General features: G+C 42.4%; 1 protein-coding gene across 2 annotated transcripts; it reads left to right on the top strand.

The window, feature by feature from the left end:
• The first annotated feature begins 22072 nt into the window (after window positions 1-22072).
• On the top strand, window positions 22073-51076 carry LOC124777351 (glutathione S-transferase 1-1-like). Of its 2 annotated transcripts, XM_047252725.1 has the most exons (7): window positions 22092-22132; window positions 27082-27143; window positions 40229-40377; window positions 40744-40802; window positions 47137-47275; window positions 50082-50243; window positions 50833-51076. In XM_047252725.1, exons 3-7 carry the CDS (start codon window positions 40237-40239, stop codon window positions 50980-50982), a joined length of 651 nt encoding a protein of 216 aa, XP_047108681.1. In that variant the 5' UTR covers window positions 22092-22132; window positions 27082-27143; window positions 40229-40236; the 3' UTR covers window positions 50983-51076. The 2 variants fall into 2 exon arrangements, with proteins under 2 accessions (XP_047108680.1, XP_047108681.1); XM_047252724.1 differs by lacking the exon at window positions 27082-27143 and having other exon boundaries at window positions 22073-22132.
• Window positions 51077-72089: the final 21013 nt, after the last annotated feature.

The following is a 72089-nucleotide window of genomic DNA, read 5'->3' as shown; positions in this document are numbered from 1 at the left end:
GGGAAACTTTATTGACACATCCCTGGGGTCAGATACATCACATGATCACACTGACAGAACCACAGGCACATAGACACAGGCAACAGAGCATGTACAATGTCGGTACTAGTACAGTGTATATCCACCTTTCGCAGCAATGCAGGCTGCTATTCTCCCATGGAGACGATCGTAGAGATGCTGGATGTAGTCCTGTGGAACGGCTTGCCATGCCATTTCCACCTGGCGCCTCAGTAAGACCAGCGTTCGTGCTGCACGTGCAGACCGCGTGAGACGACGCTTCATCCAGTCCCAAACATGCTCAATGGGGGACAGATCCGGAGATCTTGCTGGCCAGGGTAGTTGACTTACACCTTCTAGAGCACGTTGGGTGGCACGGGATACATGCGGACGTGCATTGTCCTGTTGGAACAGCAAGTTCCCTTGCCGGTCTAGGAATGGTAGAACGATGGGTTCGATGACGGTTTGGATGTACCGTGCACTATTCAGTGTCCCCTCGACGATCACCAGTGGTGTACGGCCAGTGTAGGAGATCGCTCCCCACACCATGATGCCGGGTGTTGGCCCTGTGTGCCTCGGTCGTATGCAGTCCTGATTGTGGCGCTCACCTGCACGGCGCCAAACACGCATACGACCATCATTGGCACCAAGGCAGAAGCGACTCTCATCGCTGAAGACGACACGTCTCCATTCGTCCCTCCATTCACGCCTGTCGCGACACCACTGGAGGCGGGCTGCACGATGTTGGGGCGTGAGCGGAAGACGGCCTAACGCTGTGCGGGACCGTAGCCCAGCTTCATGGAGACGGTTGCGAATGGTCCTCGCCGATACCCCAGGAGCAACAGTGTCCCTAATTTGCTGGGAAGTGGCGGTGCGGTCCCCTACGGCACTGCGTAGGATCCTACGGTCTTGGCGTGCATCCGTGCGTCGCTGCGGTCCGGTCCCAGGTCGACGGGCACTTGCACCTTCCGCCAACCACTGGCGACAACATCGATGTACTGTGGAGACCTCACGCCCCACGTGTTGAGCAATTCGGCGGTACGTCCACCCGGCCTCCCGCATGCCCACTATACGCCCTTGCTCAAAGTCCGTCAACTGCACATACGGTTCACGTCCACGCTGTCGCGGCATGCTACCAGTGATAACGACTGCGATGGAGCTCCGTATGCCACGGCAAACTGGCTGACACTGACGGCGGCGGTGCACAAATGCTGCGCAGCTAGCGCCATTCGACGGCCAACACCGCGGTTCCTGGTGTGTCCGCTGTGCTGTGCGTGTGATCATTGCTTGTACAGCCCTCTCGCAGTGTCCGGAGCAAGTATGGTGGGTCTGACACACCGGTGTCAATGTGTCCTTTTTGCATTTCCAGGAGTGTAGATTCGCAGAGTCATGCCACTAAAATTATTGCTAGAGAGACAGGGATTCGCGTGACATTATTCTGAATTACTTTGAGCATATAATTAGAGAACCGACTCGTAAAGGAATAGACTTGGCCCTCCTAGCAACAAACAGTACAGAACTTACCAATTCGCCAACGTAGAGGACGCTATCAGTGTTCATAAGGCTGTGACAGTAACTATGACCATCAGTTTTTCAAGTAATATTAGAAAGACAGGGAAATATTTTTGCTTGGCAAGAGCGACAGGGTATAAATTTCAGAGTATCTGAGTAGCCAGCATCAAATACTCAGTGCTAAGGTCAAAGATGTGGAGCACAAATGGTAAAAATTCAAAAGCATGTTTTAATACGCCTTAGACAATTATTTTCTCGTCTTAAGGAATGGGTAAGACCCGCCGTGGTCTTAACAGCCGTGTTGGAAAACTGCTACCTAAACAGAGAGAGCATCATCACAGGTTCAAGAGAAGTCAAAACCTAACGGGCAAAAAAATCTGAACGAAGCGAAAATGAGCGTAAGGAGAGCAATGAGAGAGGCATTCAGTGACTTTAGATGTGAAATTACGTCAACCAATGTGAGTAAAAACGTAAAAGGTTCTGATCTTACGTGGAATCAGTAAACTGTTCGAAATCCCCTAGTCAGCCGCTTAGTGTCCATACTGGCAAAGAAATGAAAGATAACAGAGAAGGCCGAAATACTGAATTCGGTCTTCTGAATGTGATTCACCATGGAAGGTCTTAATACTGTTCTTCCCTTCAGTCATCGTACGAACACCGAAATGCCAGATACTGAGATAATCAACCACGGAACAGGAAAGCAATTACGGTCGCTTACTAGTGGGAAGGAATCAGGTCAAGATGAGGTACATGTAAGATTCTACAAAGATTATACGAGAAAGCTTTCTCCCCTTCTAACACCAGCTTAAAGCAGATCGCTGGAGCAACGAAAGGTACCTAACGATTGGAAAAAAGCGCAGATCACACCCATTTTCAAGAAGGCTCGTACGACGGTTATACAATCTCTTGTAGAGTTATGGAACGTAGAATTATGACCTGTTGCAGAACGAAAATCTCCTGTACAAAAATGAACCTACATTCCGCAAGCAGAAATCTAGCGAAACTCAGCTCGCTTTCTCATGAGATTTGTAGCACTGTAGACGACGACGCCGGTTTCCCTGACCTCAGGAAGGCATTCCGCAACGTCGTTTAGTGAAAAAAATACGAGCTTACCTAGTATCGGAACAAGTTCGCGACTGGAATCAAGACTTCCTTGCAGACAGAGCTGAAGACGTGGCTCTTCACGGAAATAAATCGACATAGTTAAAAATAATTTCAAAAGTTGCCCAAGGAAGTGCGACAGGACCATTACTGTTTACTGTGTATATAAATGACCTAATAAAAAGCATCGGAAGCTCTTTAGCATCGTTCCGTACGACCCGTGATATTTTTTATCTTCTCTTGATGGTCTTATGCAGGAAGTATGTTGGTGGTAGTAGCATCGTTCTGCAGTCGCAAATGCCGGTTCTCTGAACTTTTTCCCGAAAACACATTCCCTCCAGGGATTCAGATTTGCGTTCACGCGCCATTTTCATAATACTCGCGTGTTGGTCGAAGCTACCGGTAACAAATCCAGCAGCACGATTTTCAATTGCTTCGATGTCTTCTTTTAATCCGATCTGATGGGGTTCCCAATCCTTCCAGCGCCACTGAAAAAAAGGTCGTGCTGGCGTTGTTTTACAAATAATCTACGCTTTACCAGAATTCTGCCAATAAACTGAAGTCACCTTCCCTACAACCGACTTTACGTGCCCCTTCCACTTCATGTCATTTTGAAATGTAACGCCTAGATATTTAATCGACACCTCAGGCAACACACCATTAATGCTGTATCCGAACATTACAGAATTTTTTTACTGCTCTTCTGAATTAATTCACATTTTCCACGTTTAGGGCAAGTTGCATACGGCCATACCAATTCTAATTTCTGTGAAAGTCATCCGATGTCGCCCTACAGTCACCCAACGGCAACACTTCCCCTTACACTACAGCATTATCAGCAAACAGTCGCAAATTGCAGCTCACCCCGGTAGACAGATTATTTATTTACGTAAAGAATGCCTGATGGACATTCACCGTCAAGGACAACGTCAGTGGTTTCTTTTATTCAGTCTTAAAAACACTCACACTCCTGAGAAGGTATTCTGTATGCTTGGACTTCCGTTACCACTCTGCAGTGTGGCAGTGTGACAAAGCTACTTCGTAAAGACCGATCATTCCGCCCTCCTGGAATGCTCACAAATGCTGGCTAAGTACTTTTCATGTCAGTGAGACATGCTAACTCTGTCACGTTTCCTCCTCCTTTGATGCTCTTAGGTGAGTGAGCTTGCTGTGGAATAATCTTTCGCGGTTATGTAAGTGCGGACGCTGTAGGGCATATTACTTCGCTATCCACGCCGGCTCTGTGGCCGAGCGGTTCTAGGCGCTGCTGCTACGGTCGCATGTTCGAATCCTGCCTCTGGCATGGATGTGTGTGATGTCCTTAGTTTAGTCAAAGTAGTTCTAAGTCTGGGGGACTGGACCTCAGATGTCAAGTCCCATAGCGCTTAGAGCCATTTTAACCATTTCCTATCCGCTTCCAGTTTTGTTAATCCATTTGGGCTATTTCCACAAATGTTAGTGCTCGTAATTTCGTGTCCAAGAATTCTCAGTAAAAGTAAAGGGAAATCATATCGGACTTTTGACTGGTAGATCTCAAGCAGAAGGTTCCGTCACCATCTACACAAATGGGCCGTTGTCAGCGGGAGCAACCCAGAAGGAAGTCTTGAGTCCTGTGAATGTTTGACGAAGGTATACTTCCTAATATGGGGAAGTTTTGAGGGATTGTTACGTGGACCAACGAATCTACTCGCAAGAACAATCTAAAGCCTCCCGTAAAGCAGCACAGTTGTGCATCCTCGTCTATTATAAATCTTCACGTTCGAGTAGAAGAATGGAATGTGAGTCTTTCGAGAGCTAATATGTGGTGAAGTTTTTCGTCGTGCACATTAATTCATCAATTTGTCTTTGAAGATACGGAATCTCTTATGGATTTACGCACTCCAGCCAGATAAATGTGACCACCGACTATGTTCGACGTCAACGTGCAATAACCACTCACAGACTTTAAGTGGCAATATTAGTAGTGGAGTGTGTATAAAACCTGTCCGGGGGATGCGGAAAACAGCATTTGTAATGCGGGAAAGGAGCGACTTCTGTGATGTCCAAATATCATAGGCTTCCTGGCCAAGGGTGGATGCATTTTCGAAACGGCTAAGTTTATAAACAATCCGCGATCCGCCGTGGTTAAAGCACACTGTGCATGGCAGACCGACCCCGTGCCAACCGTGGTGCACCACGAGCCACGGATGACAGTGGTGAACGATGGCTGCAGAGATGTGTACGGCGGCAGATACATGCAATGTTTGAGCAACTGACAGCCCAAATGAACCAAGGGGCTACCAACAGTATCTTCTCAACACAATTCAGCGAATGTTGCTGCGTAATGGGTTCCGCAGCAGTGCGAGGTGCATGGCTCATACACCTATACTGGCTGCTGGAATTTGCACGCCAGTACCGCAACTGGACGTCCACCTACAGGTGGTCTATTCAGATGACAGATGACCGTTGGTATACACGCCGTGGAAGATATGAAAGGAAACAGTCTGCAACAGTCGTCGATAGGGTATAGGCCAGAGGAGGGAGCGTTTTAGTCTTGTGAATATTTTCTTCGCATTCCCTGGGTCGTCTTGTCATTCTGTAAGGCACAGTGGATCACACAAGAATGTATCTACCATTAGGGACCATTTTGGTATTCCTCGGCGCGATGTCATCTACCAGCAGGACAATACAATGTGTTAGACAGCTCTCAGTGTAAATGCGTGATTCGAAGAGGGCCAGGATGAGATCACCGTACATCCCTGACCAACCATGGCTCCACATCCCGGTTGGTACCTTCCAGAACCTCACAGACTCTCTTCCTGCACGTCTCGCAGCGGTCCGCGCTGCAAATGATGGTTATTCAGGATTTTTACAGGTAGGCACGTTAATGTGACTGGACAGTGTATATAGTGATTGTGCCTGTCATTACTGAACTGTCTGGAGACGAGGGATGACACCTTAGTATAGTTAACATGTTGTGACATACTTCGGTGACACTATGTTGATGAGTCAATTCGAATTGTATTATTGGGATCCTATAACAATTTTCAAATTTCCATCCATGGTCTCTAAGTGTCCTCTAGAAGATACGAGGCACAGACTACACAGAAGAGCTTCGAGCTGCCCCCGATTCAGATGCAACGTAGTGTGGGATTAATTTCCAGAGAGGGTGCACACAACGAAATCTGCACTACTGGCCATTAAAATTGCTGCACCACGAAGATGACGTGCTACAGACGCGAAATTTAACTGACAGGAAGAAGACGCTGTGATATGCAAATGATTAGCTTTTCAGAGCATTCACACCTGCAACGTGCTGACATGAGGAGAGTTTCCAACCGATTTATCATACACAAACAGTAGTTGACAGGCGTTGCCTGGTGAAATGTTGTTGTGATGCCTCGTGTAAGGAGGAGAAATGCGTACCATCACGTTTCCGACTTTGATAAAGGTCGGGTTGTAGCGTGTCGTGATTGCTGTTTATCGTATCGCGACATTGCTGCTCGAGTTGGTTGAGATCCAATGACTGTTAACAGACTATGGAATCGGTGGGTTCAGGAGGGTAATACGGAACGCCGTGCTGGATCCCAACGGCCTCGTATCACTAGCAGTCGAGATGACAGGCATCTTATCCGCATACCTGTAACGGATCGAGCAGCCACGTCTCGATCCCTGAGTCAACAGATGGGGACGTTTGCAAGACAACAACCATCTGCACGAACAGTATGATGACGTTTGCAGCAGCATGGACTATCAGCTCAGAGACCATGGCTGCGGTTACCCTTGACGCTGCATCACAGACAGGAGCGCCTGCGATGGTGTACTCAACGACGAACCTGGGTGCACCAACGGCAAAACGTCATTTTTTCGGATGAATCCAGGTTCTGTTTACAGCGTCATGATGGTCGCATCCGTGCTTGGCGTCATCGCGGTGAACGCACATTGGAATACTGGCGTATTGCCCAGTATGATGGTATGGGGTGCAATTGGTTACACGTCTCGGTCACCTCTTGTTCACATTGACGGCACTTTGAACAGTGGACGTTACATTTCAGATGTGTTACTGCCCGTAGCTATACCCTGCGCAACCCTACATTTCAGCAGGATAATGCACGACCGCATGTTGCAGGTCCTGTACGGGCCTTTCTGGATACAGAAAATGTTCGACTGCAGCCCTGGCCAGCACATTCTCCAGATATCTCACCAGTTGAAAACGTCTAGTCAATGGTGGCCGGGCAACTGGCTCGTCACAATACGCCACCCACTACTCTTGATGAACTGTGGTATCATGTTGAAGCTGCATGGGTAACTGTACCTGAACAAGTCATCCAAGCTCTGACTCAATACCCAGGCATATCAAGGTTGTTATTACGACCTGAGGTGGTTGTCCTGGGTGCTGATTTCTCAGGATCCAAGCACCCAAATTGCGTGAAAAGTAATCACATGTCAGTTCTATTATAATATATTTGTCCAATGAATACCCGTTTATCATCTGTATTTCTTCTTGGTGTAGCAATTTTAATGGCCAGTAGTGTATATTAATCATCTGCCTTACGCCACGTAAGTAATTCCCAACGGGACATCCATCGACCAAACGTGAATATAAGCAGACACAGAGCTCCACTCAGTGTGTAGTACCTCAAGATAATCATCGGACAGTACCAGGACAAGGTCTTAGAGAGTGTCTCAAGACTCATCTACAACCTCCGCCAAAAAGAGCCAAACAAGACATTATATAAGTGATGTTAGTCGTCGTTAGGTGGATTTTGGACTATACTAGTGTTTAGAGATGGATCAGTGTACGTGAACTTTGAACGATATTGCCATCCACAATTTCATACTCCAGGTATTGTGTAATTTCTATCACTAAACCACTGTAAAATATTCCTAATCTATGTTGCTTTCAATTTTTTCCACAGCTGTTTCCTAACCTTATTTGACCCTCTGAGCAAGCCGCTTCATAACAGCAACTACTGCAGTGGTAATGTTTGACCCAAGTGCATTTGGTGACTGTAACAGTAACATATCCAAACTTCTACTTATGGAGGACGTTGAAAGATGCCATTTATCAGCAAACCCCACCTCGAGTCTTACTGGAGTTTCATTTTCAGCCATCTCACCAGGCACAAGTGCAGCTCCAAATTTCTCATCAGTTCGGCGAATCCATTATGTTCAATCGTTGATGTTTTTCACTTCGAGCACTACAATAACTTGACAATCACGGAAGAAAAGTGATTAAACTTTATTTTGTTTCAAAGATGTAGACCTACACACCAAAGACAGGACGTGTTTTGGTACCAGGTGTGAAAGCTGTGTCCTGTTTCAGCTTTAATGCATAATATTCGAATGTCATTATGACAGGTATTTCGGCACATGGCATGTCAAGCATATCATTTAAAAACGAATCAGTGATCGTACCATTTCCTCAGAGGGGACACGCTAAAATCAAAGAAATTCGGGTTCATGCAAATGAACACCAATAGTCACTTCCTCGCGTGCCATCCGCGACTGGAAGAGAAATGAAAGACTATGCACGCTCGATCACACACCACATGGTGGCTTAAAATGTGTTAATGTATCCTTATATATGTTCGCTACAGATAAACCTGTTTCCGACTATCGAAACTGAACAATCGAGTGGTACGGCTATGGCGTGGGGAACGCTGATTATTGACCTGATGGGTGGACTTCGTGGGATGAAACGGATGAAATATTTAAATCAATTTGTACACCACTTCGTGTGATCTCTAGAAAGACTGTGATTAATGCTATTTAAATTGTTAAATGTGTACTCCGCTGTTATGCGAGAATGAACTAAAACAACTTTTGCGTGTTCAATGGACGCAAATCGGCGAGTCTCCGGCGAAACAATATGTATGCACGATATAAGGTTCCAATATTTCGACGACTTAAAAAAAAACATGAACTATGTTGAATCAATTATTAGGTTGAAATTGTTTCGAGGGTGTCACGCAGCAGGACATTGTATAGACTGTGGAATATACTCCATAAATAAGTCAGTTCCGTTTACTTAAAAATGTGCACACTCTGGAAGTTGCAAAAAAAATGGCTCTGAGCACTACGCGACTTAACTTCTGAGGTCATCAGTCGCCTAGAACTTAGAACTAATTAAACCTAACTAACCTAAGGACATCACACACATCCATGCCCGAGGCAGGATTCGAACCTGCGACCGTAGCGGTCACGCGGTTCCAGACTGAAGCGCCTTTAACCGCTCGGCCACACCGGCCGGCTGGAAGTTGCAGTCCCAAGACATCAAGATCAAGACGACAGCTGCGACGGTACAGGAGTAATCGCACTGGAGACATAATTTTCAATGTAGAATAGTCTAATACCAGAATCGCGTGTCCCCGTCGCCACATTATACTTGAATCTTGTAGCGAAGCGAGGTGCAGCCAAAGCAGAGATTTTTGAAAGACTGCTACATAAATTAGGTTCTCATATTCATAATTAATGTAGTACCTGAATTCTCTTTAAAACAGAATGTTGTTCCAATCCTAAAACTATAATTTCTCAGTCTATGACAACAATGTCGTTGCAATAGCGTCAACATATAAATGTAGGGTTTACTCCACATCCAACGCTACAATTGTCCTACTATTTAGTGACATAAGTAACACATGTTCCAATTTATTCAGTGCATTTGCCGTGTTCGCAAGTTCTGATTTCTCACGTAACAAATAAACAAGTTTATGAAGCGAGCAAATCTGCAAGCTGCCATTATACTGTGTGTCTGAGAACCTATCACAAATGTGCTTTGTATTGATTGGCCAAATACTGTAGCATGCTCGTTGTTTGAAATTCACAGCCGACATACACGTGTTTCAGACTGGTTCATTTACAATAACATGAGTTGTATATGTCGGGGGCATCAATATGTTTCGAGCAACTGAATGCATTTCTGAGCGCATGCACACTTATTACGCAAAAACGTTAGTACTATAGACACACGTCGACTGTATTTAATGTTGAGGGTCGTGAGTCGTGCTTATGAAGCTCAGTCGGTAGAGCACTTGCCTGTGAAAGGTGAAGGTCCCGAGTACGAGTCTCGGTCTGACACACAGTTTTAATCTGCCAGGAAGTTACATGACATTGTTGTATGCCCTACCTTTGGATCTGCACAGCGAGTGTACTAATGTGTGCAAACTTAGCTTACCACTTAGTGTGCAAATGGACAAAACATCTGAACTGTCTCCTCAAACTCAGGGTGTCAGACAGACATTCAAAATAAATATGGCCCTGGCCCTGTAAGGCAGCTAATATCAGGTGCGGATCATAACAAAAATCACAGCTGCTGTCACGTACCACTTGTGCAGTCTGCTACGAGACGATATATATATATATATATATATATATATATATATATATATATATATATATATATAAATTTTAGGTCTCAAAATGCTTTTATACAATGGGGATCTCCCCACCGTATGGCGTCTGTGTCGCCAAGTATGACTTCAGCCAATCACTGTCTCGCTAGAGGGTAATAAACGTATTTTTCTTGCTGTGTCGCAGCCTCGCCCTGTTAATGACATGCAGCCACTTATCCTCGGTCCTGGCCTTATTTACGTTAAAAGGAATAACGTATTGTTCTTGCTTTACCCCTTTCTGCGCTGAAGCTAGCTCGCCATTCCCTTGCTAAACAGGAGTTTTACAATATCATTAACCAGCTGCTCTGTTCATCTCCAAAATGCGTTTCACTTTCACTTGTTTGTTCATGCCATATATTGGTAGATATTGTTTTGTTAGTTTCTGGTACATGAGATTAACTGGATCAAGGTCATGTAACGTCCTTAAAATCCGGACACCTTACAACATGTCATCATTGATTACTGTTTGTTTAGCTTTGGACGTTATGCTTCCCCGTGTGACGGTAGCTCGGATAGGCAGATATCTATCTTTTGCGAGTTCCGATCGTTCCGATAGCCCTGGGAGCTTCCCTTGGGCAGAAGGTCCGCTAAACAAGTGAGGGCGCGACCGACAGCCATCTCTCCAGCTGTACGTTCCGTTAGCGGCGAGGGCCGGCAGTTTGGCGCCCACACCGACGCAAGAAATCTCACTTGCCTGCGAGGCTTTCACAGTCGCCACAAATTGGCGTTTACACTGCGCCACGATCAAACTCCCGGCCATCTGTCCCTCAGATCATATTCCATTGTCATTGATGTTGTGGTCCTCACGACGATAACTTAAAGACGTAATGAAACTCGACGAGAGAAAACGGCAAATTCTACGATTCAGTTAACATAATCAGTGAAAAGCAGGTAGAATGAAGCTTTCTTCCCCACTTATACGATTCAGTTCTACGATTCCTTCAGTTTCATGGGATAGTATCTTTTACATGAAAGAAGATAGAAACTGTAGGAAACTGTACGAAACATATATCTGTAGGAATTCATTGCCTTGTTTTCAAAAGGACAGTCCGATTTTATAAGACTTTACTGTGTATTTCAAAAACAGAGGGAGTAACTTTAGGTGTGTTTTACCAATACGCAGACGAAATTTCTCCGCTGGCTCGTAGTCTGTACCTGGAGAGGACTCGCACCGAAGATGTCCAGACATCGTCGTCTGCGCGCTCGTGAGAAGTTTATATCTCCTGATTTCCAGAGGGGTCGACAGGGCTCTATAGTCCCAATAGTAGGTGAATAGATGGTGGATTTTGTGCATGCGACGCCTTCTGTTGGCACTCGAAATTTGGTATTGCAAGTGAATACTACTCCAACGACGGTATGGAGATAGTTGCAGTAGCAACAATGGTATTAAGTATGTAGAGGGACTCTGGTTCTTGCAGCGGTATGCTACAAATTCATGACATTATAAATTTCTACAATCAATATATATATGAATATGAAAACCCACAAGCAACTGATTCATCTCATCACCAAGTGCGGTTTTCACTCAAAATGTGGGGGCGACATCTACATCTATATAGATACTTCGCAAGCCACTGTACGGTACGTGTCGGAGGGTACCCTGTACTACTACTGACCACTTCCTGTTACAGTCACAAAAAGACTGACGGAAATACGATCGTCTATATGCCTCCACACGATCCCTAAATTCTCGTATCTTATCATCGTGGTCTTTACGAGCAATGTATGTTGCTGGTGGTAGAATCCTTCGGTAGTCGACTTTAAATTCCGGTTCTCTATATTTTCTCGATTGAATTTCTCGAAAAGAACGTCACCTTCCCTCCACATATTCCCATTTGAATTCTCGAACCACCTCAGTAACACTTACGTGTTGTTCGAACCTACAGGTAACAAATTAACAGCCCGCCTCTGAATTTCTTCAGTTCTAAGGCCTCCGATTTTTTTTCTAATTAACTAGTCACCCGAAATCGATGAAACTGGCGTTACTTCTCGACGTAATCGCCCTGCAGACGTACACATTTTTCACAACGCTGACGCCATGATTCCATGGCAGCGGCGAAGGCTTCTTTAGGAGTCTCTTTTGACCGCTGGAAAATCGCTGAGGCAATAGCAGCGCGGCCGGTGAATGTGCGGCCACGGAGAGTGTCTTTCATTGTTGGAAAAAGCCAAAAGTCACTAGGAGCCAGGTCAGGTGAGTAGAGAGCATGAGGAATCACTTCAAAGTTGTTATTGCGAAGAAACTGTTGCGTAACGTTAGCTCGATGTGCGGGTGCGTTGTCTTGGTGAAACAGCGCACGCGCAGCCCTTCCTGGACGTTTTTGTTGCAGTGCAGGAAGGAATTTGTTCTTCAAAACATTTTCGTAGGATGCACCTGTTACCACAGTGCCCTTTGGAACGCAATGGGTAAGGATTACGCCCTCGCTGTCCCAGAACGTTGACACCATCATTTTTTTAGCACTGGTGGTTACCCGAAATTTTTTTGGTGGCAGTGAATCTGTGTGCTTCCATTGAGCTAACTGGCGCTTTGTTTCTGGATTGAAAAATGGCATCCACGTCTCATTCATTGTCACAACCGACGAAAAGAAAGTCCCATTCATGCTGTCGTTGTGCATCAACATTGTTTGGCAACATGCCACACGGGCAGCCATTTGGTCGTCCGTCAGCATTCGTGGCACCCACCTGGATGACACTTCTCGCATTTTCAGGTCGTCATGCAGGATTGTGTGCACAGAACCCACAGAAATGCCAACTCTGGAGGCGATCTGTTCAACAGTCATTCGGCGATCCCCCAAAACAATTCTCTCCACTTTCTCGATCATGTCGTCAGACCGGCTTGTGCGAGTCCGAGGTTGTTTCGGTTTGTTGTCACACGATGTTCTGCCTTCATTAAACTGTCGCACCCACGAACGCACTTTCGACACATCCATAACTCCATCACCACACGTCTCCTTCAACTGTCGATGAATTTCAATTGGTTTCACACCACGCAAATTCAGGAAACGAATGATTGCACGCTGTTCAAGTAAGGAAAACGTCGCCATTTTAAGTATTTAAAACAGTTCTCATTCTCGCCGCTGGCGGTAAAATTCCATCTGTCGTACGGTGCTGCCATCTCTGGGACGTATTGACAATGAACGCCGCCTCATTTTAAAACAATGCGCATGTTTCTATCTCTTTCCAATCCGGAGAAAAAAAATCGGAGGCCTTAAAACTTGAATGCACCTCGTAGAGCACGGGAGACTAGGATAGGGACTTGTTAGCGGATCAGACAGCACCAGCCAAGAGAGCGAGGAGTCTATTCTGTAGCTATCCCAAGCAACACCCGAGCTAGAGCCGAAATGGAGCTGGGTACCATTAGGCTAGAGTCAATATATATATTTTACAGTGTCAGTCATTAATATGCACAGTAGCGCGATCCATAGTGTTCTGTCACTTTTCATGAGCAATGAGTTCGCCAGCTGACCATAGCAAACCCTTGTCGATAAGGTATAGTAGCACTGACCAATTGTCTTGAGAGTGTACCTCCAACGGTATCTCTCTTAAATATAAAAGAAAAGTCTAAGTTTATACTGAAATGATATTTCAGGTGCTCGGACGACTTAGAAGTAGGTGTGATGCTATCACAGTGGGAACTATTAAACAGTAAACTGCTACCGATTAAAGTAACGCCGCAGGTTTCAGGAACAAGCGCTTCAACATAACAAATTAGAGTAACAGTCGACGGTACAGACACAGAATACAATCGGCTGTTGTCAACAGGGATAAGAGTAGCACTTGCAGGCTACGTCCTTTCTCATTTGTTGGGTGTATTCCAACCTCTGTTTTCCTTTACAGTTTTTACTCTCTACAGCTCCCTCTAGTACCATGGGTGTTACTCCCTGATGTCTTAACACAGGAAAATTTGGAAATTTGTGGTAAGGTCTTATAGGAACAAATTGCTGATGTCATCGGTCCCTACACTGCTTAATCTAACTTCAACTAACTTACGCTATGGACAACACGCACGCCCATGCCAGAGGGAGGACTCGAACCTCCGACGGAGAAAGCCGCACGGAACGATACAAGGTGCCTCAAACCACGCGGACCCCGCGCGGCTCTTAAGACAGGTCCTATCATCCTGTCCCTTCTTCTTGTCAGTGTTTTCAATGTATTCCTTTCGTTTCCGATTCTGAACAGAACTTCCTCACTCCTTTCATTACTTTCATATGTCTTCAGATTACTCCAATACATATTATGAGCTCATTAGAATGTTCATTCCATTCAACAGACCGTATAATACTTCTTCACTTTTACTGAGGATAGCAATGTCATCAGCGAATCTTAACATTGGCATCTAACCGCCTTGAATTTTAATCCTACTCTTGAACCTTTGTTTTATTTCCGTTATTGCTTCTTCGACGTACGGATTGAATAGCAGAGGCTACAGACTACATCCCTGTCTTACACCCTTCATTTCTTAGTTTTCCACTTTTATTGTTCCCTCTTGGTTCTTGTACACTGAAGCGCCAAAGAACCTTGTTCACCTGATTAATATCGTGTAGGGCCCCAGTGAGCACGCAGGATTGCCGCAAAACGACGTGGCATGGACTCGACTAATGTCTGAAGTAGTGCTGGAGGCAACTGACTCCATGAATCCTGGAAGGCTATCCTTAAATCCGTAAGAGTACCAGGGGTGGAGATCTCGCTGAACAGCACGTTGCAAGGCATCCCAGATATGCTCAACAATGTTCATGTCTGGGGATTTTTGTGGCCAGCGGAAGTGTTTCAGCTCAGAAGAGTGTTCCTGAAGCCAATCTGTAGCAATTTTGGACGTGTGGAGTGTCGCATTGTCCTGCTGGAATTGCTCATGTCCGTCGGAATGCACAATGGACATGAGTGGACGCAGGTCATCAGACAGGATGTTTACGTGCGTGTCACCTGTCACAGTCGTATCTAGATATATTGGGGGTCCCATATCACTCCAATTGCACACGCCCTACATCATCACAGAGCATCAACCAGCTTGAACAGTCCCCAGCTGAAACGCAGGGCCCATGGATTCATAAGGTTGTCTCCATACCCATACACATTCACCCACTCGATACAATTTGAAACGATACTCGTCCAGCCAGGCAACGTGTTTCCAGCCATTAACAATCCAGTGTCGGTGTCGATGGGCCCAGGAGAAGCGTAAAGTCGTATAGTCATCATGGGTATACGAATGGACCTTCGGCTTCGAAAGCCCATATCGATGATGTTTCCTTGAATGGCCACACGCTGACACTTGTTGATGGCCCAGCATCGAAATCTGCAGCAATTTACGGAAGAATTGTACTTCTGTCACGCTCAACGTTTTGGTTCAGTCATAGTAGGTCTCGTTCTTGCAGGATCTTTTTCCGGCCGCAGCCATCGCGGAGATCTGATGATTCGCCGAATTCCTGATATTCACGGTTCAAAATGTTTCAAATGGTTCTAAGCACTATGGGACTTAACATCTGAGGTCATCAGTCCCCAAGAACTGAGAACTACTTAAACCTAACTAACCTAAGGACATCACACACATCCATGCCCGAGGCAAGATTCGAACCTGCGGCCGTAGCGGTAGCGCGGTTCCAGACTGAAGCGCCTAGACCCGCTCGGCCACATTGGCCGGCGACGTTTCACGGTTAACTCGTGAAATGGCCGTACGAGAAAATCACACTTCATCGCTACCTCGGAGATTCTGTGTCCCATCGTTCGTGCGCCGACTGCAACACCACGATGAAACTCACTTAACTCTTGATAACCTGCAATTGTAGCAGCAGTAACCAATCTAACAACTGCACCAGACACTAGCCGTGTTATACGTATAGGCATTGCCGACTGCAGCGCCGTATTCTGCCTGTTTACATGTCTGTATTTGGATACGCATGCCAGTACCAGTTTCTTTTGCGCTTCAGTGTACATATTGTATATTACGTGTCCTTCACTATAGTTTTTCTCGAGATATCGAACATTTTTAAACATTGTGGAACGCTTTTTCCAGGTCGACAAACCCTACGAGCGTGTTTTGATTTTCCTTCAATCCTGCTTCCATCATTAACCGCAACGTCAGAACTGTGTTTCTGGTGCGTTTACATTTCCTAAAGCCAAACTGATCGTGATTTAACACACCAATTTTCTTTTCCATTCTTCTGTATATTAGTCTTGTCAGGAACTTTGATGAAAGAGTTGTTAAGATGATTGTGCAATAGTTCTCGCACTTGTTGGCTGTTGCAGTCTTGAGAAATGTATGTATGATGTTGTTCCGAAAGTTTGATGATATTTCGTCAGTCTCGTACATTCTACCGAACAACGTGAGTAATCGCTTTATTGCCACTTCCCCAAAAGATTTAAGAAATTCCTTTCCATCCGTTCTGCCTTATTTGATTTTAAATCGTTCAAAGCTCTTCTGGTTCTAATACGGGATCTCCTATTTCTTCCCTGTCGATTCCTGTTTCTTCTTCTATCACATCATATAATGGTTCAAATGACTCTAAGCATATGGGACTTAACATCTGAGGTCATCAGTCCCCTAGACTTAGAACTACTTAAACCTAACTAACCTAAGGACGTCACACACATCCATGCCCGAGGCAGGATTCGAACCTGCGACTGTAGCAGCAGCGCGGTTCCGGACTGAAGTGCCTAGAACCACTCGGCCACAACGCACGGCTTATCACGTCATAAGACAATTCCTCCCCCTCATAGAGGCCCTCAGTGCACTCCTTCCGTCTATACCCTCTATCCTCTGTATTTAACAGTGGAAATCCTATTGCACTCTAAATGTTACCGCAATTGCTTTTAATTTCACCGGAAGTTGTTATAACTTTTCTGTACGCTGAGTCAGTCCTTTCGACAATCATTTCTTTTACGATTTTTTCATATTTTCATGTAGCCGTTTTGCCTTAGCTTCCGTACACTTCCAGTTTATTTCATTCCTAAGTGATCTGTATGTCTGTATTCTTGAATCTCCCTGAGTGTTTTTGTACTTCCTTCTTTCGTCGACCAACTGAATCTTTTTTCTGTTACCCATGGTTTCTTCTCCGTTACCTTCTTTGTACCTATGTTTCTTTCTCCAACTTTCGTGATTGCTCTTTTTAGAGATGTCCATTTCTCTTCAAATGAACTGCCTACTGAACTATTCCTTATTGAAATGTCTATAGTCTTAGAGAACTTCATTCCTTAGTACTTCCATGTCCCACATCTTTGCGCACTGATTCGTCTTCACTATCTCACAAATTTTAGCCAACTTTTCGTCTCTACTAAATTGTGATCTGCGTCCGTATGTGCTCTGGGAACGTCTACAATCTAATATCTAATATGGGAATCTTGCTCTGACCGTGATGTAATCTAACTGAAATCTTCCTATGTCTCCCGGCCTTTTTCAAGTATACCACTTCCTCTTGTGCTTGTTGAACAGACTATTCGCTATCACTACCTGAAAATTTTTGCAGAATTCAATTAGTCTTTATCTTCTTGTATTCCAAGTACCAATCCCGTATTCTTCCGTAACCCTTTATTCTGTTCCTTCCTCTACAACAGCATTCGAGTCCCCACGTCTATTAAATTTTAATCTTCCTTTAGTACTGAATTACACGTTCAGTATCTTCTACTCCCTCTATCTCTTCGTTTTATGCTCGCGACGTCTGCATGTGTACCTGAACCATCATTGTCGATGTTGGTTTGCTGTCGATGGGAACAACTCGATCACTGAATTATTCACAGTAACTCACTCTCTGTCCTACCTTCCTATTCATAACGAATCCTACCCCCGCTACATCTTTTTCTGCAGCTGCGGATATTACCTTACACTCATCTGACCAAAAATCCTTGCCTTCTTTCTACTTCTCTTCACTGACCTCCACTACATCTAGACTGAGCTTTCGCATTTCCCTTTTCAGATTCTTTAGTTGCCCTAGCACGCAGAAACTTCTGTCATTCCACTCCCCGACTCGTAGAACGTTATCCTTTCGTTGGTTATTCAATCTTTTTCTCATGGTCATCTCTCTACTGGCAGTCCCCTCCCGGAATTCCGAATGGGGGATTAGTCAGGAATTTTTTTCCCAAAGGAGAGGTCATCATGACACTTTTTCAATTACAGGCCACATGACCTGTGTCTTTAATGCAGTGGTTTCCATTGCCTTTTGCATCCTTCTGCTTACTGCCCCATGGGCAAGAGAATGCCCTGAACCTCCGTCCACTCCTCCGCCGCCTTTGGCAAGGCCGTAGGCCTCATCCTGGAAGTTTCGGTCGCCAATGCTGATAACTTTTATTCAAAATTTAAGTATCGGCGATGTTCTAACCCGGGACCGAGGACATTTTGATTACTAACCAAGCACGCTACCCCTTGTCTTTGGTTGGGAACTCCACATTCCCTATTAAACCATCAGTTTCGAGGCTCCATCCGCCTACGACGAAGTTAACCAATGACAGCTCATATCTGGCGTCTCCACTTACACAGAAATCGAACAGGACGTCATAGGGGTACTACTGTTTTCATCCAGCTTTGCAAGTCACCCATTCCGAAGACCGAATCCGACAACGTAAATCACCCTTGGTAAGATATTGTAACTTTAGGGTTTTGTAATGGTACGATTTATGTGTGACGAAAATTCCCGTTACGGGCCGTATGGTTGATCAAAGTTCCCTGTGAGATGCGGCGAGTTCTGCGCTTTGGTCTCTCAATGAAATATCCCATAACAGTGGTTGCTCTTCATTCTTACACGTTTCCGATCGTCCAGCTTTCAGTTTTACGGAACTTAGCGAGAAGTATTATCACACCTTTCCAATCACCCCTTTCCAATTGTACATTCCGAGTTGCATCCACGATGGTGGCTTCCAAATCCAAAATGGCCTCCGTGTTGATAACGTAGCCTTAAAGATTTTTCCCTTCACCTTTCTCTTACGACTTGACTTTAAATTTGCGTTTATACATTTATTTTTGTGTTAGAAGCGTGGTTCCACACCTATGAACCAACCTGTGTACTGTTCTACGACCGTTTTTGCAGCGGCCTACTATTTACCGACTTCCAGTGGTCTTATTCTAATAATTCCTAACAGTAGCTAACACCTAAGAGAAGTGATTTATTTGGGCGTTCAGTTTAGTTCTTTTTAATCTAGTAGCTTCTCACGTTCTTCTAGCCCGCCGTTAGAATCGAATTCATGGGAAGACCTAAGGATAGTCTTCGTTCTTCATCGACATTTGTTACCTGCGACCCGTCTGAAAACCACTGTCCATCATTGTCTTGACACTAGAGATTATCCAGAGTTGTAAACAGTTTATAAATATAGATCAAGGATTGCAAAACAGTTTCTGTTTCGACATAAAAGTTTTCTGGGTTTGGTACCTCGTCATAATGTAAAAACTACTGCTGCTATAGAAAAACCAACGTTTCGGCCACGATTGCAGCGGCCTTCTTCTGGGTCTAATGGTCCGTTCTAGCTATGCAGTGTCCTTTATATTTTGTTGTTAGTGTTCACTGCGCATGTCATTACGTCACAATTTTAAGAAGGTAGTTAGTTTCATTGGTCGCTTAAGGAAGAAGGAGAGGGAACTTTATTTTTAATAGGTTATTGCGGTGGAGAGAGAACGTGACCTCTGTTGTCCATTGGCTCTTGTGTTACGTGCCATGATTGGTGACCACCGTCCAGTGAGAAGTTTGCTGCTGTTTACCAACTGCTGGACGTCGGCCGCGCGGCGCAGTTACTCTCCGGTAGTGCTCGTGCCTCGTGTTGACAGCGCGGTCTGTTGGGCTCTGATTGCTGGCAGCCAAGATGCGGCAAGCCTGAGTCCATCCTCCCTGTTCCTGTTGTTAGGGTGTTAAAGTATTTCGATGGCCCCTTTGATTTTTCGTTTCGTCATAATTGGCTGCTTGGCTAACACACAGGCTTCGCTGAATTTTATTTCTTTTCCGCAGTCATGGTGATGTTCTGCCACTGCGGATTTGTTGTGTTGCCCTAGACGAATATAACGCTCGTGCTCCCGAATTTGCGTTGCTATTGGCCTACCAGTCTCGCCGATGAATGCCTCTCTACATTCGCATTCCACCTTGTAAACGTCTACAGTGTGTAATGCATCCACCTTGTCCTTAGTGGAGCCTAGCACGTCCTGGATCCTACGACCACTATAGAAGACAGGTTGCGCTCCAACGCGGCGAAGGCGTTTGCCTATTCCGTCAGTAACGTTTTTCACATAGGGTAAGCGCACTGTTGGCTGCAGTTTGTCTGTTTCCTGCTTATCTTTCTTGCTTGTGTTCGTCGACAGGGCTGTGTTTATCGACTTATGGCTGTAGCCACTGGCTAGACACGTTGTGCGTAACCAGTCTCTCCTAGAATTTGTGGTGTTCCAAAGCCTGTGGCTTTCCCAAGTTACTAAGTACTCATAAGTATGTAATCTCGAGTATGTAATTTACTGCGTAATCACTCAAATTATTTAAATGAGTTTGTTTCTTTGAAATTACGTTCAAATTTTCAGTATCGAACTGCTTCTACGTTTCATATCGAAGAAATGGGCACGTATATTGATATTATATAACACAAAAAATTTATGGCAGTAGACAAACACTTCCAGATAAGACACACATTTACGTTTATATTAGTTCCTGCCCTTGTACCAATCTGTATTTTACTCATATTTCCTCTTCGCTTCTGCCTACATCAATTATTTTGCTACCGGAACTGCAAAACTCATCTACTACTTTCACTGTCACAGTTGCAAATCTATGTCCCTCAGCGTCACCTGATTTAATTCGACTTGTTTACATCATCCAAGTGCAGCTCTTTTCGAGGTTCTAATACAAGAAGCAAATATGATAATTTGATACATGGTTTCACGGAACCGTGTTAACAATGTATACAGAGCAAGTAAGAAAAAATAGGCATGGAAAGAGGTCAACGGAAAACCTCAGCTATAAGAATGGGCAGTTTAATAAGATACATGATTTGACATTCAGGTATAATTATTTTGTCAATGGAAGCAGCGACAGAAGCGAAAAATTGTAGGGTAACCAAGGATAAGAACTATATGAAACAGATTGTAAGAAACATTTAATATCCTTTGTGTACACCAACTACATGATTAACTCAAGACAATGAGTGCTGCTGACTGGCATTAAACCAACAGAGTTACATCTTTACTGTATCTCATGAATGGAATACAGATTATTCCGAACAATAAAATCCTGCTCTTGGTAAGTTTTTATTTCTATTGATATTTCTTACTCTTTGGGCCTCTTCTTATATCTTTTTTTTCCTATTAAAATTGGATTTGAGTCTATGAAACTTTTGTTCTTAGGTTACATCATCTTCACGGTTTGGCTCTGGCTAATTAGATGTTATTCTAAGATATTAATTAGACACCAAACGAAAATGTACGTATTCGCCGTACCTTTGATGTACAACTTATGTACACGAGCTTCAAAAACTTATTTCCACTAGCTCTGAAGTCCATAAGAAAATACATATGGCATCCAAGTTTATACATTAATTTTAAAGCAGTGCGCGCGTCGGACGGAAAGTACTGGATCATCCTCTCTATAGGTCATACTTGGCACTCAGTTATATCTTTAATGATGGATAGAGCTTAGATGCTTTTTTCAAGTCCTGCAGGGCTATCAGTGGCCTTGCTACTAGCGTTATGTTTCAGTATCCAGCAACTGCAGCAATTTCCTTGCCTTTTAATAAGCGCACATTATGGATGCTACGACAAGTATAAGAGCCACAGAGCCAGTCTCGTGGCTGTGAATCCGTGAGTGAAAATGTGGGTAAACGTGTAAAAGTAAAGTCCTCACTCAATGAATTTCTGTGTTTCGCAGGTGTAATCTTAAACCTAAAAAAAGAGCCACGAAATTTCAAGCAAGAGAGTACAGGAAGTGAGTAGTAACATTTTGAAGAGCAGGTTGGAATATACAAGTCATGGGCTATTCGGCCACAGAGGAAATGTTGCGGGTTGTAAGATGAGTTACGGGCTTTCCACAGAGCAGAACAAGCCGGCATGATAAGCAAGTTTGGAGCGCGCCTTATCACCGCCGCTGTGGGCGCGCGCTGAGTGACCTTGACGCTGCTTCCACATAAAACCAGTAGCAGCCGACAAGTCCGCTACAGACGCAACTTGCCTCCACAGGCAGTTAGTGCTACGCTGACCTCGTCTGGTAAGTAACGTATCAAATGTCATTCTGTACGCACCAAAGCTGTATGGCAGTGAAATGGCTGGTCTCTTCGCCTACAGCGTGTTGTAAAATCTGTCTCGAGGAAGAGAAATAATTCTGCACGTGTCGTAAGAGAAGTCACTGCAATATTTGCGTATCAGTAAAACTGCTGGAATACTCAGAATTTTTTTTTTTCGATATTACCGTTTCACTCAGTATTACTAGGCATTTGTCTTTCTAAAGTAACCAAAGATGAAAACGACATCAATGATAGTTGTTTACATTTGATACCAGCTACCTGGAGTAGTGAGTACATTGCAACTCTGCTCCACATACCATCTTTCGGTATTTGGCGGAACGTACTTCTTGTACCACAATAATTTCTGCTTGGTTCCGGTTGTTCGAGAAGGTTGCCCGGGAAAACGACCGTGAAAAAGAACGGCCTAGTGCATTAAGCCACATCAAACATTCAGTTTTGGTCTGTCCCCTATCTGCTGCATCGCAATATCTGTACGTTCTCCGGACCCCGTATATGCACATTGTGCCTGTTTACATTCCCGGAGATGTGAAAAGTCGCTTCATTGTCTGCATAGATTCCTTCCAGCATTTTCCTAGCAAGCTCAGAACTTCTAGACCTATCATCTGGCTGCAAGTTTTCAGGAGTTGGCACCTTGTATCCACGTAAATGCAACCGTTTGTGTAAAATCTTCATCACTGCGCTCTGAGGTATGGCTGTTTCTCGGGAAACACGAGGCCTCGATTTTCGTGGATTGCGTTAAAAAGCTGTACGCACGGTATCAACAGTGTCGTCACTCACCCCAAGTCTGCCGCCACTTGCTTTGTCACTCAGTCTGCCGGTCTCTCTAATCTTCTCGTGCCATCCTTTCATGCCCTTCACATCTGACAGATCTTGACCACAGGCACTTCAGAACCGTCGCTGACCGTGTTTCATGAAACCAGAAAACACATTGGGTTCTCTCCTAAAAAAATGGTTCAAATGGCTCTGAGCACTATGGGACTTAACAATTGAGGTCATCAGTCCCCTAGAACTTAGAACTACTTAAACCTAACTAACCTAAGGACATCACACACATCCATGCCCGAGGCAAGATTCGAAGCTGCGACCGTAGCGGTAGCGGTCGCACGGCTCCAGACTGTAGCGCCTAGAACCACTCGGCCACTCCGGCTCCCTCCTACATAGAGGCCACAGTATAACTCCTGAATTATGTTACCTACAACAAATAGAAAAAACGAATCAGATGCTGCCAGAGCACATGCAGAACAGCATCCATGAACTAAGCTACCATTTGCAGAAAAACCGGAAACATGTGTGGAGGTGTATTCGTAAATAGCTTTATGCATTGCGCTACCATTTGCAACGAGCCACATAGCTGTATGTAGCATATTTCCTTAGAAACAAATATTTTTAACCAAAGAAAGACTTAACGCTCATTCTGTATATATTATGACTTATGCTAGGACGTATGTTCAGGGATATTTAACAGTATACTACTCTTCGCACCTGGTACAGAGATGCGATACTCAAGAATCGGCAGGAAGAGGGCTAATATACTGATCAGCAAGAACATTATGACCATCTACTTGATAGCCGGTATTTACACATTTGACACGGATAAAAGCGGCGACGCGTCGTGGCATGGAACCAGTGAAGCTTGCTAGGTCGGTCGAGGGAGCTGGCAACATTTCTGCACGCACAAGTCACCTAATTCCCGTAAATTCCGCGGAGGGGGCAGTAAGCTCTGTCGCCACGTTCAACCACATCCCAGATGTCTTTGATCGCGTTCGAATCTGGCGCGTTGAGTGGCCAGCGCATCAATTGGAAATCGCCGCTATGTTCCTCGAACCACTCCATCACGCTCCTGGCCTTGTGACATGGGGCATTTTGTTATTGAAGAATGTCACTATCGACGGGAAACGTGATCGTCATAAAGGGGTACACGTGGTCTGCAACCACTGTACGACACTTCTTGGTGGTCATGGTGCCTTGTAAGAGCTCCGCCGGTCGAGGTGGTCGAGCAGTTCTATGCGCTACAGTCTGGAACCGCGCGACCGCTACGGTCGCAGGTTCGAATCCTGCCTCGGGCATGGATGTGTGTGCTGTCCTTAGGTTGGTTAGGTTTAAGTAGTTCTAAGTTCTAGGGGACTGATGACCTTAGAAGTTAAGTCCCATAGTGCTCAGAGCTATTTTTGTAAGAGCTCCTCCGGACCCATGGATGGCCAAGCGAATGTTTCCCAAAACATAATGGAGCCGCCGCCAGTTTGTCTCCGTCCGGCAGTATAGGCGTCAAGGAGCTGTTCCCCCGGAAGACGACAGATTCGCGCCTTTCCACCGACATGAAGAAGAAGGTATCGTTGTTCATCAGACCGTGCAATGGTCTGCCACTGTGCGAGCGTTCAGTGCCGATGATCATATGCCCATTTCAGTAGTAGTTGAATATGTCGTGGTGTTAACATTGACAAATGCATGGGTCGTCGTCTGAGGAAGCCCATTGTTAGGAGTGTTAAGTGCGTTGCGTGTTCTGACGCACTTATAACCTGGCCAGCATTAAAGTCTGATGTTAGTTCTACCACACTTCGCCGCCTGTCCTGTTTTAGAAGTCTGCGCAGCCCACGACCTGTGACGTCTGTACTGAGGGTTGCCGCAGAATCCCACGAAGTAAGGACGTAGTTTCACCTTGGTTTCGTTACGTGTTGAAGACTCCTACCACAGTACTCCTCGAACACCCCAAAAGTCGTGCAGTTTCCGAAATGTTCGTATCGAGGCTCCGGCCATCACAATCTGCCCTCGGTCAAACTCAGATAGATCGCGTCCTTTGCCCAGTTTTCACAAGGACAGCACCCTCCCTGATGCTACGTGCGCCGTGCGCGTGTCTGAGGCAGTCATTCCTCGCCAGGTGACGCTGCTGTCTCCTGGGTGGACATATATCGATAGTAGATGTTATGGTTGATCACTGTATGCTAAGGCTTTCGTGGGTAAATTTGTGATAGTCTTAACACATACTTTTCCTAGAACTGGTTTTATGTGACCGTTGCACTTTGATCTGCACGCTTACTCCTAGATAATGTACGTTGTTACTATCGAACAATAATTGGTTTTTCGGCCTATAAATGCTCTTGGTGGACGCACTACACTACTAGAACATCTTTTTCTATTGTACTGTGTGCGTGGCGGGCCCCAGCTTTGGTGTATTGTCTTGAGTGACGTTCTGATGATTGCCTGTGCGCTTTGCCAAATACTATGAAGAGTGAAAATATTATAACTTCCTGCTTAATAGCGTGTTGGTTCATCAATAACGCAGCGATGCTGTGGGACATCAATTCAACAAGTTCTTGACAGATTTCTTGAAACTTTTGTTGTTGTGGTGTTCAGTCCAGAGACTGGCTTGATGCAGCTCTCCATGCTACTCTATCCTGTGCAAGCTTCTTCATTTTCAAGTAACTAGTGGACCCTACATCCTTCTGAATCTGCTTAGTGTATTCATCTCTTTGTCTCCCTCTACGATTTCGCTATTAATTAAAGCGTCTCTTTCTCTAAATCGCGATATTGCGGACTGCACAGCTGCCCGATTTCTGCCATCAGCATCAGATATTTATGAAAATGATTTTCATATTGGTAATAACTATTTGCTTTTCTCTACAATCCTTTCTGGTAAGCTATGGGATTGGTAAGTAGGGCACATGGACTACAGGAATAGACTGTTGACCCCATTTAGTTTCACCACATTAATTAAAACAGAGCATTGGTAACAATAAAATGATTAATTAGCATTTGCTAATTGCGGTGACCTTCACCAATTACTCAATTGTATAAAAGGAATGAGAATAATCCAAAAATTTTTGAAAGAAAAATAGCTTTATGGCTCCAATTTAAAAAAAAAAAAAAAACAAGATTGCTTTAGACAAATATAACTTTAACATAACTGCAGATCTGAGCTCACTAGTTGTGAAATTAAGTCAATTATCAGGCCTTGTGAATATGAAAATTAACAATTTGTAAAAGCTATTATGTCTCAAAAGTACTCAAACAGCAAAATCTCATAAATATGTGATTTACCCATTATGGAAAGCCTTCGGCAATATGATGTTATGATAGCCTGAAAGACCTACACAGCAAACAGCACATTCTCGACGTTTGGCGATCACGACGGCCGTGCGTCTGAATTCCGTGTTGGAGAGCTCAGGTGACAACAACAGGCAGGAGGGCCTACGCACACCAATAGCGGTTTCTAGAACACACGAAGCCAGTGTTAATACACAGTTCACTGAAATGTTAAAACCAACCGCCAAGCACTGGGTAGCGCGAAATGCAGGAAGAGATGTTAAACGTTACAGTGTGACAACCGCAATTACAATTAAAGCAACAGTTCATTAAACAATCTCCAATGACGTGAAATTTCATTAGATAAATTTTTAAACCACAACTAGCTCAAGGTGATAATGACTAGACAACCTGCACACAAGCTTAAATACCAAAGCAACGTTTGACAGCGCAAAATTGTTATTATAATTGCAAACAAGGTAGAAGTTTACAATTCCAATTTAAATTAGCGGCTTAAGTTTTATACAGAGAATAAACTTCGATTCATAAACTGCCCACTTAATATATTAAGAATAACAATAAAAAAACTGAATCGCCGAATATAGGTCACACTTGTAATTCAAGATAAATGCAACGGAACCAAGGGATAGTGCAGTCACATGGACTTGCAATACCTACTATCCTGGACCCACGCCCAAGCGGTTTTATGACTAACTAGCGAAAATCAAAGTGGCTACAAGGATCACTCACATTCAAAAGTTCCACCACAAAATAGCTCACCCTTTAAAGTTAGTCCAGGAGCTCGCACTTAACATGCACGCCAGGGTGAACTCCCGCGCTCTCCCCAGGATTCGAGATAGACACAACTCTTACACAGACTGTATGTTGACAGGTGACTGCTTCCACTCTCCAGTTCCGCTCGTCGCCAGACGCAGGCGCCGGAATGTCAACACGGTGCGTCCTCGCAGTACACCAAGTGCCGACTGACTACTTGCGATGCTCCGTGCGCTGTCTTCCCTCTGTCACTGCCGCCAACCGAGTCTCCGTCACTGTCCCCTACCGAGTCTCACCTCGCGAGCCGTGGCCATCCTAAACAGAGGGCGCTAGCCAACCAGGACGCCGCGAAGCGCGTAACTTCGACAGAAATACTATCGTGTCATGAGCATCGCAGGAAGTCACGGCTCACTTTGCGCCCCTTTGAGGCCCATTTTGCTGTTGCACGACATTCACCGCGTATCAGAACCAACATTCACGACGTGCTGCTTGGCGCTGAAGGCATTTCGTGCTGCAAGCGGTTCGTTATTCGTTTCTGTGTTTGCATTTCTGGCATTTGTAAATCTGCAATCTTTGTGATAACTTCACATGTGGCAAATTCTTTTTGGTGTGTGTGTGTGTGTGTGTGTGTGTGTGTGTGTGTGTGTGGTGCTTTGCACAATATGGTGATGTACAAATTACCTAAGTGCTGGATACATTTTGGAATATTCGAAAGATACAATCCTGCAACTTCGCAACAAAATCGCGCGGAATTTTCGACGGCAACAACACGACAAAAATACTTCGCCACAGTGGAAGAATAAAAATCGAAAACGGACGATAATGTAAAGTGTATCTTGAAAATCATGTGAGCAGACGTCTGATGATGAACTTGCCAGTTCGAAACCAGTAACGGTGCTATTTACCTAAATCAATAGCAGTATTAATAATGGCTGGTTGCTTGTCTTCTTCATTGTAAGAATTAACCTACATTAATTGTACACAGCCACGGTCTCACCATGTCAGTTTTAGACAAAATAGCATTTCTAGTAGTGTATGAGTACTTCTTTCCCAGTCTGCGAAGCCAACTGGCACAGAAACTTTGCCGGCCGGTGTGGCCGAGCGGTTCTAGGCGCTAACAGTCCGGAACCGCGTGACCGCTACGGTGACAGGTTCGAATCCTGCCTTGGGCATGGATGTGCGTGATGTCCTTAGGTTAGTTAGGTTTAAGTAGTTCTAAGTTCTAGGGGACTGATGACCTCGGAAGTTAAGTCCCATAGTGCTCAGAGCCATTTGAACCATTTTTGAACAGATTCTTTATTTACGTTTTGCAGAAGGCTAATTTGGTTACCCCTTTTATATACAGATGAAGGAGGAAAATGCATAACGGTAGTTTACGAAATAACATCTCTGGTTGTGATCTTTAGTTCTACTCACTAAGTTATTCTACATGAACAACAGTGTATGAATACGTTTCGCAATGACTGTATATTGCAGGACACCAACGATAAACACGATGAAGGGAACGGCGAGGCAGCATCTCGGCGACTAACTGATGTCGCATTTGTGTGGTTATTTACGTGGCAACGCTTTACTTCGATTACGTAACTCAAAAGTCACTCTAGTCAGAGATGCTTATCTCGGACGGTAGAAGTTTTCGAGTGCGCGTATCGAGCGACAGCGTGGTGCAACTGCTCACACAATCTGCTGAGCAACCAGAGGGGGCCTAGGAGACAGGTACTGTGTTCAGGACCCAGAGGATTAAATCACTTCTCGGCTCTTATTTCTCAAATATTTCTAGAAAAGAAAAAAGAAAAGAAAATAAAACTACATAAAAGTAAAATAAAACAAAAAGTCAGGCTTCAGAAAATTGTTGCTCAAGCAAAAAAAAAAAAAAAAAAAAAAAAGAAAGAGAATCCCCTTACTTTGCAAACGGTAAAGATATTTTATACAGGGTATTTCTGACCTTTTATGTGCTCTTTTGTAAATTAGTTCTTAATAAAACGGTTACTTCACATTTCAAGAGGTAGCCATCCCATCTTCAGGCATAAAAACGCAGTAGTAAGCAACTGTATTCACGTCTGGTGTTCAATGCATGTCAGCCATCATATACAATAAACCATGATGGCCTTGTACACCTAACATTCCAAAAAAATTAGTTTTTTCAGTTTTCAGAAGTGAAAAATATACATACAGGAAATAGGAAGAAGAAAAAATGTTTTTCTTATTAAAACGTGATAAATGTGTTTGAGTGTCATCAATTATCCTTCAGAATTACAGTTTCCTTCATTAACCGTTCCTTAACTCGCCAGAGTTACTTACGCTGAGGTGAAAAACGTCATGAGATACCTTCTAACATCGTATCCGACCCACTTTTACCCGGTGTAGAGAAGAAACTCGACTTCGCATGGACTCATCAAGTCTTTGGAAGCCCCAGCAGAAACAACAAGTTATGCCACCTCTATAGCCGTCCATAACTGCGAAAGTGTTGCCATGGCAGGATTTTGTACACGAAATGGCTTCTCGAATGTCCCATGTCGGGCGATGTGGGTGGCCAAATCAATCTCTCGAACTGTCCAGAATGTTCTTCAAACAAGACGCGAACAATTGTGGCGCAGTGACATGGCGCATTGTCATCCATGAAGTTCCATCGTTGTTTGGGAATATGAAGTCTATGAATGGCTACAAATGGTCTCAAAGTAATCAGTGAAAAACTCTTCCATGTCAACTTTTGCAAATATAGCTGATTCTGTACTTCCACCACTTCGGAAAGCAAACTGTGACACGATAAGAAATTTGTATTTATAGAAGCAAATCATTTCACAAATAGTTTACTATCAAAAACAGTCTTGATCACAGTTTATTTATTACGGTAACCGGTTTCGACCACTACTGTGGTCATCTTCAGACCAATGAGTAAGAACCCCCATCTGCTAAGAGAATCATTGAGTAGTGATTCTCCAGCAGAAGGAGGTTCTTACTCATTGATCCGAAGATGAAAACGGTAGTGGTCATAACCGGTCACCGTAATAAATAAATTGTGATAAAGACTGTTTTTGATAATAAATATTGATCACTGTTCACTCCCATAATGTATTCAAAAGTAATTTCACATATCGGTTTTTGGATGGCGAAATCAGGAAATAGGCTTGTGGTTTTCCACGTATGCCGGCCACTGTGGCTGAGCGGTTCTAGGCGCTTCAATCTGGAGCCGCGCTGCTGCTACGGTCGCAGTTTCAAATCCTGCCTCGGGCATGGATGTGTGTGATGTCCTTAGGTTAGTTAGGTTTAAGTAGTTCTAAGTCTAGGGGACTGATGACTTCAGATGTTAAGTCCCATAGTGCTCAGAGCCATTTGAACTATTTTTCCACGTATTTAGTGCTACCCTTTATTAGCAGAGGTATAATTCTTGCCCATTTTAAATACTGTGTTAAGTGTCCTAACGCGAAATCTTGTACACACTGTATACGTTGTTTCAGCACACAGACTGCTAAATTATTTACGCTTTATGACATTTTACCTTCTAGTTTTTGCACTCCTCAGAGATCTCATAATCAAGGCAAACAGAATACACTAAAAGACTGACTATCATAAGACTCACTTTATATGGACACATCAGTGCTTTCGATAACTAAGGAAAGAAGAAAAGTGTGTAATAGACGGATGAGCCGAATATCGTGAATAGTATCAGAAATTTATGAATACGGTTTATAGGTTTGACTTTGCCAGCTCAAATATTGTCCATTGCAGCCTCACGGAACTTAAAGCAGCTGTGTTAGACGTTACACACACTATACTGCAGCAGTGCTGTGGAACCTCCGACAGCAGTCGTGATATTTACACAGGCTGTCTGCGATAAATCTGCGCCCGTGAGAAGAAAAATGTCACTTCACAACAAAAGCTTACACAATTATATTAACAACCTATCCCTCTATGAAATCTCTCTGATAAACAAAATGATAGTACAAATGGACTTAAAAGGCTAACAAAGTACGTTCAGAATGAATATAGTAGGGTTATGTGGAAGAACTAACGATTAACTCTCGAAGTGTAGACTTTGTGTACTAAATTCACTTAAATTTATATTAGACTAAAAAATTTCTCTTTTTCAGAAATGCTATGTTTGCTACTGACAGTCTGCATTTTATATCTTCTCCACTTCGGCCATAATTAGCTATTCTGCTGCACAAATAACAAAACTCACATGTTACTTTTAGTATCATCTCCTAATCTAATGCCATCGGCGTCGCCGATTTAATTCGGCTATATTCTATTAACCGTGTTTTGCTTTCATTCATTTTCATTTTATAGTATCTTTTCAAGATACTACGCACTGCGTACATATGCTCTTCGTAGTTCTTAGCCATCTCTGACAGAATTATAAAGTCATCGTCAAGCTGCAAGTTTCTTATTTCTTCTCCCCAGGTACTAGTTCCCTTTCCAAATTTCTCTTTGGTTTCCTTTCCTGCTTGCTCAATTTACAGATTGAATAACATCGGGTATAGGCTACAATCGTGTGTGAATCCTTCCTTAACATTGGCGTACCTTTAATATCCTTCGATTCTGATGGCTGTAGTCTGGTTTCTGTACAAGTCGTAAACAACTTCTCGGTTCCTGTGCTTTATCCTTGTTACCTTCACAGTTTCAAAGAATACACTCCAACCCACACTGTGAGAAGCTTTCGCTAAATCTACAAATACAGCAGAAGTAAGTTTGTCTTACCTTAACCTACCTTCTCAGATAAGTCGTATGGTCAATATTGCCTCGTGTGTTCCTGCATCTCTCCAGAACCCAAACTAATTTACTCCAAGGTCGCCCTCTACCAGTTTTTCCATTCTTCTGTAAATAATTCGTGTCAATATTTTACAATCATGAGTTCTTTAGAACTAGAGTTATTACATTTTTCCTGAAGTCTGAGAGTATTCTACCTGTCTCATATATCATGTACACCAGGTGGCATAATTCCATCGTGGTTGGCTCTCATAATGATCTCAGGTATTCTGAGGGAATGTCGATTACTCCAAGGAACTGCTTTCCACGTAGATCTTTCTTAGCTCTGTCATATTCTTCTCCCGCTATCATATCTCCCACCTCGCGTTCACCTACTTTCTCTTTTATTTCTTCAACACTGTTCTCAAGACTCTTTCCCTTACGTAGTCCCTCTACAGATCCCTTCCGTCTCCACAATTTCCTACCTTTTTGTATTTTCTTCAGTTTGGATCTACAGTTGTGCAGATAACTAAAAACAATAATGGTCACCAAGAGCACAAAGAGAGAGACAGGATCAACAACAAGAAAAGTATTTCTAGAGCATCAGTCCAACATTAAATCAGGATTGAAGATGTTTAAAGTTCAGTTAGGATGTTTACAATGTCAAGTAAATGATTAGTAAAAGTCCATGTGGGACAATGGATCTGTGAATCCTGCTGCAGTCTCATCACATGTTTCGGACGCGTTATTATTCACGACTTGTGCATCTCGTATGCTGGACAAAACCAGAACACACATTGGTAAGGTTTTTTGTGCTTCTTATAATTGTTAAGCGATTTAATGACATGCTAGATACAATAGTTTTTTTTACATTTTGACCGGATCTTGGAGTGATAAAGAAAGTGATTTATGGCCCTGATCAATATGACAGCCTGATTAACACTATTAAAACAAAGCAACTTCCAATCGTCGTTAAAATAGCAGTAAATGAATACATTTTGAACTTTAAAGACTGGTATCCACAATTTTTCAAAAAGACTGTCATCAGAGCTACTAATAAACAGTCTTTCAGATAAGTCTTATAAGACCATACTTTCACATCCGCAAAGAGAGGATACGTTACTGCTTACACGTATATAGCTGGCATGCACAGAGAAGTCTTCAAGTTGTACAAAGGGACATATCTGTTACTAAAGTGTGTAATGGAAACGTTCCTGTCAAAAAGAAGAAACTTGAAGATGCTGCCAAGATAACACATTATGTGCCTGATATATACAGATAGTTTTATAACAGTATTTCGCCATGGCATACAGCTACCACTAGTCAGATTATGACAATGATTAAGGCCGCGCGGGGTAGCCGCGAGGTCTAGGGCCCCTTGTCACGGTCCGTGCGGCTCCCCCGTGGGAGGGTTCAGTCCTCCCTAGGGCGCGGATGTGTGTGTTGTTCATAGCGTAAGTTACTTTAAGTAGTGTATAGACTTAGGGACCGATGACCCGAGCAGTTTGGTCCCATGAGACCTTACCACAAATTTCCAACTCTTTTTTCCCCAATGATTAAGGACTCAGAAACTCTCCAAGGACTCAAAGATGAGGAATTTGTCTTTTTGAAATTTAAATACGTCTCTGTTACTTATCCGTTTTTTGCATTTTAAGGCAGTAAAAGTCCTCTAATAAACAGTGGAAACATCGTTTGTGTACTATTCTCACTATTTTACTCAGTTGAGACAAAGAAGGGAATGATTCCTCCAGTTTTGAAAATATATCAGAGCTAAAACAAAGATAGAAAAAAAATCACTAGTGGAGTATTGCTATTGTGGTTAAGTTTGTAACTTAATTGTAAGTTTCTTCATTCTACTTTTAGTTTGGTTGCTTTGAAGTTTTTTCCGAATCTTTCCCTTCTTGGTCTCACCGGTTCAATTACAGATCTATATCGTTGCCCTCAACCTACTGTAGAATTATGGAATATGTTTTATGCTCAATAAATACAACATTTTTGGAGAACGAAAATCTCCTCTATAAAAATCAATACGGTTTCTGCAAACAGAGATCTTGCCAAATTCAATTCGCTCTGTTCCTCCGTAGGTTCAATAGCTCTGTAGCTCAGGTTGATGCCGCGTCTTTGGCTTCAGGAAGCCTTTTGGTACCGTCTCGTACTGCCGTAATTTCCGGAGTACGCCAAGGAAGTGTGATACGGCCGTTATTGCTTACAACATATACAAATGATCTAGCAGAAAGCGTCGGATGCTCTGTAAGGCTGTCTGCGGATGAAGCGGTTGTCTATAACAAAGCAGCAACGCCAGAAGACAGTATCGATTTGCAGAATGACCTGCAGTCGACTGATGAATGGTGCAGGCTCTGGCAGCTGAGCCTGAACGTAAATAAAAGTAACAACATCTACATCTACGTGTTACTCTGCTATTCACAATAAAGTGCCTGGCAGAGGGTTCAATGAACCACCTTCAAGCTGTCCCTCTATCGTTCCACTCTCGAACAGCGTGCGGGGAAAACGAGCACTTAAATTTTTCTGTGCGAGCCCTGATTTCTCTTATTTTATCGTGATCCGCATAAACAGGAAAAGAAGACCCTACTGTGCAATTACACTATCGATGAGAAAATGCCGGAAACAGTATCTACAGTAAAATATATAGGAATACTTATCCGGAGCGATCTTAAGTGGAATGACCACATAAAACAAATAGTAGAAAAAGCACATACCAGATATTATTCATAGAATGAATCTTAAGGAAATGTAACTCACCCACGAAGAAGTGGCTTATAAGGCGCTTGTTCAACACATTCTTGAGTATTATTCAACAGCATGGGATCCTTGTCAGGTAGGACCGATGAGAAGAGATGGAGAAGATCCGACGAAGATCGGCGTGTTTCGTCATTGGATCGTTTAGCCGGGGCGAGAGCATTACCACGATCCTCAACAGACTCCATCATCAGACGTCTGCATCTCGGAGAAGTCTGCTATTGAAATTTGGAGAGGGAACTTTTAAGAAAGAGTCGAATAACGTATTACTTCCTCCCACATTCATCTCGCTACCAATAATTCTTCCCATGCGACATTCGCGAATGGAACAGGGTAGGGGCTATCCGTTAGTTATACCAGAAATACCCTCTGCCAGAACCATTAAGTGGCTATCGGAGTAAGATATAGATGTAGGGCAAAAAGCCCCCCAGAACAGCACGTAATCGCCTCTGGCCTATATCCTCCACACAATGAGGATCAAACGCCTCCTTTGGCTTTTGCTACATTCGACGCCTTGCATTTAACATACTACCCTAATCGTGTGGATTCAGCTACTCACAAGTTTCTCAATTGTACGAATGTGAGCTCTTGCGGAAATAACCACTAATATAATATTCTCGAGTTTCAAGCTGCATCAAGTGGTTAACTGCCCACGAGCTTTTAGGAGAGATCTCCTCTGTCATCATCAATTAGTTAGCTACTTGACAATGGCCGAGGAGGTCTCTGCCGAATGCTCGTGGGCAGTTAACTACTTGACGCAGCTTGAAACACGGAAAAATTTTATTACGATTCTCCATTGTTTGACTCATTTTGTCGTGTTGCTTTACATGACATTGTATGCTTTGGTCTTTTGCTATGTATTCGAACCCAACTGTCTTCTGCTTGCAGTTTCCTTTTCAGCACGCACTCAGCTACTGCTTGAGATGGTTCTGCATTCACTAACAATGGCATTTGCTCTCAGGTTGGAAACCGACTGTCACTGACAAGCCGTAGCACTTATTTCCACTCTGCGTGTTTTTACGACCACTCTTTTGCGCCGTATTATGCGGCTGTGAGTGGTACACCATTCCTTGTATACGCGTTGTATAGGCAGCACTGATACACAGTCCAGTCGCATAAATTTACTGAAATGTGGCGGTGGACATACCCAAACACTATAGCTTCCTTCTGCCGTGCTGTCACGTCTTCACGTAATCCATGTTACATCTTAACCTGTATACAATCGGCTGGCACCCCTCCCCCCTTACACACACACACACACAACCACTTTATTACGATAATTTACGCCAGCATTTAGGGTACGTGATCGTCTGGTAGCAGTTCTGCACCATATAAAACACTCCAAAGCTGTGAGACTCTTTTAATGGAGCGACTAATATTTTGTCTGGAGAGATTAACATCGAGTGCGCCCCAAGGAAGCGTAAGAGGACCATAATATTCTCAAGACAAAGCGAAGTCAGTGATACTTTAAAACTTTTGGCTGATGATGCTGTTGGCTACGGAAGAATGTCATTGCTGGATGGTTATGAGATTACGCTCAAGTAGTATTCATATGCTAACATCCTTAAAAATTGCCATGGCGAGTTATGAAAAGGAACCAACTCGTGAAATGACCAGCGAGGAAGGCGAATGGACAATACAGTAAATCTGTCAAGAAAAACACATGATTACATTAGTGAGACCCTGTTCTAACGCAAAAATTTTTGGAGATTTCTCAAAGTTTGCCTTCCAAGTAGACAATGAAGATAATAAACGGCCTGTCATTACGATTCTTAAAAGACGGTATGGCCCACGCTAAATTGTTACAGACACTCTAGGGAAACATTTTTCGTCTTTCTGAGTGGACTGCTGCAGCATTCCACGACTTACTCTCCCGTATCTGCCTCTTCATCTCTGAGTGTTATCTCTGTACAATAGTTCATATTTCTTTACACATGGAAATAATTTTGTAGCTCTTCACCAACAAGATGGGCTACGGAAGTGGGTCATGTTAGCGTTTGCCTCTGGGATTTGGTAATTACTTAACCCTGTGGCGCATAGCGTCTAGTACAGTGGACAGCTGTTAATGATCGCTTCTTTGGTATTTTCAGTCAGTCCTGAGGATGCAAATGCACACAGTTCACTGCAGTGGGCTCTCCCTACTGGTGCTGTGTCCTGCATGCATTTGTAGCCTCATGACTAACTGAAAACGCCAGAGAATTTACCATTAAAAGTTGTCCACTGCAGTGAAATACATGCACCATAGGGTTAAGGCTGCCACACACAAGCGGACTGTTCCACCGACCCGCTAGCTAAGTGGGTCAGCTCCGACCTGTTCTCCTCTGAGTAGACGAAGGTTTCAGCTCGGGTCCAATGTCCATGTCCGTCGGTTCGAACGGCAGATCTCCACCTGCTTCTCCAGGGAGCTACCTACCAGCCCACACTGCGTCAGTGCAAGCAGGTAGGGTCCGGCACACAGTCACCGGTGTTCACTCAAGTTGGACGGGTCAGCAGACCAGTCGGGCTGTGAATGGATGCCTTTAGCCGTCGATCTCAAATCCTGAAGGTGCCTCCCAACTCCAGGGGTCATTGTGCCAAACTTGATGAATCCCATCTGTACCGATCCGTGAAAGCTTATTAGGACTCTGTTATCACTGACGCTTAACTGTAACGTCGTATCCAGCACATCTATATTTACTCAAAAGCACTTTCAACTTGTCATCTTTGGACTACTCCCTGTGTACAGTGCTCAATAACTTCCTTATGAATTCCTCATACCACACGCCTTTCATTAGATCAATCCAAATTTCCTCACCATCTGGGCTGCTTAGTCCTTTTCCACGTGAATAAATCCCCAATCCTGCATTAGGTATTATGTTGGTCTAACTAGGTCTGTAAGTTCCTTCAAAATCATAAGGTAATAGTACTAGCACATATTAGACAATTTCGAAACTAAAATGTTGCTTCTGTTTCAGGATATCTCTTTTACTTATTTTAACACTTGTTCTAATGTTTCAAGTAATCCTGTAGTCACATATGGTGAATAACGATTAAGAGAGCTGTCAATAACCATCCCAAAAGCCCTATGTTGAATCAAGATAATTACATCTTTCACTGCAGGATTAACACGAAGTTCCGTCGACAGCCATGTAGACATCTCTTGTTACTAACCACCTACATCAGAATCCATCTTATCAAATTGACTTTTTGCAAGGACGATTTTCCTCGCTGACAACGGTGTTGATCTTTGACACAGTAAACACTATTAAATCACGTCATTCACACAGAAGCTGATGAGGTCGTTTTCTACAGTCTCTCTCTCCCTCTCTCTCTCTCTCTCTCTCTCTCTCGCTCGCTCGCTCGTTCATTCTCCATCCGTCTGTCTCTCTCATTTTAGAAATACACCCATGCAACCCCCCCCCCCTTCCCACGCACACACACATATCACGTCACGTCACATCACATCACGTAAGTTCTCCCGCCAGCAGAGGCACCCCAATAGCTCTCACGAAACATAAGGCACACTACGAAAAAGCAACGAACGACAATAATACAGCATCTTTCAATGAGCACGTTTTGTGGAAAGTAAATATGAAGTAAAGGTGAGAGTGAATCTACGAAAAACAGCGTGAAAGCAGTGCACACAATTGAAGCAGAAAGAGATATCCACCAGAAATAAACAGCACGAAAAATGAGGATACAGTAACGCACATAGCCACTACCCACGAAAAAGTACATAAAATGTACTTCTTTTCTTTCTGACTACCTTGCAAATGACATGCTGTCAATACTACAAAAAAGGAAAAAACAAAGATCTATAAAAACGCATTTTCACTAGGAATGTAATTTTCGGTTCAGCAGCCGAAACAAAAAATTCAAAATGCACAAGTCATAATCTTTAGCCCTACGATCGTTAACGATCATAAACTTCGTATTATACTTGACAGGAATAAATTTGAACCAGAGAAGATGACACATAAGTATCGAAACAAAGCGAGGAGAAATAACTTTCCATCTGGCGGATTTAAAAAGAAAAAAAAAACGAAATTGTAAATAGCAAACACAGAAAAAGCTGGAGAGGAGCTTTCAACCTGTGGAAGATGATATTCCCACTGACATTAAAATAAAATGTTATGTTGTCCATTCAGGACCTCATGACCTCCTTGGCCCTAAAAGACTGTTGGTGAATAACGCAACCAGCCACAAATACTTTTAAAATGCTTTATTTCAGTGTCATAACCGCTCTCAGGCTATCATGCTGAAAAAGGGGCATGACAGCCCGAAACCGGTTATGACACTGAAATAAAGCTTTTTAAAAACATTTGTGGCTTGTTGCGTTATTCACCAACAATTCATACAATACAGGAGAAGATGAATAAGGTGAGTGGAAAAACGAAATGTCACATGACGTTGAAAGCTCTGCTTGTGGATTTTCCCTAGTTTTCCACAAGAGAAGACCAAATCGTGGGGCAGTATAAAAAACTATTATTCCCGGGTGAATGAATTTTCGAATCTCATTCCTATATAGAAGAAAATAAATGTTATTTGTGATTAATATAATTATGAACTGTCTGATACCACGTAAAGTAAAAGTATCCTTAATATGGCCAAACTTGTGCGATGTTCAAAGAAATTGCTACAGAGTTATTACAAATGACAGAGCAACTTATCACCCAAACTCGCTAAAATTGGTTTCCGATATGGAGATTGCACTTATCACGAGATGATACACTTGCCTGGCGTGAATCCCAATAATCGCACCCAGGTGCTAGTACGAGTGTACGTCTCACATTCTGACAGTGAAGACTAGCATTACTTACGGATTGGACTATGTGATCTTTTTTCTGAGTTGTCACTTTCCTGCTTTTGTTGGATGTTTCCAAATTTATGTCATTCCCTACAGTTTCCACTCTCTACAGCTCCCTCTAATACCATGGAAGTTATTCCCCATCTCTTAGCACGCGCCTTATCATCCTGCCTCAGAGCTGCAAGATGTTATATTGCTTATTTTCATTAATTTTGTATCATGATCAGATAACCCATTAACAGTGGGTTACACATTATGGTTTCAGCCTGAACACTGTCTATCAAAATTTTGCCTGGATCCCAATACCCTGCTGCACACGAGTTGTAAAATTAACTACTGAAATTAAACTGAAATACCCAAATAATGGTTGCAGTTAATTTTACAGTTTAATTCTTTAATATCTCCACAGATTACTGTTTCTTCTTGTCTGACAAAAGCTCAATAATTCTTTTAGATTTCTCATAAATAGCTGAAAGCTTCCTAGAGGGGATTTGTAGACTGTTACAATTACAAGAGTAGTCTTCCGCTGTGATAATTCACAAGCACATGTATCTAGGTTCTGATGTACACAAAAACTATTTGTTTGAATATCTTTTACTTTGTTTCCAACTGTTACATATGTTTCAACTCCTTGTTTTGCCATGTTTGTCTACAAACGAGTATATTTAAATTCTCCATCCACGTAGTTACGTAGAGGCACAAAATATCTATCCCACCAGATGTCTCCACACTTTCTAGACATACAAGAAGCCCATCTTGTGTTCTGATGAAAGAAATTAATTGTATTTTTCTGGCAACTGTCACATATATTATGGTCCGGATCTGTTCTAATTTCTTTTAAGTTTGAATGTCTATAGCCTGACAAAGCTAAAAAATATGCCCCTCGGACACCAGTAACCACAGGTATTTTGCTTTGTGTGCTTGTCCCCCTCCCTTTTACACTTCCTACAAGCTGCTCAGCTAATCTGTTCTTTCCTCCTCCTATTCAGGTCTACCACTCTATGATCGACTTAAAATGCGTTTCATTTTTCAGAAACAACCATGCCACCGTTGACTCTCTACAATAGCAACCTGAGCGTCCCATGCCGCTTAGTACGTATAGTGGCTGGTGTTGTTGGAGTCGACCTGAAAATTGTCAACGTCGTCCCTAGGGTTGATCTGAGAACGCCTGAGTGGTTGAAGGTAAGCTAGAACGCAGTTTTGAAAAAAAATTCGTCTACAAAGACAAATGTCAAATGGTATTCGTTTTAAAATAACTTACATTTTATGCAATAATTCTGAATGTAACCATGAAAATAATGAAATAAAGCATGAAAAATGACATAACGGAAAAACATGTTCGTTGTCTCAAAAATAAAATTATGTAATAATAATAATTCTTTCTACTCTGTTAAATGTTTGTAAAAGAGTTGTTGGTAGAAATGCAGTGTTAGTTAATGGGATCCTAATTTTATTTTCCATCTCTTAAATCGGATATGTTTTAGGGTATTGCTCATTAAAAACTAGAGTTTTGCACGACATTGTCAGCTGAATTTGCACTTGTTTCAGAAAAACCCACAACACACAGTTCCAGTAGTGGATGACAATGGGTTATGGCTTAATGAAAGGTAGGTGTTAATGTCACTGATTATCTTTTCACTGTCGACTACTTTAGAGATGGATACGATACGATAGATATTTTTTTCAAAAAAAATGGTTCAAATGGCTCTGAGCACTATGGGACTCAACTGCTGAGGTCATCAGTCCCCTAGAACGTAGAACTACTTAAACCTAACTAACCTAAGGACATCACACACATCCATGCCCGAGGCAGGATTCGAACCTGCGACCGTAGCGGTCGCGCGGTTCCAGACTGTAGCGGCTAGAACCGCTCGGCCACCCCGGCCGGCTATTTATTTATTTTTTTTTTCACTTAGAAAAGAATAAAACAGATGCCTCAGCTAAAATCGGTCTTTCAAGTTTAGACGCGCACAAGTTTACATTCGACGAAATATGTTCGTACTGGTAATCTCTACCTATACAAGTATTGAGGGATGAGTGTTACGAACATGTTTGTTTTAAGCACCTATGTGTGCGTTGCTGAAAAAGTAATGTACCTTAATGGTACAAAAGGTTTTTGCTTCATAAAAGAACAATCTTTCAGCTACAGTCGGATTCTTTTCTATTGCTCTTGAAATCTATTCCAATATCAACGAACTAGTAAAGTTATTAAAAATATTTAGAGGCCGTAAGATGATCCTGATTCGTGAACGATGTCATTAATAACAGTTTTCCTGTTCCTCACTTGTTCCAGTGACATAACGAGTGTGCCTCATACAAAGCGAGAGATAAGACATTTCTTATCGGAGCTAATTTAAAGAGAAGACACACTCATGTAAACAATGGCCATCGAACAACAAAATAAACGCCCGAGTGGCATTAATTTCTTTCGTATTTTTAATGCTGGTAAACGGCCCCTCCCGCCAGAGGTTCGAGTCATCCCTCGGGCATGGGTGTCTACATCTACATCATCTACATCTATACTCCGCGAGCCACCTTACGGTGTGTGGCGGAGGGTACTTATTGTACCACTATCTGATCCCCCCTTCCCTGTTCCATTCACGAATTGTGCGTGGGAAGAACGACTGCTTGTAAGTCTCCGTATTTGCTCTAATTTCTCGGATCTTTTCGTTGTGATCATTACGCGAGATATATGTGGGCGGTAGTAATATGTTGCCCATCTCTTCCCGGAATGTGCTCTCTCGTAATTTCGATAATAAACCTCTCCGTATTGCGTAACGCCTTTCTTGAAGTGTCCGCCACTGGAGCTTGTTCAGCATCTCCGTAACGCTCTCGCGCTGACTAAATGTCCCCATGACGAATCGCGCTGCTTTTCGCTGGATCATGTCTATCTCTTCTATTAATCCAACCTGGTAAGGGTCCCATACTGATGAGCAATACTCAAGAATCGGACGAACAAGCGTTTTGTAAGCTACTTCTTTCGTCGATGAGTCACATTTTCTTAGAATTCTTCCTATGAATCTCAACCTGGCGCCTGCTTTTCCCACTATTTGTTTTATGTGATCATTCCACTTCAGATCGCTCCGGATAGTAACTCCTAAGTATTTTACGGTCGTTACCGCTTCCAATGATTTACCACCTATGGCATAATCGTACTGGAATGGATTTCTGCCTCTATGTATGCGCATTATATTACATTTATCTACGTTTAGGGAAAGCTGCCAGCTGTCGCACCATGCATTAATCCTCTGCAGGTCCTCCTGGAGTACGTACGAGTCTTCTGATGTTGCTACTTTCTTGTAGACAACCGTGTCATCTGCAAATAGCCTCACGGAGCTACCGATGTTGTTCTTCGCATATGTTAGTTTAAGTAGTGTGTAAGTCTAGGGAACGATGACCTAAGCAGTTTGGACCCTCAGGAATTCATACACATGTGACCATTTGAATGCTGGTAAAATGGTTTCTTCTGCTTATTTTTGCAGGTCCTCCGAAATTCCATGTCACAAAACGACACTGAGATTAATAACGCCACTTAGTCTTTTTCGTGCCATCCTGTCGCAGCTTTGGAGTGACTTAACAAGTTTATGTGGGAAGATTATACATTTTGTGAAAGCATTGCGAACAGCTATTAAGTATCTTATTATATTCATGAAGTGTAGCTGTCTGTATGTTCTTCACAAATTATTATTGGTTTTAGTGAAAAACCATCATCACATTAGAAAAGTCAATATAGACCCTGTTATTTATGTATCATATCATTCCATATTTGATGTCACATCTGATGTGACACGAAATGATACGTAAATAATATATCAACTTTTGTGTCGTGGGGATGGTTATTAAGGGAAACCGATAGCGGTAATAGGGGACACACAGAAAAAAGGGTCACATATTCGTGCACGAGGTAGTATTGGTCAAAACTAGAAGAAACGTTCATATAATGACATGTCCGGGAACCAATACCTGTTGAAATAGGACTCGTTGGCGATCCACTGGACATACTCTGCATTTTATTTACAGACGAGGCTGGATTCACGAGAGTAGAGCAATCATGGAACTGAGGCATCAGGATCACTTCAGTGTATGGGCAGGAATTTTCGGTGACAGATTCAGAGGAGCATGCTACGCCTTAGCAATCAGATCAGCAGATGCTGTGTGCCACCGATTTATGCGCGGTAAATTACCAGCTTTATTTGAGAACATAATTTTATTGGGAAGACCAAAACTGCGGTTTATGCACGACGGGGCACCATCTCATTTTTTTACAATACAAGTTTATCACTTAGCGCTAGAAAACGCAATTTCTTCAAAAATAGGTAAAATATAAAAAAGCAAAACAAAAATGTACAAAGCATCAAAACATCGCTTCACTACTTTGTCAAGCTTGTATAAAATATCTTTCTATTATTCACAAACGACTTTCACACTTATCAACAATAACGGAAAACTCCTGTCTTTGATCATGGCGCAGAGCGTTCTATTGAGGACAAAAAAGCAACAATAATTATATTGTTTCCTGTTTGTGCAAGTAAACAGTACTTCCATCACACATAATTGCTTTGGGTGCATAAAAGCGCAGAAGTTACATGATCGACTATTTTTTGCATATAAATGCAGTTTACATTTTGTAAAGGTATACAATGCACAGTTGACTAACACTGAAAAATGTGTTCTAATTATGTATAAAACTAACAAACAAAAAACAAAGAGAAGTGTCAGCACGTAGTTTCTCTTTCAAACATTTATCTATGATTCTTTCCCTGCTAATGCTACCAATATTAATGGTAATCCCATCATTTCTGCATCACTTATGTACAGTTTCAAAGCTATCGAACCATTGTTTTGGTTCACCGCTTCTCTAGCTCTACTTATGCTATTAGAGTTATTGCAAATTTTGGTGATAAACATATCAGTAAATTAGCCTACTATGCTTATTTTCATTCACTGCTTTCATATGGCATCGTATTTTTGGAGCAATTCTTCATTAAGAGAGAAAGTATTCATTGCACAAAAGCGTGTGATCAGAATAATAGCTGGAGTCCACCCAAGATCACCTTGCAGACATTTATTTAAGGAACTCGGGGTATTCATATTACCTTTGCAATACATATATTCACTTATAAAATTTGTCATTAATAACGCATCTTAATTCAAAAATAACAGCGAAGTGCATGGCTACAACACTAGAAGAAAGGATGATCTTCACTATTCTGGATTAAATCTCACTTTGGCACAGAAAGGGGTGAATTATGCTGCCACAAATGTCTTTGGTCATTTGCCAAATAGTATTAAAAGTCTGACAGGCAGCCAACCTACATTTAAAAGCAAATTAAAAGAATTTCTGAATGACAACCCCTTCTACTCAATAGATGAATTCTTAGATATGAAGTACTAACTGTAAAAAAATAAATAAAAGAAAATAAAAAAGAAAACGAAAAAAGAAAAAAATTAATTATTTTGTGCGGACAAAACTTATGTTAAAGTGACACGTTCCACATCATTACGAAATGTCGTATTAATGATCTATGGGACAAGGATTAATGTATGTATGTATGTATGTGTGTGTGTGTGTGTGTGTGTGTGTGTGTGTGTGTGTGTGTATGTATGATGACCCGCTTACCACCGGGTGCTGTAAACAATAATAGTTCCACTTTCTGCCAGCATGTGAAAATAGGGCGCTGTAAGCAGTCCGAATGTGAAACGTGTCTTGTTCTGACGACAGTATTCTATTTACCGCTTGGAGACTGCTCGTCCTTTTGTGTGTGTGAAGTGACTGTAAGGTTCAAGTTTCACGTATGAAACGCATTGGCTATTGAGAAGAAAGGCTTTGCATTCTTGGTAAAGCTGTTTTGTCAGAACAGTAACAAAGGCGGCGCTGCAATCTGGGAATATCGCCGACAGATACAAATGCGAAGAGGTGTCATGCCATGAGTTGAGGAATATGACCAATAAATTCTAGGAAACACGTGAATTTTGTGGTGCTGTAGGGAGAAGGAGGTGGTCAATTCCCGCGGCAGTTGGGGATGAAGTTACTGTAGGTATAACCGACTGTGCAAAACATGCCTCAAATTCTGCAGCCAGTGCTCAAGCTGTGTCACGGGAATTGTTTAATCCCTGGTCAACAGTTGAAAAGTTTTTGCGGCGTTTTTTACATTTATATCCCTACAGCATTCAGAATGTGCAATAAACGAAGCTCCAGCATAGGCTACAACATCATGACCTTGTTCTTCGTGTTTTGGCTTGCATGGAAATTGGTGGCGGATGAATATTATTTGGAGGACGAAGCACAATTTACTCTACACGGTGTCATAAATGCACAGAGCCGTCGCATATGGAGTTCTACCCCGCCACATATTGTGCAGAAACATCCATTGCATTCACCTTACGTCACTGTCTAGTGTGGTTTCACAAGCTCCTCCATTCTCGGTCCGTTTTCCTTCGAGTAGATGACACCTCGTGGTCCTGATAAGTGTACAGTTACACCTGCACGTTATAAAGTCGTCGTTGTGCAACAGGTGATTCCAGCTTTACAAGAACGTAGCTGTGTCCACACCACTATTTTCATGCAAGTTGAGGCGACACAACATGTATCTTGACATGTGAAACATTTAATTCGAGAAACCTTCGGTAACAACCGTATCATCTCTAGGCAATTTCAACACCTATGACCTTCCAGATGCCGCTACCTGAAACCATGTGACTTCTGTTTGTGGGGATATCTGAAAGATGGTATTTATCAGGGATGTATTTGGATTCTTCCTGGTCTGAAGGATGGCACACAATGACACATGTCTCTAATTACATTGGATACCCCGCGAGCGGAAATACGGAAGCGTCCGATCCCGCCCGTCTGCTTTGACCCATGACGTCACAAATATGGCGGAAACAAAAACAAACACACACACACCTTCCACAAGAAGCCTAATGACACTAACGGGACAAACGCGGGAAATGGGGTGTTTTGGGTGGGGGCAAACTAAATATAAACAAATTTAGACGCCTTGCGTAGCTACAACGTGTAAGTGAAGAGAGCCATGCATGAATACTCACCCACCCCCCCAGGGGTCGTAACCCCTGCAACCCATAGAAGATAAAGATGCTTCAGTAGCTGATTAGTGTTTTTTGTCTTTTTTAAAAAAAAAATCTCACGGGATAGAACGAACATATCAGAAAGATAAATATAATAAACTAAAACAGAAATTGGAGGAAACAGATAATTAAAATAAGTAATAAGTGTTTTAAATTTTAAAAAAATCTCACGAGATAGAACGAACAGATCAGAAACGTTAATAAAATAAGATAAAACAGAACTGGAGACAGCCACACTCAAACCAAACTCCGCGCCGTCATGACGTCACACACGACAACACCCTTACGTCACGGGTCAAAGCCGACGCGTGGGATCGGACGCTTCTGTTGACCCCCGCGAGCAACCGTCGACCAGCCCGATGTTCGGATGCAGCTTGTTGCTGAGTCGCGAGACCATACTGAACACACAACTTGTTACCATATCATAATAACCGTGCCAGAATCAAAGTTATCTTGTGTTTCATCGTTCCTTCCCATTTTCTGCACCTACACCACATTCTGACTGCTTACGGCGTAATATTTTCACTTGGTGGCAGAAGGTGGAACTATTTTTTACAGCATACTCCGCGATCGCACCGAATAATGAACATGCTACGATTGTCATCGTCCTGCGATATATACACGTCACACTGCAGCACTCGGAATGTCTTCAGTTTAATTATGGCCACCTGGCATAATAACCGATGTAGTAAATTACAGCAGTAGTTTGTGGAATGATATAATAACCCGAATTGAAGGGAACGAAACATTCACAAACACACATCACCATACAAAAGAAGTAACAAGTTAGTTTCTAAGATGTAATTAATTTGACATGATACGTTGATAACGCGTCATCTCTTTCCGTAACAGCCGCGCCATATCAATGTACCTCATCTCAAAGTACGCAAAAGACGACTCTCTGTACCCGAAAGATGTGAACAAGCGGGTTCTCGTCGACCAAAGACTCTTCTTTGATCAAGACCTGTTCGGCAGGTTGGCGAACATTTTCGTAAGTACAATATTACTTGGTTCCATGTACGTTTATTTGTCCTGTCAATTTTTACAGCGTCATTTAAGACCCATCTGTTTGTTAAGATCCACTGATTGTCTCATTTCGCAAGTTAGCTTCATTAATATCTGCACTCACTTTCTTTGATTTACTCGATTTACTGCAAAACTCTCAAATCCGCACTAGACACATTTACCCATTATCTACACTCATGGTCATAAATTAAGGATAATGCTGATATATGGTGAAACAACGTTCTGGTGGGCGGTTTGCGGGTTTAAATCACTTCGGGATATGACCATGCGGTGCATTTGACCTGCGGTCGTCGCACGGTGGCGCTGGCAGCAGTCTACATACGCAGAGTTGTGTTGGTGCATGTCAGAGTACGGCGCAGCGAGTAAGTGTGCAGACGTTTTCACACGTGCTAATGGTGACTGTGTGTTGAAAATGGCTCAAAGAACACATATTGATGTTAGGGTGACTGGAGGCTGGTCAAACACAGCAAGTCGTAGCACATGCCCTTCGTGTGCCACAAAGTGTGGTCTCACGATTATGGCAAAGATTCCAGCAGACAGGAAACGTGTCCAGGCGCTACAGTACTGGACGTCCACAGTGTACAACATCACAAGAAGACCGATATCTCCCCATCAGTGCCCGCAGACGGTCACGGAGTACTGCAGGTAGCCTTGCTCGGGACCTTACCGCAGCCATTGGAATAGTTGTCTCCAGACACACAGTCTACAGACTACTGAACAGACATGGTTTATTCGCCCGGAGACCTGCAAGGTGCATTCCACTGACCCCTGGCCACAGGAGAGCCGGTAGAGCCTGGTGTCAAGAACACAGTACATGGTCATTGGAACAGTGGTCCGAGTCCAGGTATAGTCTGAACAGTGATTCTCGCCGGGTTTTCATCTGTCGTGAACCAGCAACCAGATACCAACCCCTTAATGTCCTTGAAAGGGACATGTGTGGAGGTCGTGGCTTGATGGTGTGTGTTGGGATCATGATTGGTGCATGTATACCCCTGCATGTCTTTGACAGAGGAACTGTAACAGGTGAGGTGTATCGGGACGCCAGTTTGCACCAGTATGTCTGCCTTTTCAGGGGTGCAGTGGGTCGCACCTTCCTCCTGATGGATAATACCGCACGACCACACCGAGCTGCCATCGTGGAGGAGTACCTTGAAACAGAAGATATCAAGCGAATGGAGTTGCCTGCCTGTTCTCCGGACCTAAACCCCATCGAGAACGTCTCGGTAAACGTATCGCTGCACGACTTCAAACCCCTAAGACACTTCAGGAGCTCCGTCAGGCACTGGTGCAACAATGGGATGCTATACCCTCGCAACTGCTCGACCACCTGATCCAGAGTATGCCAACCCATTGTGCGGCCTGTGTACGAGTGCATGGTGATCATATCCCATATTGATGTAGGGGGACATGCGCAGGAAACAGTGGCGTTTTGTAGCACATGTGTTTCGTGACGGTTTTCTCAACTTATCACCAATACCGTGGACTTACAGATCTGTGTCGTGTATGTTCACTATGTGCCTATGCTATTAGCGCCAGTTTTGTGTAGTGCTACGATGTGTGGCACCACGTTCTGCAATTATCCTTAATTTAAGAGCATGAGTGTATAATACCCCCCGATTTAGTTTAACGGCACCATCTGCCAGGATATAAATAAAATCAAGGAAAACAACTGACGCCCGTAAAGACTGCAACACCACCAAAGCGCCATGCAGCAAGCATCAAATGGGCATGAAGTGTACAAAATGTGTAAAATAATAGCATTCCAGCACAACTGCAGAAAGTTGCTAGTGGCATCGCCATATTCAGTATCTGGTCACAAATATCCGAAGACCCTATGTAATGCGGAATTGTCCACTAGATGTCACAAGAGGCGGATATGCCAGTAAAGACGGAGACTGGGATTGTTGTGTTGTCAGTAGCAGTAACAAGAAGAATAGATCGGTTGAGGGGACTCGGGAAATTCTAAAGTGGGCTCCACCTGAGTAACAAATCCATCAGAGGTATTCCAGACGTTATAAAGCAGTCCAAGTCGACTGTTGCTGATGTGACTGTGGAGGGGAAGGACGCAGTAACAACCACGGTTGAACCAAGGCCAGGCAACCTCGTGTATACTGACGGACAGGGACCGCCGAGCGTTGCGGAGTCCGGGTGTAAGAAATCGGCGGAAGGAATGACTAGTGAGTTCCAAAGTGCTACTAGCATTGCAATTAGCATAATGACTGTGCACAGGGAGTTAATGAGAATAGCGTTCAATGGTCTGCTAGTAACAGCATGGAAAGGATATGATCCATATACACAATACTTTTCTAGTTAAAAGATTAAGCTTATCCAGTATGGATGTTTAAGAATCCGTGACTGTTCATTCAATATAAAAACAGATCACTGCAGCCAGTCACTTTTTTAAAATAGAAGCAGTGTCATATGAGAAAATGAGAGACTAATTGGAAACAGAGAGCGGTGGAGTAGAATAATTTCTGTCAACCAGTCTTCGGATAGAGGTTTAAGAAATCTCCTGGATGTTAAGTCTGTAATGTTCCTCTTCCCGTTGGGAAACAAATTCGCTCTGATTTTCAGCTTTCCTTGTGACTTTTTACCTGTTCTTCACGTTTACTTATAAATCCGTTTAGCTGGGTTGTAGTGATTAGTAATTTTTCTGCTTTCTTTATGGTTTTTACCTGTTCTTCACGTTTACGTACAAGTGTGTTTATTTGGGTTGTAGTGAATGCTAATAACCGGTGATCTCTGTGCTGATCTTATGCTTTTTTCAACAGCACCCACAACTTTTTGGCAAATCGTTCGACCCCAGCGATGTCGAAAAAGTGAACGACAGTTTCGAGAGCCTGTCACGAATGCTGGAGGATAAACAGTGGTTGGCTGGGGAGAATATCACCCTTGCGGACTACGCTGTAGCTACTTCTCTAGCCGCTGTTGAGGTAAAACTACACACGTTTCCTCTTGGAAACTCATACGTAAATGGCTACACATTACGACTCAAGGACATGTGTTCAAATTTTTTATACACCAAAGTAAACCTTTTTTTTAATATCGACGTGCTCCCATTATTAATTACTGATATTTTTACAAGACGATGATTTCCATATGGCCTTTCGTGGGGAGCCAATATTTTTCTTAATTTATGGCCAATTTTGAGCTTGATGTCCTGCAACATATGTTAATGACATAAACTCAATCATGTGGAAATAGCATAAAAGGTCAAAACCTGGGTTGTAATTTAACGAACAACAGTACAGTCAAATGGTGATGTGTTCTTTTAAAAATTATTGTATGACTTTTGCTCGGCAACATCAAAAACTATTTATGACACTCTTTGGTTTACACATTCAACATAGCATACGAATATTGTTCATTGTTCATAAAATATTGAGATTTAACAAAATATTGAGTGAAATTAGTTTACTTCACCGAAAATTACTTCATCCCAATTCGTTGTACTGGCTGTTAATTTCTAATGTTAATTAATTATTTAATTGGCGCTTAACTTTTATGCTTGATTCTTTCCAGAAAACTCCAAAGGCCGCTGGAGTTGACCATCTGAAACACGCTAACATCAAGCAGTGGCTGTCACGTTTTGAAGATCGCTACCCACAGATTTTGGAACACCGCAAAGGAGTACGTGAAGCTCTCGAGCAAAGACTACAGTCAATGAAGTAAATTATGGAACAAGGATTTGTAAATATACTGTTTATTTATGATGTCGATTATGTACTGCTCAAATAAATCTTCTGTATTTTTCGTTCAGCGAAAATACTGCTATGATGTATTTTCCAAATCTTCTGTGGCATTTACAGACGTGGAAAGAGAATCTGAAAAACTAAAAGTGTAATGAACTATTTTTTCTGTAGCAGTAAATTCGACGTTTCCGTAGGCATTCCGTTTAGGTAATATTGGAATGGCACCCGTCTGTAGATGCATTTGACACGTAGGTACCTGGTTCGAATCCCAAAGGTGGAGTTAATTTTCGCCATTCAAGATAAGCGTAATTATTACGACTAGGATTTTTATGATAGAGCACGTATTTTTCGACTGACATGTTCTTTATATACATATAAATTCTTGTTATGATAAAATTAAGTCGTTTACTGTGATTTGTTAGGTCATATGTATGCATATGTAACCATTTCTCTCTGATATAGCGTATTTTAGTAAGTAAATGGTCAGATTCGTAATATTTTCACTGTTTCAAGAAGTAACTGCGAAAGCTATTTTATGGAAATTGGCAAATAAGTACGTTCCTTCCCTATTTCGTCTGAATTCACAACATTGGCTTCAGCCTCACACAACGTAGAGTTTTTGTAGCTTATTGCTACTCTATGAGTTGGCAGTTGGTTAAGCTACTTGGGCGGTGCGATTACGTTCGTCCATTACCTGCACCTCCCTGTGAACTCGTTGCAGCAGATCGCCGGTAGGAAAGCCGAGCAGAAACCTACCGTACTGCAACTCGCACCAGGCTGCATACAACGTAACTTTTTCTCGTACAACTCCTTCTTGGTGGTGTGATCTTTTCCGTCAATGTGTTAAGTGTACTGGTGGCCATTAAAAATGCATACATACACGCCGAGCGATCATAGACCCTTCAGATCACACGCTGCTTCCACAAACCGCCTCCTTTCCGTTTTGTCTCGGTTGCTCCAAGTATCTTCTATTGCCTGGGCAGCTAGATCCTAAAAGGCCGTCCACCCGGTGCTGCCTTTTTCCTTGCATGGGTTTCCCAACAAGCTCGTTACTGTGGGCAGTCGTTTAGGCTCCCTCCACGCACCGGAGACATCCAGGTTGAGGGCCGCAGATTCGGACTCCGGATCGAGGGCACTCGTTGTCGCCGCGTTCTTAGCCACACTGGCGAGGGAGTGCGCCACAGGTCACTTTGCAGCGGGCGGCGCTGAGGCAGCAGAGGCAAAGGCCGCTGAGTCGGCTCCTGGTGCATCATTACGACGCAGCAACTCCACTGCCGTACAAGGCCGACACACAGCAGTGCGTGGATGGGTCGCTGAGGCAGCCATTCTGCAGCAACCCGTTTTGCAGACAGCAAAGTGGTGTCCTCAGCATTGCAGGACCTGATGACACAGACCGAGAGGAATGGGGGCACTGTAGTTGGAAGCAATAAATCACTTGGGTAGATGGCACGAGTCTTCATACGGTGCCTTCTACCACTTCGTGCTACATTTGGTGTTGTTGTTACATTCGGTGTCAAAAGTTGCTACTACACATTCAACAGATCCTGTGATGCTCATTCGCTTTCAGTGAGGATGGCAATGTCATCAGCGAATCTTATCAGTGATGTTCTTTCATCACGAATTTCAATTCCATACTCGAATCTTTCTTTTATTTACATGATTACTCCTTCGATATATCGACTGAACAGCATGGAGGAAGATTACAGCTCTGTCTTACACCCTTCTTAATCTGGTCACTTCATTCTTTGATCTCCCACTCTTATTATTCCCTCTTGGTTCCTGTACACATTGTACTTTAATCATTTCCCTGTAGCTTATCCTACTTTTCTCAAAATTTAAAATATCTTGCATCATTTTACATTGTCAAACGCTTTGCGAAAGTCGAAAAATCCTATGAACGTGGCTTGATTTTTCTTTAGCCCTGCTTCCATTATCAACCGCAACATCAGAACTGCCTCTTTGTTGCGTTTACCTTTCCTAAAGTCACACAGATCTTATACAGCCTCAATTTTCTTTTCCATTCTTCTGTATATTATTGTTGTCAGCAGCTTGGATGCATGAACTGTTAAGATGATTGTGCGATAAATCTTGTAGGCTCTTGTAATCTTCGGAAATGTGTGGATGATATTTTTCCGAAAGTCTGATAGTATATCGCCAGTCTCACACATTCTACACACTAACGTGAATAGTCGTTTTGTTGCCACTTTCCCTGATGATTTTAGAAATTCCGGTGGAATGTTGTCTACCCGTTCTGCCTTATTCGATCTTAAATCGTCCAAAGCTCTTTTAAATTCTGATTCTAATACTAAATCGCCTTTCCCTTGTATACAGGCTCCTGTTCCTTCTTCTATCACGTAATAAAAAAAAAATGTAGAAATGTGTGTGAATTCCTAAGGGACCAAACTGCTGAGATCATCGGTCTCTAGAATTACGCCGACACACACAACACACACACACACACACACACACACACACACACACACACACACACACACACACACACACACACACGCCTGAGGGAGGACTCGAACCTCCGGTGGGAGGGCCACGCAATCCGTGGCATGGCGCCTCAAACCGCGCGGCCAGTCCGCTTGCTCCATGTAATCAGACAAGTTTTCCCGCTTATATGAGCCTTCACTGTACCTATCCGCTCTCTCCTATTCATTTAACAGTGAAAGTATCATTGCACGTTTAATATTATCACCCTTACTTTTAATTTCACCGAAGGCTTTTTTGATTTTTCTGTGTGCTAACCAGTCGTATTAGCACATGTTTCATATATTGTCAGGAAATATCGTAACTTGGATAAAAAGACATGGACTTGTTGATCGGTTACCAGTCGGCTGTCAGTTGTATTTCATGAAGCTTTAAAGAACATAAATTTGTATATAGGCGAATAAAATTTATATACTGTTAATAACACAATGCGTCTCATTCTAACCTTCCAGATTCCAAAGCTCCAGGAACAAAACTGTAGTAGTTATAATAATGAAATTGCATCATACGCTAGATCGTCTCAATGAATTTATTTCCCTGCATCGGACTGGTAACTATTGTCGGCAGAGCGCAGCAACAGTGCATGAAGCGAAAATGGCGACATCACAGCAGCACGCTCAAGCAGTATTGTGGTTTGAGAAGAATTTATAGTGAGTTGAATAGTGTGTTTCACCTGATGTGAAAACAATTAAGGAATGATTTCGTCGGTTTCTGCCAGCTAGAAGAGCTCTGAAACATTCTGGCGGCGCGCGCGTTGTGTTTCCTTATGGACAGTGGAGGACATCTGCCAAGCGTCTCTCAGAAGCCCACGTAAGTCAATTCGGCAGGCATCTAGGCACCTTAATGTACTTCGAAACACATTCATCGTGTAACAGACCAGCGTTTTCGTCTGTATACCTACAAAGTGCAAATTCTCCAACATCTGATGGCGATGGACAAACCTTGCCGACAACAATGTGCTACTGTTATGCTGCAGCGTAGTGACACGAATGACAGCTTCCAACGAGGCAACCTTTCATGTATCAGGAAAGGGTAATCAGCATAATGTTCGGTTTTGGATCTTGGGACGTCAGTACGCTATCAATGAACACGTTTGCAATAGTCCTACAACGTCGGGTGTGGGCTAATACATGACACCACTGTTGGAGCGTTCTTCCTTGCAGAAAACACAGTGAATGGTGCACTTTACCTGGACATCATACAACAGTTTGTATAACCTCAGGCACAAACCTTCCGACTCAGCTTCTTTCTATAACATGGAGCTCCATCGTATTGGTCAATGACTGTTCGTAAGTTCCGGGATACGAAATTTCGCACTCGCTGGATCGGATGCGGGAGAGCCATTACCTGGCCACCACCTTCCCTCCGACATTATTCCGATGGATTTCTTCTTGTAGAAATTCGTGAAGGACCGCGTGTATGAGATCACAGTGGACGATGTTCCTGTGGTAAGAAGTCGCATCAATTATGCAATTATAACAGTGACAGAGGCAAAGCTACGGAGAACAGGGTAAGAAATTGAATACAGACTCGTTATTCTTCATGCTACACATGGTTCGCATGTAAGGGTGTATTAATGATGTAGTGACGGTACTCACGACTGCCCAAGGGTACCGCAGCACAGTCGATAAGCCGCGCTCGAAACACCCGTAGCGCAACAGCTGTGTGGGTTGGTAGTACGAACTACACGTTTACCGAGGTCCGCCAGGGGAAGCAGCTGCCGCTGACACATTGACAAGATGTGTTTAGATAGTGATTGGTCGACGCCTCGTTAAATACCGGTGCACTGAGCTATGCCGGACAATTCTCCTCAGTGCGCCGAGTCGTGTACAGTTTCCTGTTACAGCCTAGTCTACAAGCTGCTCAGTTCGTCCGTCGTCTCCGAGAATTAGGCTCCGTAGAAATTGCAGGCCGGCTCTGGACTGTACATAGGCATCACTCAGAGGCATAGTGACAGTGCTTTAATAATTTAGAGGACTTGCAATAATTTCAAACGTCTAATTGTGCTGGATATTTCAAAAGAAGCAGCATCATTTATTTCTTCATATTTAATAAATATCACGCTATTACTAATAGTTGGGAATGTTTCTGACTGAAGATAACCTACGCCGTTCTCCTGTATTCCCATCAAATGATTATTAAATAAATTCTTTCAGACGCTCTAATGTCTGGTGCAATTTCATTATCAAATTTGCTACAGATTTTTTTCCTTGGGTGTTTTAAATGTGGGAGGTTTCAAAGCGACACCCAGCATAATTCATGGTCACCTTATTCAGTCAGTTGAATTCAGATACAAAAAAAATTTCCATATTACTGACTCCAAAGTTCTCAAAAAGCGTGCTTGGTTTCAACAACTTCCCGTTTAATAACAGGATTAATTTTAGCATTGTTGTTGTTGTTGTTGTTGTTGTACAGTGCGACGACTGGTTTGATGCAGCTCTCCATGCTACTCTCTCCTGTGCGAGCCTTTTCATCTCCGAATAACTACTGCAATATACATCCTTCTGAACCTGCTTACTGTATTCATCTCTTCGCATTGCTCTACAATTTTTACCCCCACATTTCCCTCCATTATTGCATTCGTGATCCCCTGATGTCTCAGAATGTGTCCTATCAACCAATCCCTTAGGGTCAAGTTCTACCACAAATTTCTTATCTTTCCAGTTCTACTCAGAACCTCCTCATCGGATTAGGGAAGGACGGGAAATGAAGTCGGCCGTGCCCTTTCAGAGGAACCATCCTGGCATTTGCCTGGAGCGATTTAGGGAAATCACGGAAAAACTAAATCAGTATGGCCGGACGAGGGATTGAACCGTCGTCCTCCCGAATGAGAGTCCAGTGTGCTAACCTCGCTCGGTAAAAGAGATAGGGGATCCAGTATTAGAATCAGAATTTAAAAGGACTTTGGAGGACTTAAGATCAAATGAGGCAGAAGGGATGGACAACATTCCATCAGAATTTCTTACATCTTTGGGGGAAGTGGCAACAAAACGACTACTCACGTTGGTGTGTAGAATGTATGAGTCTGGCGACATAGCATCTGACTTTCGAAAAAGGGTCATCCCCACAATTCCGAAGACAGCAAGAGCTGACAAGTGCGAGAATTATCGCACAATCAGCTTAACAGCTCATACAGCCAAGTTGCTTACAAGAATAATATACAGATGAATGGAAAAGAAAACTGAAGATGCGCTAGATGACGATCAGTTTGGCTTTAGGAAAGGTAAAGGCACGGGAGAGGCAATTCTATCGTTGCGGTTCATAACGGAAGAAGACTAAAGAAAAATCAAAACACGTTCATAGGATTTGTTGACCCGGAAAAAGCGTTCGATAATATAAAATGGTGCAAGATGTTCGAATTTCTGAAAAGTAGGGGTAAGCTACAGAGAGAGACGGGTCATATGCAATATGTCACAACAGCCAAGAGGGAATAATAAAAGTGGACGACCAAGAACTAGAAAGGGTGTAAGACAAGGATGTATCCTTTCTCCCCTACTTTTCAGTCTGTACACCGGCGAAGCAATGATGGAAATAAAAGAAACGTTCAGGAGTGGAATTAAAATTCAAGGTGCAGCGACAATAATGTTACGATTCGCTGATGACATTGCTATCTTGAGTGAAAGTGCAGTAGAATTACATGATCTGCTAAACGGAATGAACAGTCCAATGAGTACAGAGTATGGAATGAGAGTAAATCGAAGAAAGACGAATGTAATGAGAAGTAGTAAAAATGAGAACTACGAGAAACTTAATATCAGGATCGAAGGTCAAGGAAGTAGATAATGTTCAGGAATTCTGCTACCTAGGCAGTAAAATAACTAATGACGGACGGAGCAAGGAGGACATCGGAATTTCACTGAGGCTTTTTGCAGATGATGCTGTGGTGTATCGAGAGGTTGTAACAATGGAAAATTGTACTGAAATGCAGGAGGATCTGCAGCGAATTGACGCATGGTGCAGGGATTGGCAATTCAATCTCAATGTAGACAAGTGTAATGTGCTGCGAATACATAGAAAGATAGATCCCTTATCATTTAGCTACAAAATAGCAGGTCAGGAACTGGATGCAGTTAATTTCATAAATTATCTGGGAGTACGCATTAGGAGTGATTGAAACTGGAATGATCATATAAAGTTGGTCGTCGGTAAAGCAGATGCCAGACTGAGATTCATTGGAAGAATCCTAAGGAAATGCAATCCGAAAACGAAGCAGGTTACAGTACGCTTGTTCGCCCACTGCTTGAATACTGCTCAGCAGTGTGGGATCCGTTCCAGATAGGGTTGATAGAAGAGGTAGAGAAGATCCAACGGAGAGCAGCGCGCTTCGTTACAGGATCGTTTAGTAACCGCGAAAGCGTTACGTAAATGGTAGATAAACTCCAGTGGAAGACTCTGCAGGAGAGACGCTCAGTACCTCGGTATGGGCTTTTGTTAAAGTTTCGAGAACATACCTTCACCGAAGAGTCAAGCAGTATATTGCTCCCTCCTACGTATATCTTACGAAGAGACCGTGAGGATAAAATCAGAGAGATTAGAGCCCACACAGAAGCATACCGACAATCCTTCTTTCCACGAACAATACGAGACTGGAATAGAAGGGAGAACCGATAGAGGTACTCAGGGTACCCTCCGCCACACACCGTCAGGTGGCTTGCGCAGTATGGATGTAGATGTAGATGTAGAAAAGCAGGCTAGCAATGGCAAAAAGGGCATTTCTGGCAAGAGAAGTATACTAATATAAAATATCGGCTTTAAATTGAGGAAAAAATTTCTGAGAATGTACGTCTGGAGTACAGCATTGTATGGTAGTGAAACATGGACTGTGGGAAAGCCGGAACAGAAGAGAATCGAGGCATTTGAGATGTGGTGCTACAGACGAATGTTGAAAATTAGGTGGACTGATAAGGTAAGGAAGGAGGAGGTTCTGCGCAGAATCGGAGAGGAAAGGAACATGTGGAAAACACTGATAAGGAGAAGGGACACGATGATAGGACATCTGTTAAGACATGAGGGAATGACTTCCATGGTACTAGAGGGAGCAGTAGAGGGCAAAAACAGTAGAGGAAGACAGAGTCTGAAATACATCCAACAAATAATTGAGGACGTAGGTTGCAAGTGCTACTCTTGGATGAAGAGGATAGCACAGTAGAGCAATTCGTGGCTGACCGCATCAAACCAGACAGAAGACTGGTGGCCGAAAAAAATTCCCTTTCGCTTGCCTCATTTGCTACATTTTTAAATTTTCTCCTTTCACCAGTTCAATTCAATATCTCTTGTGTTGTTCAAGGATTTCTGTTAGGTCTTGTCTTATTACCTACTTGGTCCTCTGCTGCCTTCACTTTTTCATCTTGTAAAACTACCCGTTCGTCTTCTGCTGTATCCCTTTCCCCAATTCTAGTCAGCTGTTGCCTAATGTTCCTTCTGAATCCCTCAACAACCACTGGTTCTTTCAACTTATCTAGGTCCTATCTCTTTAATTTCGTAATTTTCCAATTTCTTCTTTGTAATCTACAATTCATAAATAATAAATTGTGGTCAGAATCCACATCTGCCCCTGAAAATGTCTTACAGTTCCACATCTGCCCCTGAAAATTTCTTACAGTTTAAATCTCATTACGATATTTCTGTCTTACCATTGTATAATCACTCTGAAGACTTCCAGTGTCTCCGCGTCTCCTCCACGTATACAACCTTCTTTCATCATTCTTAAAGCAACTGGTAGCGATGATTAAATAATGCTCTATGCAAAATTCCATCCGGCAGTTTCATTACTTTCCCACAGTCCATATGCACCTACTATTTTTCCTTTCTACTATCGAATTTCAGTATCCCGTCACAATTAAATTTTCGTCTCCCTTAGCTGCTTGAATAATTTCTTTTATCTCATTAATATATTTCTTAAATGTCCTCATCATCTGCTGAGCTAGTTGGCATATAAACTTGTACTACTGTGACAAGTGTAACATCCACGTGATAAATTTTTGGCTACAGTGCGACGAGAGGAAAGTATGCCTCTAACAGTTATAAACATTATCTATTCGACGTATGATAAAACAGTGGAAACTATGATGAATATTAATTATTTATATAATATTCTATGATGTAATTGGACATATCGATGTGTATCATACAAAGACAATGATAATTGTAAATTCCTTTTATGATCTGCGTTTGTCTTCCTTTGATTTTACTTTCTGTTGGTTGGCTTTTGTAGGTTGCGGACGCATATCAAACTGAGGTCTGTTAAGAAATTGTAATTATTTGTTAATTATTACTTGAAAATAGAGTTCATTATTATTATAAATATGAGTGAATAATTATTTGTAACTTTAATTCCTCTCTCAGTAAGCATTATCTGTGTTAATTATTTCTTTCCGCTGCAAGGAGCGCAGCCATTGATGATAGTGATTTGTGTCGCGTTTTTGTCTGTGTTTTCCTTAGAAACAAACCAAATGTTTGCTTGATGAAGTCTAAATGGTGTACAATAGGAAAGTAGAGTTTATAGAGTTTAATAAGCATTTTAAATACTTACTTATTTGGTCTAACAATGGAAAGTCTCTAACAATTGTCTGCCGCCATCTTAACAATCATCTCAGTGGCAAATTCAAATTACGCAACTCTGCAGACATAAATGCCGAACGTAATACAAATGTGTGAAAATAAATGTGCACCGGTGGTCCCGAACTCATTTTAATGAAAGTGGTTCGAATCAGATTGGTTCTTTAAAAACAGTGCTCATAGCACTATCCTTATAACAAACTTTTCTAGCTGATGTATGGAGCCGAAATTAATTACGCGCCAGTTGCGGAGAATATTGTTTCAGGTAGCATACGTCAGTGTTGTGCGCGGCTGATATTCGGTGGTTTTAATGATTATTTTGCTGAAGATAACTGCTTCCATCATAATCAATAGTTGTATAGAATCTGTTGTATGAACTGTGATTTAGTGACACTTACACAACTTACAGACAACACTTTAACACGACGTTAACTTGGAGTTCTTTAGCAACTTGACCAAATCTTTAGCCGGGAGAAAAATAATTTAGTAATTACTCGATGTAATAAAATAAGATTATCATTTTCATTTACAAATTAGTTAAATACTAAACCACTGAATAACACAGCGAACGCCACACAGGCTTCGTGTCTGTCTTGCCTACGATAATGCATTCACTATGCTGTTCATAGTAGCTTACCCACATTCCTATTTCTTATTCGTTATGAAACCCACTCCTGCAATGCCCCAATTTGATTTTGTATTTATAACCCTGTATTCATCTGCCCAGAAGTCCTGGTCCTCCTGCCACCGAACTTCACTAATTCCCACTATATCTAACTTCAACCTATCCATTTCCCTTTTTAAATTTTCTAACCTGTCTGTCCGATTAAGGGATCTAACATTCCACGCTCTAATCCGTAGAATGCCACTTCTGTTTCTCCTGATGACGACATCCCCGTGAGTAGTCCTCGCCCAGAGATGCGAATGGGGGACGATTTTACCTTCGGAATATTTTAACCAAGAGGACGCCATCATAATTTAACCTTGCAGTACAGCTGCATGACCTCGGGCGTAATTACGGCTGCTTTCAGCATTCAGCTTTAGTGTTCGCAGTACCAGCACAGCAATGTTATTTTGGTTGACCTTACAAGGTCAGATCAGCCAGTCATTCAGACTGTTGCCCCTGAAACCTCTGGAAAGGCTGCTGTCCTTCATCAGGACCCACACGCGTGTCTGCCCTCTCATCAGATACCCCTCCGTCCTCCGTTGTGGTTGCACCTACGGTACGGCTACCTGTATCGCTGAGGCACGCAAGCCGACCGACCGACGGCAAGGTCCACGGTTTATTGAGGGGGGGGGGGGGGGAGGATTGTAACAGTATTTGAGTTTCAGTTCTTAATCAAACTTTCAAAGCACTTAATTAAAGTAATAGCTGTTTAATAGGTATGTATGCGACAAGAAGTGTCCTAACATGTTCCAAAACGCTGCACGTAAAAACGAGATTATCCGTTGCTCATACCTCCGGTTATATTGGTGATAAGAAGATAGGGTCAAGTATTTTCGATATCCCTTGGGCTAGGAACCTCTTGCATACCTGGCGGATGGATCATCTAAGTGTCACTATCCTACCGTTCAGTGTCACATTGGATATGGCACACCTTCTCCTGCTTAGGCAAATAGAGAAAATCATTTGGTCCTTTTTGCATTTGATGTGGTCTACGGTGATTTGATGGAACCTATAGAGGCACTATTAGTTCAAGGGCGGTCCTTGGGAAACCCCACAAAAAGGTTTTTTTTGTACTATATTTTCGCGGTCACCAGCGGAGCAAATCCCAGCCGAGCATTCCAAGACGGCTATGCACAGCAAATGGCCATAATTTTTGCAGTGTATCCCTAAGATCCTGATCCCTAACAACCTCGAAAATTTTCTTCTGCTTCCGAGATACAGATTTTGAGTTACGCTACTTGTTCACGTAAAATCTGGAGTGAGCCAAAAGCGTAGTTAGTACAGTGACGTAGCACGGAGGAAGATGCTGTAAAGTGTCTCCGTTATCATAATGGATGGCACCCCATTTTGTAGTACTAAAGCACATGCCCCTTTTTCTTTTATTTTTTTGTGCCTAAATTCAGGTCTGAGATGTAAAATTGGTTTTGCGTTATTTCAATTTCACAAACGTACACTATGTAAATTTTACTTACCAATCCACTTCTTTTCATGTGAGTTACATGTTCTGCTGCAGCAGGGAAAGGAAAGGAACCAGTGGAAAAATGCTCCTATTGGACCACAAAAAAGGCGAATATCTTACAGTTTATTGAAAAGATTCTGACTGAAAAGTGAAGTATCAACTGCCTTATTTTACCTTTCTCAGCCTCTTTAAAGTTTTCACAAAAATTTTGGGATGCAAACATGTTTGACACTATTTAAGCTGATAGAGAAGAAGACAGTGACACTGACAAAGAGATGGAAAAATAATAAATACTGGAAGGTAGTAGACACTGGCTGTGTTATAGAAAGATCGAAGGAAACAACGACAGTGTAAAAAACAGAGGGGATAAAATGGCAGTGTAACATAATTGACAGTGACAGAACAGTACTAAGAAAAGAGTGAAGGAGGAATGAGATACTAGCAGTAAGAGAGAGCAATAGGGACACAGTAACAATGAAACGACACGAGAGTAGTGGGACAGAAAGAAGGGGACTGTGGCTGTGAAACGGGAGTCAATGACAAAGAAACGCACAGAGATTATGATAGTGAGTTGACTAACTGGATCAGTGAGAATGGGCAAGTGGAAGTGGACTGGTATCAGCGATTTACAGTGGTAGACTAATGGCTGTGAGGGAGTTACGTTTAGGGGAGCCTGTAGGATTTTGAGGCGAGCTGCTTGTTAAGAAAGCGCGAATACCTTCGCTTCGCCAGAACTTTCGGGAAAATTTTTAGAGGTTCTGATGAAGTTAAAATGTAGCAGCTGGTTCTCCACTTCTAATTCAGAATCTTTCAAATAAACTGGAACATATTCGCATTTTTGTATTCCAATAGGAGCATTTTCCGCTGGTACTTTATAGCTCACATATAGTAAAACATATAGTACTTTATATTGGCGTTACGTTCGACAGATTTGCGTTACAAAATGTTCTTGCACTATGAAACAAAACGGCAATACCCGTTTTGTCAAGTAATGGTGAAAGGAGAAGCCAACAGGTACGAAAACTCGTGCCTGACTGTACTGATGAATGTTCTCACTGCAGTGCTGCAGCGGTTACAGTTTCGTAATTCCCTGAAAATATTCCCAGACAACACGCGATGTGGCCCGGTCGCTGACCGACGTTCGAGAATTCTGTGGCTATTTGTGTGACTCATTCCTATAGATTATACGACTGGAAGCTCACGGTGAGTACAGAAGTATTCTTTAACGAACGAGTAGTAAATTTCTGACGAAGACAAAGATAATGTTTTTGGTGTAGGGTTTACGACCGACCTAGAAACAGAACTCAGAAGCTCAAGAACAGTTGAGGTCTGCGATGTTAGCAGTAAATGAAGAGGAAAAACTACCTAGCAGTACTCGTTTCTAAAGGCGGTCGTCTCATGCTCTGTCTTTGCTTGTCAACTTCAGAACACAATTGACACAAGCTTAAGTTTTGAAAATAAAAGTCCGACGGGTTGATATCTAAATGTTGAATCTGCAGTCATAACTTTCCGTAGAAAACAGCAAACATTGTATCGACAGTCAGCATAAAGACTAAAGGCTTTTTCTTTCATTCCAGCGTTAAGTATGATTACAGGACCTAACAAAAACATAAACCAGGAACCACCACACATCAGATCATTTAAAGAATCGAATTCCCATGTATAAAACAGCTTCAGACATCTGATTAATCTAAAAAGGACTTAATGTGTTAAATATTTGACATAAGCGTGTAAAATCTTTATGGCTGAAGACATAGTTTCTCATTCATCCAAGTGTTTATGATTTATCTCCTGAACTATGTGTAGCACAATGGTAAAATTTTGCTGATACGTTCATTTGTATCTTTAGACACTGTCTACAAAATGTGTAGCGAATAGAATTGGTAGTAAAAGAGTAATAAATAAAAGCGTCGTGCTTCATGATGAAGTTTTACTGCTTCACCAGCGAAAATGTAGTAAGTATAGAAATATCTGCGCTTATACCCGTTACATCCTATATACGATAAACATCTTTTTTTGCGGTCATCAGTCTTCTGACTGGTTTGATGCGGCCCACCATGACTTCCTCTCTTGTGCCAACCTCTTCATCTCAGAGTTGCACTTGCAACCTACGTCCTCAATTATTTGCTGGATGTATTCCAATCTCAGTCTTCCCCTGCAGTTTCTCTCCTCCCAGTTCCCTGTAGAACGATGGAAGTTATTCTCTCATGTCTTAACAGATGTCCTGTCATTCTGTTCCTTCTCCGTGTCAGTGTTTTCACATATTCCTTTCCTCTCCAGTTCTGCGTAGAACCTCCTCAGTCCTCAACTTATCCACCCACCTAACTTTCAACATTTTTCTGTAGCACCATATCCCAAATACTTCGATTCTCTTCAGCTCCGATTTTCCCCTCAGTCCATGTTTCACTACCATACAATACTTTATTCCAGACGTACATTCTCAGAAATTTCTTACTCAAATTGAGGACTATGTTTGGTACTAGTAGACTTCTCTTGATCAGGAACGCCTTTTTTTCAGTGCTAGTCTCCTTTTAATGTCCTCCTAGCTTCGTCCGTCATTGGTTATTTCGCTGGCTAGGTAGCAGAATTCCTTAACTTCATTTCCTTCGTGACCCTCAATCCTGATGTCAAGTTTCTTGTTGTTCTCATCTCAGCTACATCTCATCAGTTTCGTCTTCCTTCGACTTACTCCTAACCATTATTCTGTACTCATTAGATTCTTCATTCCATTCAGCAATTCATGTAATTCTTCTCCACTTGCTTCTGGATAGCTATGTCATCAGCGAATCGTATCATTGATATCCTTTCACCTTGAATTTTAATTCCACTCCTGAACCTTTCATTTATTTCCATCATTGCTTCCTCGATGTACAGATAGAATAGTACGGGCGAAAGACTACATCCCTGTCTTACACCCTTTTTAATCTGAGCACTTCATTCTTGGTCGTCCACTCTTATTATTCCCTCTTGATTCTTGTATATATTGTATATTATCCGTCTCTCCCTATAGCTTACCCCTATTGTTCTCAGAATTTCGAACATCTTGCACCATTTTACATTGTCTAACGCTTTTTCCAGATAGAAAAATTCTATGAACGTATCTTGATTTTTATTTAGTCTTCTTCCATTATTAACCGCAACGTCAGAATTACTTCTCTGGTGCCTTTACCTTTTCTAAAGCCAAACTGATGGTCATCTAATACAACCTAATTTTATTTCCATTCTTCTGTCAGCAACTTGGATGCATGAGCTGTTAAGCTGATTGTGCGATAATTCTCGCACTTGTCAGCTATTGCAGTCTTCGTAATTGTGTGGATGATATTTTTCCGAAAGTCAGATGGTATGTCGCCAGACTTATGCACTCTACACGCCAACGTGAATAGTCGTTTTGTTGTCACTTCCCGAAAGATTTTATAAATTCTAATGGAATGTTGTCCATCCGTTCTGCCTTCTTTGATATTAAGTCCTCCAAAGCTTTTTTAAATTGTAGTTCTAATACTGCATCCCCTACCTCTTCTAAACCGACTCCTTTTTCTTCTATCACATTAGACAAATCTTCCTCCTCATAGAGGCCTTCAATGTACTCTTTCCACCTGTTCGCTCTCTTCTCTGCATTTAACAGTGGAATTCCCGTTGCACTCTTAATGTTACCACCCTTGCTTTTAATGACACCGAAGGTTGTTTTGACTATCCTGTATGCTGAGTCTGTCCTTCCGACAATCATTTCTTTTTCGATTTCTTCACATTTTTCAAGCCGCCTTTTCGTCTTAGCTTCCCTGTCCTCAGCGACTTGTATTTCTGTATTCCTGAGTTTCCTGGAACATTTGTGTACTTCCTCCTTTCATCGATCAACAGAAGCATTTCTTCGGTTACCCATGGTTTCTTCGTATTACCTTCTTTGTATCTATGTTTTGCTTTCCAATTTCTGTGATACCCGTTTTGGCATGTCCATTTCTCTTCAACTGTACTGCCTATTGAGCTATTCCTCATTGCTGTATCTATTGCCTTAGAGAACTTCAATCGAATCTCATCATTGATTAGTACATCTGTACCCCACTTCTTTGCGTATTGATTCTTCCTGACTAATGGCTTAAACTTAAGACTACTCTTCATCACAACTACATTGTGATCTCCTGGGTATGCCTTACAAACCAGTATCTGGTTTCGGAATCTCTGTCTGACCGTGTTGTAATTTAGTAGAAATCTTCTCGTTTCACCCAGACTTTTCCAAGTATTCCTTCTCCTCTTGTGATTCTTGATCAGCGTATTCGCTTCTATTAGCTGAAATTTATTACAGAACTCAATTAGTCTTGCTCCTCTCTCATACCTTGTCCGAAGACCATACTCTCCTGTAACATTTTCTTCCATTCTTTCCCCTACAATTGCATTCCAGTGCCCCATGATTATTCGTCATGGTGGACTGTGTGGACGATGTGTCCTATTCTACACCTTATTTTAGATCTATGTGACGATGCTGTGATGAGTATATTTATATGTTTTGACGATGCCATTACGGCCTTATCACATTAGGGTATGGTGTAGAACAGATCTGAGGATGGTCATTACTGACTGAAACCGGTCATCGTCGAAGGAATTGATGTTGAGATCAAAGACTGGAATAAAAAACATTTGACAGTATTGGATTACTGTTCATATTCGTGACTATGCCACAGCTGGTGAAACTGTGTACTAAATTTCTAAACTTTTACGTCCGCAAATCACCTAGAAATTTCTTCATGTATTCTTTCTATCGTACTGTGTTCATACAATAACCATATATATGTTTTTAATACTTCCTGATGTTGAAATTTTAATTTCCATCAACTGAATTTTGTCATTTGAGAGTACTGAAGCGCGATCTGTTGTAATTGCTAAAAACCTTTCAACAGCCAAGATCACATAAAATATTTATTCATTTAAGATAGACGGTTTCAACAGACTTTGCTGTCATCTTCAGTTCTTAAAACTCTTTTTGTTGTAAAACGTGTTCATTTTACGCTAATCCTCACGCAAGGACATCAAGTGGATAAAAAAATCAGCACATTATAAAGGGTTTGTGCTGATTTTGACCCACTTGATATGTTAGCGTCAGGTTCAGTGTAAAATGAACGTTTTACAACCAAAAGATTTTTAAGACCTGAAGATGACAGCAAAGTCTGTTAAAAGGTTGTCGTAAATAAAGAAATATTTCATGCGATCTTGGCTGTTGAATGGTTTTTAGTTAATATCAATAGATGTAGTAACACCAACACCAAACTTTTCCTCTTATTACGTAATAAAATGAAAAAGCTGCAGCGGTCGTTTTTATGATATTTTATTACACTGCAACCAGTTTCGGTAACAGTACAGCATCTTCAGGTCTTACCTGACGCTGAGTGTTCGAACTCCAATAGTATATAAGCGAGCCCATCAGTGGACAACATTTATGAACTGGCTTGCGTAGAATACGGTAACATAGATGTTGCGACGGTTGCAGATACATCACCAATACAGTATTCTACGAAAGCCAGTTCACAGATATTGGTCATTGACGGGATCGTGTATACGACTGGAGTTCAGTTAAGGCCTGAAGACAGTGTACTGAAACTGGTTGCAATGTACTAAAACAACATCAAAACGACGGTGGCAGGTGTTTCATTTTATTACGTAAGTGAACGGTCGAAGTCCGTCATTAACCAGAAAGTCGGACATCCAAAACCTTTCATAATACTTGTGATGGAATGATGTCTTGTTCTGTTGGTGAGAATTTCCAATTGCAAAAATTCGTATGTTTAAGGCACTTGAACTAACTAGAGCTAAGTGTTACTGTTCTGGAGTGTCTTGCGCGTCTTACTCAGTGAATGCAATAGACGTCAGATGATGTTGTACGCATACTACGCGTCAATGCTTCCATACAGATTCCGAAGCTGAAGTAAGAAAAACTACTATGATGCCTCTTCCTGATGTAGAAGGAAAATGTTCCGTTGTCTCTAATTAGACTCTGATATTTTGCGACTGCAGGCTCGCCCTGCTTACGAAGCAGTGAGATCTGTGCAACCGTGCGTGACACGCATCATATACGCAATATTTTAATATTGATCACAATCGACAGGGACTTATTCCCCACGTAGCTAGTGACATGTGACGAGTTCGACTCCACGCGAAATTGACAGTTTTTTGGAATACCATGTTATTAATAAGCGACGTGAGCAGACGGGGAGAAAGTGTTTCATATTTGGAGGATCTGTCACGATATTATCATCTTCCACAAGCATCGAGTCGATCGACTACCTGTCAGTCGCAAATGTCAGCTAAAGTGTCAGTGTCAAACCGTCCTGTATGGGCTGATTTACGATTTTTTAAAATCACAGTTGGTCCGAATATAACACAGAAAAATCTGCATGCTAAATCCTAGAAGATGTCTGCCTGCCGTCTGTCGAAAATGTTTTTAGAACTACATCATACTCAGAGTGGAATTTTGAAATGCCAGCTCCCCCGCCCATAGCGATAGTGACAGTTAGACGACGCTACATAGCACTCACTCTTCCCATGGTGCGTTCGTCAACGGAAAACCAGTTACCATTAATTTGGTTCTATACTTAAATAACTGACTCAATACTGGCATCTGCTGACCGAGGTGGCCGAGCGGTTCTAGGCGCTACAGGATGGAACCGCGCGACCGCTACGGTCGCAGGTTCGAATCCTGCCTCGGGCATGGATGTGTGTGATGTCCTTAGGTTAGTTAGGTTAAAGTAGTTCTAAGTTCTAGAGGACTGATGAACTTAGAAGTTAAGTCCCATAGTGCTCAGAGCCATTTGAACCATTTTTGAATGCTGGCATCTAAAGATTTATTTATGACTGTAGCTACTTTTTTTTTTACTTTTTTGTGGTTTTTGCCATGAGTATGCGTTTTTCTTTTAAGCGCAATTTCTGGTATAATTCCACTTATCACGAGCAACGCTACCAGCCATTTGGAGTTCACGTCTTGTTAAAAGTATCTTCCAGAGTATTTCATCAATGCTGTCTTCACATAAACTTGTGACCCGGTAGTCAAGGGAAGGCAGGATTCGATTACGATTGTGGACGGGGCCATAATCAGTTTCTATTGGTTGCCTTTTACAGTTACACACAATTATTTTTAAAACAGTAATTCCAGACTGAACAATAAATAAAAAATACGAGTCGTTATTAATGAAGAAATACACAACTGTGTAAATACTACTGTTCTCAGTGCGTTTCAGTTTAGCAAATCACCATAAAATACAGATACAGATAATGTTTAAAAAAAAAAAAAAGCAACAAGCCACTGTGATCACGGCTGAAGGCCTTACATGCCAAGAATGGCAATAAATTAAGAATGTTTAAGAACTCGCTGCAATTGCAACTTACAGGTATTGAAATATAGAAAAGTAAGTGGTCACAAACACAGCAGAAGGTATCAGACGCCAGGAATGGCAGTAGGTAAGGTTTTAAGGCTTACTGCTAAAATACAAATATCGAATTATTTTTTCAAAGCAAATGACCACAGTCACGGCTGAAGGCCCTACACACCAGGAACGGCGGTTATATAAAAAATTTAGAAACCTGCGGTAAAACAGCAAATACTAACAAAGGTTAATTAAGAGAAACAAGCAACTGACCACCAAACGGGTGAAATAAGATGATGGTAACCTTGTAACACAACCCCTACACTGCCAGATTTATTCCAGAAGGCGACCAGAACTATTAACCAGATATGCATAACCTTTAATGTCGGCATTACAAGGTACGGTAATAAATAATACAATAATAAAACACAAGGAGCAGGCACAGACGGTGCTCCAGGAATCGACCTCTGAGAAGGTCCGGCAACAAACACTTTCGCGAGCGATGAGATAGGCAGTCAGCAGTTGCATTCACTTCACAAGATGGTAACTCAGACTAGCGGCAGTCTAACGAATGACTAATGAAAATCTTCCTGAAGCTACCAGACGTCCAGTGAACCAAATGCAAGAAGGAATAACCCGCCAAAGCTGGAAGCGGCGGACTGCACTACACCCCCAGAATACTGCGCTTAGAGTGCTCGGAATGAGAAAGGAATCGCTAGCACCAGAGTGGAAGAATCACAAACGGTCTACAATCAAGAAAGCTGTCAAAACTACACGCCTCACCGGACAGCAGCAGCAAGGTGAGGGAACGTACACTGCCGTTACATACACCACCCCCTGAGCAGGTAACTGGGATGTTAGCGGCCACCAGGCAGGAAAAATACCGCTGATTGAACTTAACAAATTGTAACAATCTGAACGCAGTAAATAGTAATAAGAAGTCGAGGAAAGCTAATCAGATCCGCTTTCCCCAAGCACTCCACTCGCTGCTCTTCTTCTCGGCTACACTACGAGCAGCAACACAAACCCAAGTCACTGGAGAATCGCGAGATGTCACAATGGTGGAGGTTTCTCTACTTGAATTGAAATGCACTCATCTTAAAGCCTGCAGGATCTGGCTTAGCGACGAGGTCGTGCACCCTCGTGACCACAGCCCTTCCATCCGGCACAAGATGACAAGCAGTAAACGGCTTGACCACGATCTGCGCACGGCTCAATCGTTGGCTGCCATCATGTGTTAGGCCAACAATGAAGTACGGATAAGGCAACCTGAGGGAATAGTTTGGTTTTGGCCAGTCTCTAGAGCAGAGGTTCCCAAACTTTTGTTTGTCACGCCCCCATTCTACCGAAAAGAAAACTTACGTGTCCCCCCCCCCCTAAAAAATATTTTTTTATTAATTATCAAGAAACTATTGAAAAATTTGTGATGGTGACGTCATATAACATGGTGGGCTGTTAATGTATCGAGTCGTAGTTGTTACATCATCAGTCTAGTCTAGTGATTATAAGCCACTCCTAAAGTAAAGAAAGTCTTTGGTAAACACAGAGAAATATTTGCGACCTTTGCAGATTAGTGGATGCGGGCCATTATTTTAAGTTGAGTGTGGCTTATTACAGTCACTTATTATCAAAAATAGTCACTCAGTCACGGTGTTAACGAACATCACTAATTTGTACGCCTATAGCGCTCCCCATTCTCATTGCGCATAGGTTGGCATTTATGTCAACGACGACAGTTACCGAACGGCGACAAAGGCCCAGTTCCCAGAACCAGACAAAAAATAAAAAATAAGTTTTATGAAATAATTTTGCAGTCTACACAGAACTTTAAAAAATATATAATAAAACAACTTCCTTACCTTGATTACATTCCCTTGCTGCACACCATTTCGTCACCAGTATACGATTTTAGGACTACTCTTCGCTTGCCATATCTAGGATAAACTTTCGCTTTGTATTCAGCCAGAAGAAATATTATTATTAGTTGAAATAGCATACCACACGTAACATCAGAATCAGTAAGGATCACACGCAGTATTTATATTTAAATCAGATTCACTATGTATATTTTATATTCTTTCTTCGAAATAGTTTTTTATAATTTTACAGTATTACCTACACGTAAGGATAGTTAGGAGAAAAATAACAAGTTCTCTTATAATGCGACGTATTTATTATAAAAATTTTATTTCCACACACGCAAGGCAAGAAACAAACAAATAAATCAATGTGAAGGATGAGCTTGCATATTTTTTACAAGATTTTGAATTCTTGGCTGAATAGTAGAAACTGCGCAACGTAAATCATTGGCAATACTGAGTTTGCTTCTAAGCTTAATTTTTATCGCCACTACAGCTAAAAATGCTCTTTAGCACAAATAAGTGCTTGAAAATGGCAAATACAGTTTCAGAGCTTGTTCTACTGTGCTGGGATACACCGTGAGATATTTCACCCAAAATAAAGGCTTATCCATCTCCTCAAAGTCATACTTCGCTGCAGAATCATTTTTAATTTCTAGACTTCCTCTTGTAGTCTGTCTGGCAACACATCCACGTCAACGT

This window comes from Schistocerca piceifrons, chromosome 2 (genome assembly GCF_021461385.2).
Source record: "Schistocerca piceifrons isolate TAMUIC-IGC-003096 chromosome 2, iqSchPice1.1, whole genome shotgun sequence".
In the NCBI taxonomy this organism is placed as follows: domain Eukaryota; kingdom Metazoa; phylum Arthropoda; class Insecta; order Orthoptera; family Acrididae; genus Schistocerca; species Schistocerca piceifrons.
The sequence above is the reverse complement of the archived record's forward strand: the minus strand, read 5'-3'. Positions and strand labels throughout refer to the sequence as shown.

Coding starts and splice junctions, on each gene's coding strand:
- LOC124777351 (XM_047252724.1), top strand. CDS start 40,237: ATGCCACCGTTGACTCTCTACAATAGCAACCTGAGCGTCCCATGCCGC. Junction 40,378..40,743: donor GAACGCCTGAGTGGTTGAAG/GTAAGCTAGAAC, acceptor CACTTGTTTCAG/AAAAACCCACAACACACAGT. Junction 47,276..50,081: donor GCAGGTTGGCGAACATTTTC/GTAAGTACAATA, acceptor TTTTTTCAACAG/CACCCACAACTTTTTGGCAA.